This window comes from Amblyomma mixtum, chromosome 3, assembly GCF_055824585.1.
Source record: "Amblyomma mixtum isolate Tamu chromosome 3, ASM5582458v1, whole genome shotgun sequence".
NCBI classification, from domain to species: domain Eukaryota; kingdom Metazoa; phylum Arthropoda; class Arachnida; order Ixodida; family Ixodidae; genus Amblyomma; species Amblyomma mixtum.
In genome coordinates, this window is record NC_143014.1 from 285,295,447 (window position 1) to 285,367,535 (window position 72,089).

At 44.4% G+C, this 72,089-nt stretch overlaps 1 long non-coding RNA gene across 1 annotated transcript; it reads left to right on the plus strand.

The window, feature by feature from the left end:
* Window positions 1-23,666: 23,666 nt before the first annotated feature.
* Window positions 23,667-35,397, plus strand: LOC149355072 (uncharacterized). The gene is made up of 3 exons (XR_016289691.1): window positions 23,667-24,712; window positions 25,795-25,868; window positions 35,242-35,397. It is a non-coding gene; the product is annotated as an uncharacterized LOC149355072 (long non-coding RNA).
* The last annotated feature ends 36,692 nt before the right edge of the window (window positions 35,398-72,089 follow it).

Consider the following 72,089-nt stretch of genomic DNA (forward strand, 5'->3'; position numbering starts at 1 on the left):
TACAGCTGTAGGTGCATGCACGGACTCGATACGCTGGTCAAGCTGTGTGTGCAGGGGCTAAATTAGCATGTTCGGTTGCTTCCGAAACTTAATTAGCTTACTCCCAAACTTGGACAAATGGCCTTGTTGCGAAGCAAGCTGTTGGAACTTGCCACAACGATAATAAAATCTGGTGGCCTGAAGCGTTTTCAGAACACTGTTGCACGTACAGTACTTTCTAGCTTAGAAATGCGTCCCTCCTTCATAATAAAGTAGCTATATTATTCGCTTCTTTTTTTTTAGATTTTCGTCGCCGCAGATATCGAAGGTATAGGAATCCTCAAGAAATAAAGCATTCGCACCTCAGTTTTTATACGTAGGGTGTATTGCTTCACAAAGGCTCCTTAACGCGCATAACATATGCGTATGGTCCAGAGAGTTTGCTCGCCCTTCTAAAACTATTTGAACACGGGAAAAACTTAACTGAACACGTAGCAAACTAAGCAGTAATCGGCATATGGTTCCTCGAGTGAACTTATTTCGCCACGGCACGAGCGATTGGCCCGCTCAAAAAAATTACCTTCTCTATTACGTTGTTCAGGTATGCGTCTATATATATTCACGCCAGACAGGAGAGTTGATAAATGCACGAAATCGGCTTCTAATTTTGATCAGAGACAACAAAGGCTGTGGTCCTTACCTTAATTTAAACGCAAATCACCTCGAGAGATTTGTCAAAAATCCGCGCAGAAAGCGAAAGCTGCGCACTGATACGCGTGCTGACACATGACACCTCGCATGGCGTTTTGTGTTACTAAAACATTGGGACGGAGTAAAAAAATAGAAAGCGAGAAGCTGGAACGCACCTAGTTCTGGCAGGCATCGTAGTGTCTTTTCACAGTGGAGAGGGTAGCGCAACACTGCATCGGCATTTTACTTTTCAAACGAAGCGCAGCCGTTTTAACCCAACGCTGGGCAGCGGTTTCGTTTTCTGTACCGTGCCAACATGGAGGACTTAGTTCTCGGAGTGCCGAGAGATGGCGCTGCGCATTTCGCATATCGCATTTCGCATTGCCAACACAGTAAACAAAAAAAATAATAAATAAAGAAAAGCTGAGCATGGTGGCAATTGCCACCACCCCGTTTCAAAGGGGGCGCTCCTATCCATCCATCCATCCATCGTCTATTGGCCGTGCGAGCGTCTGTGATGCGGTGTGAGAAAAAAATTGCTGTTTGGCTTTATTCAATGATTCATTACGTATACCTGTTGTGTGTGACGCCTCTTTAGTGCACTGCGGATGCGAAGAGCGTGCTACCCAGCGACACAAATCATCCTATATCATCAGACGCTGACTAAAAGTGTGAAGGTGGTGGCGCGCGTATCTGCGTAGTATTTGTTTACGTCGCGCAATTCAAGGTTTTGCGGACTGGTTTTGTCACTAACGTCGATCGCCGTTGTATACCGCAGTGACATCGCAATAATATCGTTCGGGCAGATGAGGGATCCTGTTTGTAATAATGGAATCGGACAGAGAAAGGTGTTACGGTTGTGAATTACGCAGTGCTTGCGTGCTGGAAATTAGAAACTCTTTATTGCACTGGGTCTAGAGCAGCGACCGTTTGTCGATCCCGGATGTGTTTGACACATTGATGCTCAGCTTTATCACCGATGAAAGGACGGCCAAGCCAAACACCTGTGATGCGATGTTGTTGGAGTTGGGCGTGCTCCAAGCACCGTTTCGTCATCGTGCTCTGTGTTTGACGCCTTGCAAGCAGGTGTGAGGCGCCGTCAGCGTTGTGCTGTGTCTTACGTGGTTGCAAAAGGCTATAGTGTTGTGCAGTCTTGGTATGCGAGCGAAGAAATCGGCGGCTGTCGCAACGTTGCGTGTCCTTCGCAGAGGTGCTTAGATTAATCAGCGATGACGTCCGTTTTGCCTGTTACATTTCGGTGGTCAACATCGTCGATGTCTCTCAGCAATCAGCACAGCCGCGCAGCATACCTGTAGCCGGCAGGTATGTTGGGAGGGGCCCACCCATAGCGCGTACGCCTATAATTTATGTACGGCACGCCGGGGGCGTGACCAATGGTTTTGTTTGACAGGTGAACTCGGAGCTAAACTCGTGAACGGTGAAGTGCCCCGAATTCATCTCGGGACTGTCATGGCGGCAGCAGCAGCAGCCTGGGTCATCGCTTCCTCTGACGGCAAATGTCAGTACGGCCGGCTGGACCCGTTTACTGCCATGGCCGACGACGAATTCCCGCGACATTTTCGCCTCTCCAAAACATCGGTACGATGGCTGTGTGGAGAGTTAGGCGACGACCCACGCCTGCGGAGAGTGCGTACCGGGCCTCATTCGCTTTCGGTCGAAGGGCAAGTCCTCTGCGCCCTCCGGTTCTTCGCGACCGGGAGCTTCCAGGGGAGCGTCGGCGCCGACCGCTTTATTGGACGCCACCAAAGTACTGTGAGCCGCTGTGTGAGGGACGTCTCCGACGCGCTTATCGACGCGGCTGTGCAGAAGCGGTGGCTCGCTTTCCCCACGACTGCGGCCGAGCGTGCGTATGTTAAGGAGCGTTCCCTTCTGCGCGGCGGCATCACAGACGTCGTGGGATGCGTCGACGGGACCTACATTGGCGTAAAGGCCCCTTCGAAGTCCAGCCCTGGCGTGGTGAAGGCCAACTATTTCACTAGGAAGGCACATTATGCATTGAACGCAATGGTTGTAAGGACGCTCTGTTTTTGCTTTCATGCATGTCATGGTTAATGGAATGTTCTCCCATTTATTAGTGATAGTGGTCTGTGTACTGTGCAATGTCAGTGGATGATAAGGAACCCCATATGGTTGAAGTTATTGGCAGCCCTTCACCATGGCATGCCTCATCGCTTGAGTTACTTTGGGGCGTTAAACCTCAAAAACTGCTTCCGTTTATCCGTAACTGAGCATTTTTACACACAGTGTACATAATTTTTTGTTTTACCTCATGTTTGCGCATGTAATAAGTGCATGGATTTTTCCAGCTGTTTCATGCATGCATTTTAATGGGTTTTTAAACGGTAGCATTTGTGTCACTTGGCAGATTGCATTCTTATGCAATATTCATAGTTTGTTTTTGTGTAGTGTGAAGCACATTGACTTTCCTGCAGGTGTGTGATGCCGACCTGCGCATCCTTGACATTGATGCACGCTTTCCCGGCTTCTGCCACGATTCCCACGTCTGGGGCAAGTCTGCCCTCAGGCGGCACTTCGAGTTGGGGCTCCTGATTGAAGAAGGAGACTGCTTGCTCGGCAAGTAATTTTCATGAGCAGCTGGAGTACAACTGCATTTTATCTGATGACATGCAGTACAACACAGATTTTTTCAGTTACGGTTCTACTCTTGGCTTCAAGTACCTGTGACAATTCCTGTAATTGGTGAAATGTACTAATAGAGGAATAAAAACTATTTCTGACGAAATATTTTTGGAAGTGCAGACACATATTCCAGTGGTTAGCTTTAAGAAATAACGTTCAGGTACTTGTCTGTAACACTTGCTTTTTCAGATGCTTCCCCAGCAGTGCATGAAATACTCTGTCCAGTAAGTAGGGCAGTTGGCTGAATGATTGAGCTGGACAACATGTATACTCCAATTCAAACACCAGGTGCAACAATGTCAAAGCTACAGCTCATGTTTGCGCTGCCTGCACTGGAGATAAAGAATAGTTTGTTTCTTGCGGTGAGCAAAAAATAATAATTACTTCATCTGTACGTTTAATACATCAAACAATTGTCATCAGTTCGATAAAATCATTTTTGGGAGCACCAGAATCTAAATCTGTAAATTTGTATTTTTGTTGTCGTTTTTCTTCATGCTGCGTTTTCGATGCCCCACAACCCCGCCGCCGTACTCTTCGAGCTCACCTTACGTTTAGAGAAAATGCAGTCGTGCTCAGCGGTGTAGACCAGCCTCTATGCAATCACTTTTCCAGAACTAGTTTTTTTTTCAAAACTTTGTACTTCGAAGACTCCCCAGCACGCTAAGCAAGTAATAAAAAATGTGTACTCTTGTAATAAAATCCGTTCCTCGCAGAAATCTGTCCGGGATATCCTGACATTCTCCCCAGCAGAGTGATAAAGTCTGACTGAAAACTCAATCCGGTGCAATCGTTTGTTGCTCTTAATCTGCGGCTCTGTTGCTGACACAGTATAGTGGATAACATGCCAGGATACTTCTGAGGGGCACAGGAAAAAGTAATGTCCTTGGCAACTGCGAAACTGAAAGTTACAGACAGCCTGAATCATGCATAATAGGCCCGTGCACCATTGTTTGGTTTGAAGAGAGTGGTTTTGAACCTGTTCTGAACAAAAAGCTGATAAAATAAAGTGATACTAAACCACCAAATGCTATTTAAACAAATTCAAAGTAGCGCAGTTCAAAAAAAGAGTGTCATGAGTGGGAATCAAACGTACACCCCCAAGTTTCCAGTTCCTGAGTTACCACTTAGACACCTTAACCATGAAATCAGCGTGTAGGAACATGCCTCCCTGCTGCGGACTACTTGTGTAGCTTCCACAATGTTGCAACTGATGTATGAAATGGAGTTCTCTTCCATCTGGAGAGGACTCAGGTCGTTTCATACACTGCTGAGCATTCTGGGATGCGTAAAAAATTTAGCCCATAACAGATGTGTCAATAATTTGGCAAACACGCATGATGTCTCTCTCTTGCATCTGAAGGCAGTTCACTTCAATCCATATACTGCTGAAGATTGAACATGTGCATGAGAGTTTTAGGCAAAACAGAAACAAAACTTTTGGGTGGTCACCACTGAAGTGTGCCATGGCAACCTTGATTGTTTTATGAGAAAGTTGTTCCATTTCAGAATGCACATTTTTGGCAAGATTTTCATGCATTTATAAACTAAAATAAGATTGCAACTATAAGCAATTATGTGTTGTGTGATGTCAGCAAGCGTGGAGGTAGTTTTAAAGCACTCATCTGCCTGCATTGCTCTTGCATAACTTGCAAGCCGCTGCATTGACTCAGTGGCTATGGTGCTTGACTGATTGTCTGTAAAAAGTGGGTTTGATCCTGGCTACAGTGGTCCTGTTTTGATGGAGGCAAAAGTTAGAGGCTTATGCACTGTGTGATGCCAATGCATTTTAAAGAGCCCCAGGTAGTCTAAAATTCCAGAGCCCTCCGCTACAACATCCCTCATAGTCCGCATAAAACCAAACCAGCCTTATAAATGTTATAAATGTAGCTCACTGCATCATAGTGTCCCTTTGCGCTTGTGTGTTGTGGTATTTCTCTGGCTTGAAGCCTGTCAAATATTAGTCAGCTGGTCCGCGTTTCAACCTCTTCAAATTCTTTCATACGCTAAACAGCTGTGATCGTGACTGCAGACATATTGCCAACTGAGAAGCAAACTCGCACTCACGTGCTTGCATATGTTTGGCATGTGCCAACACAAATATTTATATCCGTTAGCACCTTACAAGAATAATTCAAAATAGCACCCTGATACCTGCTCGTAGCTTTACCCACTGCTCCATCAATCCATATTATATCAATGTACACTTACATGCACTTGCACAGACTCCCACTTTTGGTGAAATGTTTAGGGGAATCCCCCGAGGTGGAGTAAATTTGTAATAAGGGAGTAATTACTCATTGGCATCCACCCAAGTTTCCGAGAAGTTTCCGAGAAAGCTGTATAGCTTTCCTTTGTAGCCGTATGTCTGCGCTTGGGTGGATGCCAATGAGTAATTACTCCCTTATTACTCCCACTTTTGTGCTCTGCTCATATGCTGGTTCTAGAAGGGTATCAGCTGTTCATGATCTTTGGAGAACTTGTTTTAACGACTTCTGACTTAATCTCTAGGTGAAAACACACTCGTTCACAGTTTACAGTTGTAGAGTTGTTCACAGAATTCACAGTTGTAAATGGACAGAAATTTTTGAAAGCCAGTTCTGTTATGATCTGCGTTTTTTACATCTTAAAAAAAACAAGCCGTAATTGTTGTTTCTAGACCTGCTTCGCTCTTTAGGCAGCGCTGCAAATGGATGAATGGAAATTAGGACCGCCCCCTTAGACACAGGGTGCGGCCACTTGCCACCATTCTCAGATTTTTTTCTTTATACTCCCTTTTGCTTTCTTTCGGGCTTGATAACATGATAATATTAACTATATATTTACATTTTGTTTAAATACAAATCCAGTGGAGTTGTATGTTTTACCAGTATTTAATCCGGCACCTATATCCATATGATGCTGCCCTGCCTTTGAGCCACCAATCTTCCAGTTGCTTTTTGTTGATGTCAGCTGTAGATTCAGTCACATCACGTTTGTTGTGTCTAAGCCCTAGGGACTCAGGGAGAGTGATTCTTGCCCTCTGCATTTTTCACGTCCTTTAAAGCTCGGCAGGTGTTTCTCAGTCTTGGTTTCCTGCATACGTACTGGAAAGCTTTCTATTGCTTGTCTGCCGCTGTGACTCTGCCGCCGCTCTTTCTGTAGAAATCTTTGGGTACTTAGCTGCACACCTGTTATTGTTTAATTCTCTCAGGTTTTCCCATAGGCTGATTTGCCCTTAGCTTCCCAAAATACTTCAGACGATGCCCAGCTTCCGTGCAGCATTTATCGGTTTCAGGTGAAATACAACCACATCATCTACTAAGGGAGTTAAGTGATGCATACCACTGTGGCGGGAACTCTGGAGGACCTCATGCATTGAAGGCTATGCTGCATGGAGCATGTGCCACAGAGAAAGGAAAATGCCTTGCTTGAATATGTATGCAGTGTGGGAGAACCAGACACATATACTCTTCTCAGTTACTTTCGCATACAGCCCGAGCATGCAGACAAAGCTACTGAGATGGGTTCTACCGTTTGGTGAGGATATAACTTTATATGCAAAGATACGACTTGTACTACCTAGCCACTTCTCTTTGTTTGTCGTTAGGTTGCAACATTAAACATTCAAAACTTCAGTGTAGCAGACCTCTTGATTAGCTTAATGAGTTGCTGTCATGGCTTATGGAAAGCAAAATGAGCGGCATAGCACCTATAATTTTCCTCCACTGGGATGTCTCGAATATGAGCAGACGGTATTCTATTTGCGATTATGACGAAGTGGAGACTCAAGGGCAAGTAATGCACTGGGCAGACAAGTGACTCTCTTCTAACAGAACAGAGTATGTGCCAAGAGAAAGAAAATGCAGAGAAATATAGAGATCTAATAACCAGCGTTGCGGGCACTGAAAGACTTCAGCTCACACAGACCAGTGTTTATTGCAATTTCTCGGAAAACATTCTGGTCTATGCTATTCCTTTATCACACACAGCATAGGTCTGTATGATGTGGCTGTGCGTTCTGCACTAATTCCAGATTACTGCATCCTGGCCCTTGATTTGGCTAGCGCAGCGTGCATCACCTGCACTGGGGCACTTCACTTGGCATTGTGCAGTCCTTCTCATATGCGAGTTCTCTGCACACCTTCACTTGGGCCGCTGTTCTTTCTGTGCAAGAGGGCATGGGGTGCTTGGCGTGCTTGACAAGAGACGACTCCATGGTTGAGCCGTATTTAATAAATGTCGTTTCCCATGCTAGGCAGCCATGGAGACATCATGCTGCATGACGGATTATGCTTATAAAAGATGCGGAAAGCACAGTACTGCTGCATTTTAATATGTGGGTGTCCAGAATGTCAGTGATGGTTCTCTTCAAATTGTTTCTTTGTGTAAGTGGCCAGCTCCTTATCAGCATTCTGCATATGCAGCAACGTCAATGGCCCCTCCGCTTGCGACTCGTTTTCAGATCACTAGTCAGCCTTTGAAAATGACTCCAATGCTACAGTCTGCTGACAATGAACGCCTGTTGTGGAGTCCAAATAGGCATCTAGTTTCAGAAGCTGGCGAACAACCAAAGACACTTTTTGAGTACTGGCGACGATCAAGCTGAACCACGCGCACAAACTGTCGAGGGCTCCCATGATAATCTGCATAACCTCTTGAATTCAGAGTCCAAGTATTTCATTATTACTTGTTCTTGCACATTTTTCAACAAAAGGGCTGAGGCAAGTTCTCCATTACTTAACGAAATGACCAGTTTCATGGCCACTGCTACGAAATACGCCACACGGATGCAGCGTTTAATAAAGTTAGCCCAATCGCGCCCACATATGTACTTACACCACAAACGCCAACACACGACCACAGCAGACAAATGTTTCTGCACTTTTGTGCTCGTTTTGGCTGCTGCACCAAGATCACTTGTCAGAGGCTGTCAATTATTCACCTTGAGCAAGCAATAAACATTCAGTTGTTAGTCTAGCTATCTTGTTAATCATTTTTATAAGCACCAAGAATGGCAGTGATATTATGTGCATGTGGGGGCACACTGCCTTTACAGTAGTGCTTACTCGTTTGTGTCCAACTTTCTCAATCTTATCTGCTGTTTCTCTGCAGGCGACAGTGGCTACCCATTGGAGCCGTGGCTCCGAACTCCTGTGGCAGGTCACCCATCATCCCCATCACCAGAGGCAGAATACAACAGAGTGCATGCAGCAATGCGCGCAGTCGTGGAACGCTGCATTGGCGTCCTGAAGGCAAGATTCAGGTGCCTGCAGAAGTACCGCACGCTGCACCATGAGCCTGGACGAGCCGGTCACATCGTTACGGCATGTGCAATTTTGCACAACATCTGCCTTGCTGCTGGTGAGGCTGTGGTAGGTGGTGATGACTGTGAAGACAGTGATGACTCTGATGATGATGATGATGAGCAGCTGATTCGGCCGCCCACACCATCTACGACTCCGCCTCTATCGCAGCAGGCTCGACGCCTCCTATTTGCCCGAGGAAAGGCCTTGCGCGACTCCAAGTTGCGACTTTTCCAGCAAGGCAGGCCTCAGCGTCTCAGCTACCTCAACAAAGGGAGGCGTCGCATGCGGCGTCTTCGTGCCACATAGTGTGTCTGTGTGTGTGCCAGAAAGGTTGGCCGCATGATGGAAGGCCTGGTCACCTGGTGCTTTGCTCCCTCAACGGTGTCTTCATTCTGTCACTGGAGCAGCTGATGCCACCCGTTGAAGCTTCTTGTAACTAAGTTTCTTTTTTTAATCAAGAAAACTTGTTTCCTTGAGTGTTAAAAATCAAAAGATGGCAGTTGTGTTAGAAATATTCCTTGAATAGGGAATGTTAAAAATATGCTATGTTTTAAGTGGAAATTAATAACTGCAAGCAGGTACTACATTCCGCTACGTAGGAAGAAGGCATGTTTCACCTCTGTAGCTTCCATTACACTGCCAAAAATTGCTAACGCGGAGTATAGCAGTGTGTGTGCAACTTCTGCACTCGTGCATGGGTGGCAGTTTATGCGTCCAGCTTCGCTTCTGACTTCAGTGTACAGCTGCAACTCAAATGTGCACTATAGCCAAACGGGCGAGTTGGTGGTACATATTGAATGCCAACAGCGCAACCGACGCAGACAAAGTAGAAGAAGACACAGGACAAGCGCTGTCCTGTGTCTTCTTCTACTTTGTCTGCGTCGGTTGCGCTGTTGGCATTCAAATGTGCAGTTGTTTGTGCTTATAATGAACTATTTCTAATGCACTGTCCACATATGTGATGGTGGGCTATGGAGAAAGGACAGGTTAGGCCGGAAAGTGCCATTTACACAAGGTGAAGTAAAATACGTATTTTTCAAGCATTTTATGGCAGATAAGCCAAGCACCAGGCAAGGAGAAAGCTTGTTACCAGTGGTATCATCAGAGGGTATCCGGCGGCACTGGGTTCAAACACAGCACCTCCCGCTTGTGAGGTGGATGCCCAACCACTAGGGAATCGCTGTGGTGCTGTCCACATATGCGGACATGACCTGTTCACTATCAAATCTTTCATATTCAAGGTACAAGTTCCAGAGACGTGAATGCACAAAATGCAGTAAAAGCTAGAAATCATTGTGTATAAAATAGTGGGTTAAGCATCTTTGCAGGAATCTGATTCGTTAAATTTATGGCACCATGTCTTCCAGTAGATCTAGCTCGTCTCATGTATCATTTTTTGTTCATTTGTTCTGTAAGCATGAATGCTTGCTTGTTTACATAATGGTACATGGTGATTGGAATGAGTCGAAGTAAGGGTGGTTGACACTTTAAAGATAATGTATTCATGACGCAGATATGTGAGGGCCCAAATGTTTACATGATTATCAGGGAAGATCAAATTCTTTGTAAACCTGTCATGTTCCTTCCAAAAATCTTTAATTGTAGAAATGGTCCTTTCATTGGAATGTAATTCACTCTTGAAAGGATATAATGTGCCAGCTCATGTAACCTCATCAATGGTAGAAATGAGCTGATAGAAAAATAATGTAGAAATGCATGGCCTTTAAAAAAGAAATACTATTTTATAAATGAACTTTTATTTTTGTCACCTGTAATGTCAAACTTGACTATCGCCAACAGGTTTACTGTGCAGAGTAATTTGTTTACTAGACGAAACACAAGCTCCCATCACAACCTATACCCAAGACCAAGCTGTCTTTGCTTTGTCTTGACACAGTATCTTCACGCTATAGTCTGCAGTCCACTCCGAATAGGAAGTACGTACTGGATCCCGTCCCTTTCAGGCAGCTCTTTGAATGTTTGACCTTCCTTTCCTATAGCCCCTCCTGTGGCGTATAGGGCACGTCTCTTTGGCTTTCTCACAGATTTGTATGCCTGCATGTCATTAAAGTCACTGCTCAGTTCAAGGCATCCCATGATGCTGCAGTAGGGTACAACTTAAGAAAACAGCAGATGTTAACACTGGGCTACAGTATGTGGCATCCTGTATTACTCCAATAGCTGATCAGAACTGTAAATGAAATCAGCTTTTTAATGTTCGAGTTTATTAAACAATCCAGATATCAAAATTCTAGAGGTTGTAGTTTTTTCTTGTGATGAACATCTTGTTTACGCAACAGGATAAGTTTTAGCAACCGACCAATGTTTGGTCGTGCAGGGTTTCTGTGCAGCGGCCATGAATGTGGGCAGGGCCTTACAGCAAACATTAGGTGTAACAGAGTATAGTGGATGCTCTTTAAGTGTATTGCAACACAAAAGAACAAAATGCACGATTGCTTTTCTTTGTGTATGAAAATAGCACTACATATGAGCCCCTCGAGGGCCCCACCAAAGCCCATTGCATGAAAATGGAGACAAAAATGTGATGTTGCCAAAGAGTAAGATGTGGTAAATTGAACTCAAGATGGCATCTTGTAATGACAAAGCGTTCAGTAACACACGCAGTAGCTTTTGGGGACTCAAAACATAGTCTGTAGATGAAAGCGTCATCAGGTTGCACAGCTGCTAAAGAATTTGCTGCTGTGTTGCTAGTGGTTTTTTAAGTGTGTCCTCTATTCATATCATTGGTCTTTAATTTACATTTTTTTTAAAATACAATGAACAAACAGTAAAGTGAAATTAGTGCAATGACATGTGCTGTCAGGGAGAGAATTCCCCAGGACGCAGGAAAAACATTCTAGGCACACAGGCGGCATGCCTGCCAACAAACATGTAATTCCGTCCCCACATTCAAGTGCATGAGTTCAACTACAATGTCCAAAAGTTTGGATTGGATCAGCTAACAACAGAGCTATCAGATTTGTTTTCTCGTTATTGAGCACTGGACACTTTTGTTCCCAATAGTGTGTGCTGCATTGCCACCTTTTTTTTTTCATTTCCGTGATTCGCTGCTTTCAAGCATTATAGAGTGCGTTTTGTCCTAGACCCCTAGGCGGATATTAGAATTGTCTCATTATGCACAATTCAGTAAATCTCTCTGTTGAATCAAATAATCTTGAATAAAGAGAACAAAACGAAATTTCTGTTTATTTTTCTTCCTGTGGCTGGGCTCTGTCAGCAGCACATCCACAGCAGGGATGGCCGTCTTGTGTAGTTTTCAGTGCTGCCGTCAAACCTTCAATGGCTTGCGCCTGGCGTTCGCCTGCAGTCGCCACTGCTGCTGAAAGCTGCTGCAGTGCTGACATCAGCGCAGCCGTCTGGCGGTCCGTAGCCTGGACATGTGAAACATTGCGGGGAAAAATATATGTAATTGTAGAATGAATCAAACACGTATCAGACCTGGAAGTAACTGCATTTGTAGAGACAGATACAACAGCCAATTATGTTCTGCCAGTGTACCAAGCCTCTTCAATGCTAGACAGTACACATACGTGCGAACTTAGGGAGATGCCTCAAGGTTAGCTATAGTTTTGATAAGCACTGCTCTCTTTGTCGAAAGAAATTTTATCGGAAATTGTGTCATCAACTGAGATATACTGACTCCCTGTTGTCCTATTATTTCCAGATTATTCTTCATCTTCCAAATTTGGCTTCCGTGCAGGATAGTATAGAAGTCAGCTTACTTACAAGGATAGACAGAGCTTGCAATACTTTCCCAATTATAGAAATGCAGGTTGCTCAAGGTGATGTGTTACAAATATCCGAACAATGTGCACATTGCACTTTTAGATGTCATTGATACACTAATGCACATCGGGCACAACTATGCCAAGAGATGTGAGCAACAGTAAAGGTGTTAAGAAGGCTGACATAGTATCACACCATTAAGCACAAGATCACGAGGCTGTCTGAGGGTCTTGAATTGAATTATGGTTTCAAAACCCAAACACACAGTTTGATTACAGATTGGTTTGTAAGTACGATACATGCCTGTGCAATATCTGTCCGAAGACCCTCCACCGCCTCAGCCAACCTTTTCTGGTCATTGGCAATGGTTGTTAAGATATCCGCCTTTTGGGGGGCGGAGGCACCACTGCGATGGGTTGTAGCCCGTGGCACTGTAGTTATAAAGAGCAGAAATGATAACCTTTAGTAATACGTGCCGGAGGGCTAGTTTCGTAAAAGGACTTGCAACAAACAGACAGCACTCAGTATGCTTGTCCTGTTCTCATTCTGTGTGCTGCCAGCTTGGCACTAAGTCCTTCTACAAAAACAATGGCCCACAAAGGTTTGCACAACACAGTATGGTATGCTGCATGCACAGTAGTTGCTGTCCACTGTTAATTTGCAAGAGAACAGAGCACGAACACTGGTGCTTGATCTTTATGGCTAGTCAGAGAACAGGGCGAATGCGTCTACTAGCTGGCAATGAACAGAGAACAGTGAGTTGTGATTGACTGACACTGAAATCTTATGCGCAAGTTTCATACAAAACTCCCATGACATGCCTGATATCGAGTGCTGCAGTGGGACTGCTTGGATGCTCGACTGGCTGGTCGAGGGCTGCGGCTTCTGCAAAACATTGTCAAAAGAAGTGCATAAGATGCATGAAGAAAAGCAAATGTAGCAATCTGTTTAAAGTGTAAAAAGCGCGACATTTGATCATAATTTTCTGTTGAGTGCAAGCTGTGCACCGATGCGTTAATTGCTTTCTCATCCCTATATATGCTATTTTGTAGGTGAGTGAAAATGGAAGAGTTTATGCTCTCTATGCACTGTGCCTGCATGGTGAACTTACACATATGTAACAATTGGGGGGCGACACAACTTCAGCTGAAGCCTGCGTGATAGGAAGCGTTTTTGTTTCAGGAAAGACAACAATGACAGAAATGACAAGGACAAGTGGCAACTGCCAATCATTAATTTGCATGCTGGCCTCACCATGCTGTCAGGCATTGCACTGCTGCCCTCGCACTGGTGCTGTCACATCATAACCGTCACGTCGTCCTCGTCAAGCCATTTTCATTACGTTGTAATTACGACTTAGCGTCAGTCTCATCCTTGTGGATTGATCGAATTAAGTGCAATGCTTGGCCCAAATAATGCGGTTGAACAGGATAGGGGCCAAATAAATGGGCAAACCCAAAGAGGAGATGCAGAAAACCTCACGTGTGAGTGATGTGCACACACACCATGCTAAAGGTGCCTTATTGAATGCCATCAAGTAGAACCTCAAATATGCAGAAAGGTTTCCCAGCCTTTGATACAAAGCAGCTTCTCAAGAAGCATGTTGACTACCTTTTAGTTTCATTCGGGCAGAACTGGTCTACGCTGATATTCAGATGTTGGATTTCTCTTTACTGGCTGCTTCATGAAAGTGCCTAGGTGCCTGGCAAAGAAAACCACTGTGCACACGGCAAGAACACTACACATTAAAATTGCTGCACACACTGTTCTGCACTCACTAGTGTAGGGTCCTTCAAGAGCAGTGAAGGTCCGCAACCCACCACACAGTCCAGGCCAATCAATCCAAGCACCCTTCCCCCAATATTGGGCAGCTTTCCACCACCCGTTCCACTGAAATTGAGAACAAAACGCGTATGAGTGGACGTCATGCAAAAGCAATCCCTAGATGAAAAGTTACCCGTGCAAAATTATTACACGCCCACCACTGCTACTATTCCTGCCTATCTACCTATCCATTTACTCCAGTGCGTTTAAAGTGAACAAAAGTTGCTAAAAATAAAAGTGACAGCGCGGCCTCGCGACTGTATGCTGGCACAGTGAAGGAGTACAACGAATGAAGTGAATTTCATTGCGCACATAACCCAGAACGGCAAAGGATCTGTCGTTTTTTGTTTACAAATAACAACAGCAGTCTAACTTACGTAGTAGCGGCCGACACGACGCTCATGTCTTTTTTAGTCTGTGCGACGAGTTCCGACCAGAACCGTCGCCAACCTGCTGCATCTTTAACTGCAGGCCCCAATTCATTGAGGAGCTCTGCAATTTCCCGCCACAGCCGCTCTCTTTCACACCCCGTAAAAGATGTCGATAATTCGCTGCTTGGTCTTGCCAGACGGGGATGCTGCTCGAGAAAGTCGAGCAGCTGTAATTTCTGGCGAACAGAAGCATGCCGTCCCGACCTAGCCTTTTTCGCCGGAGGTGGTGTGGAGCTGCTTTCCGCCATGCTACTACTACAGCAATTGCCTACGGTGGAGGCGTGGCTTTGCTTCTAAGCACGGACTTACGCATTTGCGTGGTTTTGCTTCTAAGCACGGACTAACGCGTTTAAATTTTCGCGGTCGATTTCAAATTTTCGCGGGCTCACTTGAGACATGGGTCTATTAACGCCTTCTGAAAGATCGTCATTACAAATCTCATCTAGCCCACGCGATTTCGTAATGCAGTATATAAAACGATACAAATAAACTTATCTTTAGTTTGCTGATGCCTTCATTGTGTTGCTCGGTGATCATCCATCGTCAGCGCCTCTTCCTTGTAACATCGTAGGCGTACAGGCTGTCTTCCTTGTGCACGCTGTATGTAAACTCTGTGACGTTCGCATTCCCACAGAATGGTTGTTAGCACACTCGCAGATGTTACATGAAGAAGCACCGAGCTTCTAACAGTTGTTTCTTCAACACTTCTACTTCAGTTTTCACACGTTGCACGATGCGATCTATAAGCACAACCGCCGGAAACAATTGCGGCCTTGCGTGGTGCACACGATCACAGCTCACGTAGGAACTTAAGAACCCGAGGAACAGAGGCGACCTTTAGTTTCATGTCTAAGTAATGCAGTGCCTGTTTGTTGACGCCCTATGCCGCGCCGTTTACGCTATCTACCTCGTCGCCATTGGCAGTCAGCTGATGACGGGACCGTAGCGTTGGTAGCGTTTCCTTGCGGTACAAAGCAAAATTTAATAATGCATGAATCACTCTAAAGCGCTTTGAATCCAAATCTTGTACACTTTAAAATTCTTATAAAGGTGTACGAAGTGCATTAAAAAATTCAACAAACCTCGTTTTTCTAATTGCACACGCAATGCACTTGGTGGAGCGACACACAAATGAAAAGTCCACCGGCGGTTGGCTCACGTGACCCGTTCTTTGCAGACCGCCCAAGAAGCCGATGAGGTGGCGCCGGTGTGATGATAAAGCACGGAATATATCCAGATAACCCAATGAAGCTGGAGGCGTGACGAGGGTGGGATTTTGTCTTGCTACCATTAGTTCACTCATCTGAGGGCGTCGCCAGAGCTCGGCAAGATTCCGAGTTTCAGCAAACTCGGGCCTTCCAGCATAGCGCCCCAGGACACCAGTTGAAGCTTGAATCTTTTGCGATTCATGAAAGAAGCAGAAATACATTAGAAACAGCATTTATTTATGGCGTTTCTTTAGAAATTTAGCGCACGCTTAAGGTCACCTTATGAGTACCACGGAAGTGCGTTAAAGGGTCCCTACAATCGCTAGGGGATTCCCTGGCACACCCTTTCGTAGACAGACACGCTTGTTGTCATCACAGACCGCTTTATTACAGATCATCGTCCAAATTACGGGCGACGCTTATAGCGAACCTAATAACTGTTGTTGTAATGTAATTCTCCTAAGGTGCAGTGTGAGGTGCTCGTATTCGGCCCATATTTATCGCACTGCACAAATATTGTTCAGTGGTGTAGAGGTAGTGTGCCCAGCCATCATCCCAAAACACAACGGACTAATTCCGCTTGACCACATTCCTTCTTTTTAGCGAAATTGCTTTTCTACGTCACTACCATCTAAACTATTCAGGATTTTTGTAGCCACAACGCTGACAAACGCCGAGTTTTCCGCCGAACGGGATTCTTAACGCTATCGAGTTAATAAGTGTTCGACCTCAATATGTTCGGTCAGTGTTAAACAGCTTAGCTTGTCTTTGCCGGTTAAAGAAAGTTTGGACTTCAGAATCATATAATAGCATGCTTAGAGCGAAAAATTGTAAACAATAGCCGCCGTGGGTGCCGCAGAAGTTATGGTGCCAAGCTGCTGACCAGAAAGAGACGGGCTCGATCACGGCCGTGGCGGTCGCATTTCGATGGAGGCGAAGGGCTAGAGGCCCGTGCACTGTGTGATGTCAGAGCACGTCAAAGAACCCCAGGTGGTCTCCTTTGACTGCGGCGTCCCTCATAGCCTCAGCCGTTTTGGGACGCTAAACCATAAACTGAACCAAATGACTTATACATAATAACATTACTTCCTTGACCATCATCACTACAACCGCAATTATAATACTATATAAGTCCCTTTGTGCTGCAGCATGTGTAAATATTATGCACTATTAATTCTAAATAAGGAAGTTAATGACACACATCTAATTCATCGTAATTTTTAAATACTTCTTATGCCTGTATACGTTACATAAAACAACCTGATTCCCGCTCATCCACTTTGTCTGTACTCAGTTCTTTAGCCTCGTTGAATTGAAAAATAGACGTAACTAGCCTTTAAAATTCTTCACCGTGTTGTCGACTACCCATACTAGCCCAACAATGGGAAATTTCAGAACTCACAAAAATTTTTAAAAGTATTGAGGACTTTCCATGTCATTTCTCCGGGCATTATCAAAAACCATATCGTATGTACTGGGAATGCTTTATTTATTGATTTATTTAGAATACTGCAAGTCTCTGGTTGATTCCTTAGCAGGTTAGTATTACATGTATAATAGTAAAGAATAACATTTCTAAAAGCAGCTGTGCAAATGAGAGCTATAATGCAGGCAATTTATAGTACAGAAAAACTGAAAAGAAGTTCGGCAGATTTACACAAGTAACCTAAAGAAAAAAAAACATGCTAGTTCAGAAACATAAACATAATATTAACATGGGCACAACACATCCTATACCCCTTGAAATAGACCAAAATGAAGAAAAGCTTTCTAACCACAACTCAAGTTTTAAAACCGCGGCTTCTAGCTCGGAACAAAAATTAACGTTGCTTAACAAGATAAAAATGGCTACATATATTTTACACCTGTTTACCCACATTTTATGTGCTTCGCCTGTATATACAGTGATTTGTATGCCGTCTTCATCTTGAAATGATAATAGGCGCCGGGTAATCTCTCTCTTTCAGGCCGGCAACACGAAAGTTTGTTTAGCATTAAGTGTCTTGGTACGGCAGTTTCTGAACCTTGTTCTAGATCATTCTTCTCTATAATTTTTTGACTCACTTAAGGCCAAAATTGTTTCTCTAGACGAAGTCACTGCTACTTCTGTGTGGAAGCAGTTGCGCAGTCAAAGCTTCAAGAATATTGTCAAAAACGAAAACCTTAAATAAACAAAAACTTTTTAAAGCTATCAATCAAAGCTGCCTTAGTTTTCGAGCAATAGCTGAATCCGGCTCTCAAAGAAATGCACAGAAAAAACGTGCTGATTTTTTTTTAAATAACCAAAAGTATTATTATCAGAATATTTACATTTGTCACCGTTTGAACAATGGCGCTGCAGCGCCACCTCTGTTGGAAAAACTGTCAATAGAATTTTTCCTTATGAGAAAAACTCCCAAGACTTTGCATTGCTGTGAGAACCCTATCACGCTTCTCTTCTACTTTCCGAAATATTGAATTTTTTTCCTTTCTCCGACTTTTGGATAAGCCTTTAGTGAGAATATATTTTTCACTCTTGTTCACGTTTTGTTATTAGTACGCCTGTATGTGTAACAGGCAGGTTGTTCATGGGCGTTTTTAACAATGTCAAACAGAACGACCGATCATTCGAATGGCCGGTCAACCGCCTGGCAGGTCAGTTGGCTGCAGGCTTACTGTCCCATTGACTCATTGATTGTATCAGATACCGCCGCTTCTTTTCACAAGCGCAGTAGGCTGGCGAGATGGGACAGCGACATCGCAAATCATATCTACACCCTCCTTTCCCTTTGAACCTCTGTTTATTACAGTGCCCTTAAGGGCATGAGGGGACGTGCTCAGGCTTTCTTTTTTTCGATAAAACTACATGATGCCTATGTTTGTACGCCAGTCGTAAAACCAGCCGGTCTCTGACTACGGTAGGCGATTAGCCTATTGTATTCAGAGCCTACAGTACTGGTGGCATTTGGTAAACTTTTTCAGCCAGAAATTTCGCCGTGACCGATAACTTAAGTATTTGCACTGTCGTCCCAGCGCATTGTCATGCCTACATTGCCTGAAAGATACCGAACCACACTTGGGTCGATTTCGACGCGTCACACCAAAGCTAGAGGCGATCACATGTGGGGCACACTAAGTCTGTGGCACACATGATAAACCGCCGACAAAATTCTACATATCCAACCACAAACCCAGGAGCAATGGGTCGTTGCACTTAACAAGCCGGGCTTCAGCAGCCAACGCTTATGTGCTTGCCTGCCTGCATGTGTTCAGTTATGAGCACCAGACATTTATAATAGCTGCGGAATAAACTTCTGTTCTGCCAATGCGGTTGAATTGTTGAGAGAAAGAAAAATCGAATATCCACGAGATTAGCCACACTTGAGTTCGTTTCAATACACTGCACCAGAAAGACGGGTTGAATTGGGGTCGTCAAACGCGGTAGATTAGTTATGTTGAGTCACGATCAAAACAGCCGAAAAGAAATGCAGTGCGCATATGAAACTGATATGATGTCTGAAACAGTGATAACCATTTTTTATTTGTTAAATGCGGGCCGTTGTTAACCTACACAAACGAATATATTTGATAAAACTGCGCCGTTCTTGGTTTGCACGTAGCGAGCACCACGGACGACACAGCCTTAGTGACAGAGGAACACCCTTCATACCCAAAAATTCGGTACATGCTCATTTTTTGAATAGGACGTTGTTTATGAGCGCAGTGTTTTCGCATATAATCAGAATCTACTATAAGAGCTAATATTATTGCAGGTGTCTCCTCACGACGCTTGTAGTTTTTTCCTGTTTATTGACCAATACGCACCCAATGCGTTTTCTATGGCAGTCTTATCTAGTCGATGCGAGCGCAGCGCAAACTTTAAAAGAAGACACATCGGAAGACCAGACTACTCCGTTCAATACGTCCATAACAGTCTCTCACGATATTCCGCAGTTGACTCACAATTAAAGCTGATGTCCAAAAAGCTGGACTTGCCAGCATTGGTGATCGTGCGCGTGCTTTTACCAGCTTACGCCTCCTAGTTAGCACATTACAACGGTTGGCCGGAAGATGACAAGCCGGAGCAGCCAACTCCGAGGGAAGTGCGATGGGAAGGTCCAACCAAAGCAACATGCATCTTCTGTGTGAGAGAATCAAAAAGGTGCAGAAGATGAGGCGATACGCACGCAAAAGTTTTGTGCTTCTGCTAGGGTTATTCAGTGGGTAAAAATTTTTGTTGCGAACACTAGCAATCCCGGATTTCTTTTTCTTTCCACCTACGCAGGCATACATTTCGCCCTCTATTGTACGATTTCCAGCTATTTTTCTCACTATAACATGACTTTTGAAGCGTGATGGTCGTGATCGAGGTCGGCGGAATTTTCCCAGCGAGCAGAATCCCTACAAACTGCAGTCCTAAGCGAAGTTGCGGCTGTGTGGCTTCGCAACGAAACCTTGCTTTCTGCCGCTTCATGTTGACATTTTTGGCTCTACGTTGCTTCGTCGCCAATGCGCAAAGCATACACGCACCAGCCTACTACACACACGCACTACACAAGAAGCTTAATGGCATTTTGTGATTGTTCTGATGTGTTGCATTCTGTTATACAAACCTCGTATATTACACGCTGCTCGAAGTCACATGATCTTTTGTTTCGTCGTGATATGAGTATAGATATATTTTCCTAAGGGTTTCTGTCCTAACATCGGCGATAATAATCGCGTTTTAGAAATTCTAAAAACTGATACGACTACTGCTGACATCCGGCTACAAATCACTAATTGCAATCAGATGCCTATCTGTAAGTGCTGAAGGGTAGCTATAAGAATTTATCAAATGACTCTGCTAGCCCTGTTGAAAATTCCAGCAAAAGGCACGTTGGAGAAAACGGTGGGCCGAATGGAAGTGTTGGTTTCCATGTTGGAGGAAACGGTGGGCTGATTGGAAGTGTTGGTTTCCACGCTGGGTGCTGGTGGAGCGAATGGGAGAGATGCTGGATGCACTAATGGCGACGTTGGGCCACCCTGGATTGAGTGGAAATTGTGGTGGCTGCACTGGCACTTTCAGTAAACAATATTGGGCTGAATGGAAACCACGCTGGACACTTCAGTGAGCACGATGGGACGGGATGGGCTTGGTGGTATCCATCGTGATTATCTCGGTGGGCCTGGCAGGCAACACTGGACTATGTGGAAACCACGGTGGGAGCCTATGGATGTGTACAGTCGCGAGCAAAAAATATTAGCACAGATCACTGGCGATCAGAATTCGTATATCTCACCACGCGGCGCTGCGGTAGGCAGAACTGCCTAACGGGCCGTTTCCATGTTTGGTTGGGGGGGGGGGGACGGCAGGAAGTAAGCTTTATCAAGCGTGCACCGCCCGAGCGTTGAAGTGCCGACCCTACGTGACTGTGCTTGCGGAATTTATTTTGGCTCGGTTATCATGAGCACAGATGGCTTCTTTTTATTACTGTTTTTTTATGTCCGCGATGGTTTGTCAAAAGGAACTCGCGGGAACAATAGATGATAGCGCTGCTTTTAGTAATCAGTTTTGCTGTCCGTGGCAGTCCGCTAATTTGCTGTCCGTGGCAGTCCGCAGTAATTTTACTGTCCGTGGCAGACCCCCTTAATACTGTAGAATGGGAACGGCCCGGCACTCCCGTTATCAGCCTCTCCGCCACCCGCAGTGCCAGGCGTTGTCATTCCGGCGCTCTGGTGTTCCGTCATGTGTGCTAATCTTTTTAAGGCGGAAGCCTTTAATGCCTCATCGTTGTAAGCAGGAGCTGTCGACAAGAAATGTCACGCTTTTCAGTTGGTCGAAACGGTCGTAACGTCACAGTGCGCGAATTTCAAACGGGGCCAATTGTACTTTGGCTACTAACCATGCAACCAATTAAAGGGATCGTATAGTGATGCTCCAAGTAAGTTTGAGTTTAGTTAATTGCTTACTTAACCAATTAGTCCACTTAACCTTTTTAGTCAGGCCAGATAAATAAATAAAACCGAGTAAGAAATTGGCCCAGCTTGGGAATCGAACACCGGTCTCCGGAGTGCGAGTCGAGCACACTACCACTCCGCTATGCCAGCTCGATGGTTTGGAATGAACAAAGGTGCGTCTAGTGAATACGGTGTCTTCGTTCACTCCCATCTTCCTCCCTTCCCGTTACGGCGAGGTTCAGGTGTGCACCGAGATATGCGAGACAGATACATTTCCTTTCCTCAAAAAACAATTTACTGACGAGCAAGGCGTATTTGTCCGCGTTTCAGATTGGTCCAAATTGTCGTGATGTCACCACGCGCGAATTTTGACGGGTGTCCACCGAAATATGTGAGACAGTTACTGCGCAACTTTCTTTCGTCAAATACAATTTTCGACTAGTGCTACTGATATATGCGAGACAGTTAATGCGTAATTTCCTTTCCTCAAATACAATTTTCATTTTCATCATTACGGCCCCTCTTTCTTCTTTCACTCCACTTCCTCCCTTCCTGTACAGTGCGGCTCAGGTGTCCACCGAGACGACAGAGAATTACTGTGCCATTTACTTTCCTTAAAAAGCGTTGCGTTCAAAGGGCAAGGCATCGCGCCGAACGGGTGGTGGCGTTCAATGGACTCCGTGGCAGCTCTACAACACGCTGTCGCGTTCCACTCCTAAAGGCGAAGCTTAAGCGTCATTAATCGGCAGTTAATTAATGCACCAACAAAATGTGAAGTGAACAATCGTGTAGCAGAATGCAGCACTCAGGCTTTCGCCTTTCAGCACTTTAGCCGCTAAAGTTCCTCGTAATTTTTTACCCACGACTGTACCTACTTGTTTGGCATGGCACAAACCATGGCTGTATTTGAATGGCCGATGCTGGGCAGCAGATACTGCATGCATGTGCCTATATGGTTGACAAAATGAAACTCATCAATGCACTAACAATCCCAGTGAGTCAAATCCATCAAACGTACAGTCTTTGTCAAAAGTAACCAGGCTGCATGGTTTGCTTCTAGCTCGTACAGTGGATCCCTCACAGCTTCCCTAAAGCTGGAATGGTAGCTAAAGGTAAGGACTGAGGGTCTTATTACCTTCCAACACGTTTTGATCCTTAGGAATAGGTTTGGTTTGGTTTGGTTTATGGGGTTTAACGTCCCAAAGCGACTGAGGCTATGAGAGACGCCGTAGTGAAGGGCTCCGGAAATTTCGACCACCTGGGGTTCTTTAACGTGCACTGACATCGCACAGTACACGGGCCTCTAGAATTTCTCCTCCAAAGAAATTCCAGCCGCCGCGGCCGGGATCGAACCCGCGTCTTTCGGGTCAGCAGCCGAGCACCATAGCCACTGAGCCACCGCGGCGGCGATCCTTAGGAATAACACAAGGGCTCCACTATACAAGCTAGAAGCAAACCATGCAGCCTGGTTACTTTTGACAAAGACTGTACACTTGGCACTTTATGCTGTTAGAATAAAAACTGCAAGACAAATTTCTCTTTTTTACGCGTGCATTTGTTGACTTGACAGTTTCAGAAAATTTTTTTTAAAAGTAACGACTTATATACTTGGGCTTAGATTATCATTAGCAAAATATTTGAGAAAAAGTTTAACTTCATTGTTCACAAAATAATAAATTGCAGATTTGCAGAGCCCTGCATGCCTGAATCCGAACACTCAATTTCATTCAGAAAATTTTATTGAGCGTGCATTTCAAGACATACTAATTCAATTAACAAATTGTTAACCACATAGCTGGCCACACAGCTTCTTTGTAGAAGGGTTACGAATACAAATATATACACAGAATATTTCGACAACGCTGCACTCTTATACATGCACCTTGGTACACAATTACCAGTACAACACTGTTTTTCAAAATAGAAATGCAGATATATATAAACACAATATGAGGATATAAATTACACAGCATATTTCATACTAAGAATTGATTTGGTTTTCACGTTGGATGAGAGAACTCCACTATAAAAAATGCACACCTTCACTGTAGTCTCAAGAAAGCATATACCATGGAGGTTGTTCTCTCGACGCGCGTTTCAACGCTGCCGCCTCTCACGTCGTGCTGCCGATCAAACAGCGTCACCATGTTTTTACGACAACCTACTCTCTACGACTGCTACGTTGGGTATTTTGTTAGCCTTGCTGATCTCCCATCAATATAAAAAAAAAACTTCCCCATACAAACAGAAATCGGCATGTAATTTCGTGAATGAGCAAAGCAGCAAGCCATACTGCCGTGAGAACTCAGGCATTTTTCAACCGCAGCGCAAGCAACAGGTCGTTAATTCGCGCGTTTCTACCAGTGGTAATTGCTCGCAATCGCTGCAATTTCTGTGGATGCCGATACGGCTGAATACCCCAAAAAAATACCAAAAATAAAATAAAAAGTAGGATACAAGCTTTTTCACAACGAAACCGAAACAAAAACTGGTTGTCACCGCCAGGCGGCTGCCGGTAGCTGTTTTTCTGTATAACCCTCATGGCGGTTCGGGTGCTGCGTCGCGTGCATCGCGCTTCGGCGCTTGCTACAATTCGCTACTTGGATTGTGAGCCGTCGTGAACTGTGTTGTGGTTTGCGTGTGTTTCTTCTTGCTCAAGGGTGCACAATCGCGCAGTGCTGTCGACGTAGCCTATTCGAGGCAAAGTGTCATTTTTCTGGTCTCTCTAACTTTTCAGTCTGTGCGCTTCTTTGTGTAGTCCAGGATGGGTGTCCAGGCACAAAGACGCGCGGGCAGTGTCGCGGTGGAAATGTTCCAAATAAGGCCCGGAATATTTTCTTCTGTGTGACTACGTGGTAGAGAGTGCCGGCTACGTAGCACTCGTGCTGAACTCTCACTGGTTGGTGTAGTGCCCGTGACACGAAGGCAAACAGCGTTCTGCACGACTACGCAATCATCTGAAAAGGTAAGCAGTACTCGTGCTTTATCCGAAGCATATAATGCTGGAACGGTGACCTGTCGTACTGCTGCAGTATTCGTGTTCAATGCTATAAAAAGCGTTTAAGGCCCTTTTGTTGTCGCCGCGGTGAGTTGCTCTGCCAAGAATTGTCGCTGTCGGTACTTGTTTTGGCAAAGGGGATGCGACCGTGCGTGCGCTAGCTTTGCATGATTTTGGTATGCGCATGTTTGCGCGTTTTGTTTCTTGTTGAGCACAGATTTGTCCTCGTATATGCCTCGTTCTACGCGTTTCTGCCCATGCTTGTTCACACCACCGCGCACGTTTCAAGGACCGGCACTTTGGCTGTGCGTAAAATGTATGATTGTCTTTCAAGATAGCGTTAGCACTTTGAGGGGGATTGAAACACTTTTTATTCGCCGCGGTTTATGCTTGGCCCTAGACTGTTGAACCTTAGGTCGTGGGGTCGATCCTGATGGCAGTAGCTGCATTTCGATTTAGGTGAAATGAAAAAAAGAATGCCCCTGTGCTGTGCGATGTCAGCTCACGTTAAGAAATTCTAGGTGGTCTAAATTAATCCGAAACCCTCCAATACGATCAGTGCCCATTTTCCGCATCTGAATTCAAACCCCACTATAAAGAAAGCACTGTCTCAGGTTGCAGTTACCAACGAAAGTTAATTTCCGGCCGTCAGGATCTAATTTGTAAATGAGTATGTGAAGATTTTTTTTTTATGATACCGATAGCGTTTCTGGCTACCCAGAGTATAGGATCTCGCATTTCGATCACTCTGCTGTTTGAAAATTGGTTTCTGAGGAAAACAAGTGACGCAATAATTGTCTCAGTTATTACGATGTTTATCTATGCTTTCGAACGCAGATTTGTTTTGCTCATAGCAAGATTCCTTTACTAGTGCTAGGGCAACTGATGCATTTTAAACTGGGTAGTTTTCCTTTGTATTGAGGCGTATACTTGGGCAAGTATATTTTTCCTGATCTTTTTACATTCATGTGATATTCACTGTTGGACCGAGTTCGCATGCTTGTTTTTGTACTCCTGTCATAGTGATAATGGGAAATTGGTATCCGCAGGTGGCACATCTGTCTTCCAGTCCGAGTCAATGACATGGATTTTGTGGCCACCAGATGAAGTCAAAAGCTGTGTTGTAAGTTGTTACTGCATTGTGCTTTGTTCTTGTGGTTGCCATGAAATGTTCTCTTACTTTCATTGCTCTTTTCCTTAATGCTACTGCTTGGAGCAGTTTGGATAGCTCTGGCCTGATATGTTTACATGTTTATATGAGTAATATTAGTTGGCTGTCAGAATGGGCCGGTTGCAGGCCATTTGAAGTTTTACATTCAATATTGCTCGTCTTTTAACCGTTGCATTCTATGCATGAAGTGCGAAATGTCTGCATGGTTTTGGCTGCATTATGTGATACTATTTGACTACGAATATTAACATTATGATGCATGTGTGGCAACTTAAATATGTGTTTTTATGCCACTCATCGCAGGTCACAGATGTAAAAGAAAAAGTGCACACATGAGAACTGGTTTCATTACTGCTGCCTTGTTTTTGCTAAGCATGGAGAGCTGAGCTAATTGGTTCTGGGTAGAATTATGAGACATCATTCCAGTGTACAAAAACACATGAACGAAGAGAGTAGACTCCATAGACCCCATACTTCAACTGAGGTTGATTCCACAACATGAGCTTTTTACATGCAAAGTGGTACTAGTGACCCCTGTGGCTGAAAAGTGTTTCCTCGACCAGGTAACAATTATTCTAGGTTGCAAAAACAAAAACATAGGCGTAAGGTTAGCTTGTCACTCAAGTTGAATGTATTGGCGTGACTAAACATTGCCTACCTGGCTGACCCAACACACATTTGCGTTGAGATAATCTATTTCTTTTTCTGCCTGCCTGCTCCAGTCGCCTTACTTCGGCATTGACGCTGTCACGACTCTGTGACAGCATCAATGCGCAAGTAAGGAGACTGGAGCAGGCAGTTTTCACAGGAGAAATTGTAGCCTTAGTGGTAGAAAGCCAGGTTCGAGAGATGAAGTGTGCTGGGCAGCGCAAGCCGGAAGACAACGCACATTCGGAACAGTGACCTGTCATTGTGCCCTATTGCCATCAGGTGTCACACCGCCTCAAGAAGGCTAGTGACAAACACGATGTACATGTCGTATTTTCAGCTTGGGAAAGCTGGGATGCATGTGCCACCTGATAAATGACGTTACGAAAAAGCCTGCCTACAAAACTAAGCACACCAAACCCCTCGTTAAACATGAGGTTGACATGGTGTACAGCATCCTCCTTGCCTGTGGCAAACATTACATTAGACAGACGAGGCTTGCATCAATGAACGCTTGCTTGAACATTGCAGGACAGCTGATTGATTAAGTGGCAGAGGTCATTTAGCTGAGCACATTCGCCTTTGCTCGCACAAGCGAGCATGCAAGGCGTTTTTGAAAGAAACACATGCCTTGTGCAAGTTTAGCACTTGAAAGGGCTGGGAAATTTTTTAAGCCTTTTGTATCTCTGCTGAAAAAGAGAATTACGTCAGCAGCCCTTCTGCAGCGCTCCAGAAAAAGAAATAGGTTATCTGGAGGCAAATATGTTTGTTGGGTCAGCCAGGTAGGTGATGCATAGGCGTGCCGATGTGTTTAATGTGAGTGGCAAGATACCTTTACCCCTATGTTTTTTTGTGTTTTGGTTTTTGCCGTCCTGAATAATTGTTATCTGGTGGCGGAAATACTTTTCAGCCCCAGGGATCACTAGTAGTACCCCTTTGCACATAAAAAGCCTGTGTTGTGGAATAAACCTCAGTTGAAATATGATGTCCATGGAGTCTACTCTCTTCATCCGTGTGATTTTGTGTGCCGGAATGATGTCTCGTAATTCTCCCTTGTTTTCAGTGAATAAGGAGGGCTTCTGGTGTCTCTTTTTTTGTATGTGATGGTTATAACAAAGTGGCTACCCATAAACTGTCATTTTGGGCTTAATTGAAGGATCCTTGGGAATTTGTTTGACAGCATATTCCATGGGCACTTTCTTGAGAAAAATCAGTTATTTGTTACCCATTTCACTGCATTAACCATTGCTTCTCATCATGTCTCGAAAGTCATTGATAAGCACAAGCTTTCGAGTACCTGAGGGCTGTGTGAGAAGCCTTCTGACATACTTTAAACTACTGAGGATATCTGAAGACAGATTTTACCAATAATTGTTAGCCAATCCAAACCTCTTGGTTCTATCCCTGACAACCTGAAGCTGACCTGTCAATAATTAAGGCTGGAAACCGTTCTGATCCCCAAACTGTTCTCCTATTTTATTGATGTGCATTTTGCATGAACTGTTAGAGCACGAAATGAGTCCGCATATTACTTGCCACCATAATTCAAACTAATATTTCTATACCAGTCATCACGGCTCCCATTCTCTTTACTAATGTGCAATCCAACTTTTTGAATTCACAACAGATTTTCACCCAAATTTAGATTCTTTATTTTAGGCAAGTGTCATCGACTTGAATTTCTCCAAAGCTTTTCATGTTTGTCATTATAACCTTTTAGCTACACTCTCATGCTTGAGCCTTCATTCTTTGATATTAGTGTAGATTCATTGCTTCCTGTTCTACGGCTGGCCTTAAAAAACTATTGTACTTCTTCTCTTATGAAGCACAGCATATCAATGTGCAAAATCATAAGGCGTCCCTCATCCTGAGTCACTTTGGGATGTTAAACCCCCATAAACCAAACCAAGCACATTACTAAAGTACATTAATATTAGCCATTCAATAACAGTCTTTGTCTTTATGTCCCAACCTTGTCTTTATGACTGCATTATTCAGAAGGATGCCCCAACTATCTCAGCTACTCTGACTGTATTGACTTTTGCAAGACGGATGAATGGTCTTGTTTGTAATTCATCGTGTCAAAACAGCGCAAAGAAGAGAAAGATGAGGAAGGAATGCGACGGTGTGAGTGCTGACTTTCAAGAAGGTTTATTGGAAAGCACATCAAAATATATACACTGGGGCCTAAAAAAAGAATGAAGAAAGGGCGCCTTGTAACATTCACTTTGGATCTGTCAAAAACAAAACGAAAGTTGAATATGAAGCATTTAAGAGCATGAACTCTTTCTTAGGGAGCGATAAAGAAGGTGTGTTAACACATTGATTGCGTTTTTTCTACAATTTCAGTGGCCTCGATCATCTCATGCACAAACTTTTCTGTGTCTGTCTAGCACAATGCAGCACAAGAAATTACGCCTCACAGCATAAAGGATGCGGCAAACGACCGCAGTCGCGACAATGAAACATCAGATTCCCCCTGCTAGCATTGTTCAGATCGTAACGGTGGTCTTTTGACCTCTCATTGGCACCTCTGCTAGTTTCTTGCTGAAGTTGATACATTAGCCAGATGGTTCAACTTTAGATTATTACATAGTTTCTTGGCTCTGGACATTGCTATTAACAAATCAGCTGTTGTGTGACACTTGAACTCAGAATTAACTGCCTCCGTTGCCTTGTACAGAAAGACGCCTTTAGACATGACCACAAAACCACCTTCTTTATCAGCAGTTGAATGCGATAGGGCCACCGTCTTAAACCCGTTACAGTTCAGCCTGCGGGCAAGTTCCTGGCATGGTTCAAACCACGACACCCCATCAACCAACGCCCCCTGAAACACACCTGTCACGCTCAGGTCCAGGCACAGGAAGGCAAGACGTCAAAGTATGGCAAACAGCTCCAGAATAGTCCTCTTCGAAGGAACAATGGCAAATTTTGGCCCGTATATGCTTCAAGCAGCAGACGAGGCAGCAACTCAGTGTCGACATTGTGCACCTTGTTTTCAGACACTCGTGCCTTGGCTTCTCTGTTCCGGGCTAGTGAGCGCAAAGTGGCTGCAAAGTGGCATTCCAGATGGCTTTCACCTGGTCAACGGTGCGTGACACCGTCAACCAGCCACTCCCTGGCTTGATTTCAGGCACAAGAGTTTGACAACAAGGTGCACACCTTCAGCTTGGAGTCGCTGCCTCGTCTGGTCCTTGAAGTGCTTATGGACCAAAATTTTCCGTTCCTCCGAAGAGAACTATTGTGGAGATGCTTGCCATGGTTTGACGAGTTGCCTTTTCCACGCACAGACCTGAGTGTGACAGGTGTGTTTCGGGATGTTTTGATGCAGTGTCACGGTTTGAACCCTCTTTAGGAACTTGCCCACAGGCCGAACTGTGTCGTATTTAAGAGGGTGGGCCCTCTTGCTTTCAGCTGCTGATAAACGGTGGTTTTGTGGTCGTATCGAAAGGCGCCTTTCAGTCCAAGGCCACAGATGCAGTGTATTCTGAATTTGAGTGCCACTTACTATCTGATTTGTTAAAAGCAAAGTCCAGTGCCAAGAAACATTAACAATCTAGAGTTTAACCATCAGGCTAATGCCATCAACTTCAGTAAGAAAAATTGTCTAGCTATCTTTACCGCAAAGACCCATAAAGGTGACTGCTCCTTGAGGGTTGTAGTTTAAGAGAATGGAACCTGTCAGAAACAAATCGCCTTCTCTTTGCGACATAAAATTAAGTTGCTGAGCATTGATGACTCCTCTCGTGTAAGATCTGCAGAGAAAGTAACGCAGTTTCTACACAATAACTCTCGCACCAGTTTCATGGGGTGCTATGTTGACATCAAGGATTTATATTACGCCATCCCTCAATCAGGATCAATAATGTGTTGAAGAATTCATTAACCTAAATGGAGCAGTGGCATTCCAAACGTCTCAGGCGTTTTGGTGAATAATTTTGTCGCACTTTTAAGCTCATACCTTCAGTCCACCTTTATTACATTTCAGAATAGCTTGTTTTTGCAGAAAAACTATTAGCGCCGCTGTTACGTGGCTTATTGCAGGATCTCCAATCCTGACGAAGCATTGTCTAAGGTGAGAGAGGAGTTCAGTCAAAGCCTCAGTCCACTTTGAATCACCACTGAAATTATAGAGGATAATATGTCATCACATTTATTGGATCTCAATCTTGGGTGGTTACACTTGTTGGGCTTACGAGCCAAGGGAAAACAAGCTACTTTTACCATTTTCTTCGGTTCAGTCTAAGCTGGTCAAGAGGTGTCACTAACCTTTCCTTCAAAAATTCCTTAATGAAATCCTGTTTGATTGCCATGACATCCAGTTTTGCCCAGCTCATATGCCGTTTGTCCTTTACTGGATATTCAGAACCTTTGTCAGTGTCTTTAGCCGATTGCTTTAAGCAGAAGTTGAAACATTCCTTTTGTGCCCCCGTCGAGACTGTAACTCCCAAAAGGAAGTTTGTACGTACCTTTCCCTACATCCACAATTGGCCGCACCGGTTAAATAGGCAGTCGAGTTGGCGTCGATATTGTTTTTCTAACCCTATGAAGTTTCAGTACCTGTAGTCAACCGAGATTATCCATCAGTCTCTTCGTGCACTGCACAGAAGACATAGTGTGTTCGAACGCCTTGAAATGCGGCTATGTTTACATTGGGAAAACAGGCAAGTGTGTCACTGAGAGGTTTAAAAGACCACCACGACGATGTGAACAAAGCTTGCGGGAGAACTTTGATGATTCACTGTCGCAATTGCAATTGTTTTCCAGATCCTAAACGCTGTGAACCGGAATTCATGTTCTGCATTTTGCCTGACAGACACAGAAAAGTTTGTGCGTGAGATAATCGAGGCCACTGAAATTTAAAAAAAAACCGCAATCACTGTGTTAGCACACCTTCTTTATCGCTTCCTAAGGAAGAGTTCATGCTCTTAAATGCTTCTTTGTCAGTTTTTGTTTTGTTTTACACTCATGCAATGTGGTTGACACAAGGTGCCCTTTGTTCGTTGTTTCTTTAGGCCACAGTGTATATATTTTGACGTGGTTTCCAATACACATTGGCGATAGTCAGCACTCATGCCATCATATTTATTCCTTCGTTGTCCTTGTCTTGTCTGCATTGTTTTGTCACAACGTATTGACCTCCTTTCCCACCTCTAGGGTTAATGGTATGGAGAAACCTTAACCAGATGCAGCCCCACATACTTGGAGCATGTCACGATACATGCTGCTGGCACCACAAGGGCACTCGGGTTTATCAGGAGATGTCATGATCTGTGTGCTCTTGCCATGCTGCGCAGTTTATGCATAAAAATTTTATTGATTCCAAACTGCAGTATTCCCTAGCTCTTTCAATTTTGCACCAAACTGTTTGACGCTACGCCACCAACTCCCTTTAATCCAACAGCGACACTTGGTACAGCATATGTGTAATCAGTCATCTCATTTGACCACCAGACATCACTGCATAAAAGGGGAAATCGCTCGTTTAGGTGTGTTCCATATACTCTACAATACTTTTCCACAACTTAATGTTAAATGTTGCTGCCCCGCTTCAGACCAGGATGCCATCACAACTAAATCAAGAAATTTTTCCTGTTCCCATTGAAGAATAAATCAAATCAAAGTTTATTTCCCATCTAGCACTACAGATGGAGGAATCGTAGAAAAAAGCTGCCCTTGGGCAGCTTGACGAGTCTACAATCCTAATTATTGACAGGGAGGCAACACAAGAGTTTATACAATTTTAAAAAACAAGCACATCAAGGAAGCACCGGAGAATACACGAAACAGCAATATGTATACATAATGAAACTTAAACAATGTTATGCAAAAACAAATTATGTAGTTCATGACGTGAAAAAGAAAACAAATCGAGGTCAATGTGGATATACCTATTTAGAAGAGATGGAAGTGTGTACTGAAGGCATTTCCTACCAAGATTTAGTCGAGGTGTTGGCACTGTCCATTCTTCGCCACGTCTTGTTGGATAGACTGATTCTTTCTTCCTTAGTTCTGCAAAAATTTTTAAGATTTGTTACATTCTTCTTGATTTCTGTTTTAAAAGTAACACTGAGGCGATATTTATAAAGATTATGTGCTTTAATAACTCTGGAATGACAAAAGAAAGCTGCACTGGGATGTCGGAACGGTAAATTATATGCATTTCGGAGATATCTTTTTTGCATTAAATGAATACGTTCAAGGTTAGTGAATGTTGTAGTGCCCCACACCAACTGGCAATAGTTTAAATGCGAGTTGAATATTGAATTGTATACCAGCATCTTAGTTTTTGTGGAAAGTATGTATTTTAGACGGCCTATAACACCAGTGATTTGAGCTATTTTTTTCAAGATATAATTGACATGATAATCCCATGACATACTGGCAGAAAATATGACCCCAAGGCATTTAAACTGCTCAACAATTTCTACAGCCCGCGAGTTTAATATAATATTATCGTGCAGTGGGATAACTTTATTTTTCGGCCTAAATATGACAGCTTTGGTCTTACTCTCATTTATTTGCATCAGGTTAACTGCAGACCAGACCTCAAGAGCTTTCATTGTGGCATTACATTGTTTGATAAGTTCATGAACATTTTCACCCGAAAAAAATACGCTCGTATCGTCTGCATAGATGAAAAACTTTGTATTATCGCTAATGTTGACAATATCGTTTAGGTAAATATTGAAGAGTAGAGGCCCTAGCGTACTGCCTTGGGGGACACCCTAGAAGAGCGGCTTCGGTTCAGACTGTATACCATTTATGTACACCACTTGCTGTCTAAACGACAAATAAGAACTTAACAATGAGAGCGCTTTTCCTCGGATACCATAGTAGTGTAATTTATTTAGTAAGATTTTATGATTTACCAGGTCAAAAAGCCTTTGAGAAGTGCACAAATACACCAATGACAATAGATTTGTTTTCAAGTTGCTTTATTATATATTCCTTTTGTTGGAGTAATGCAAGTTCAGTGGATTTGCTTTTGCAGAAGCCAAACTGAAATGGTGTTAGCAAGTTAAATTTATGGATGAAATTTGACATTCTTAGATGCAGCATTTTCTCAAATGCTTTCGAAAACACTGGCAAAATAGAGATTGGTCTGTAGTTGGCGAGGGCGTTGCGATCTCCTTTTTTGTAAAGAACAACAACTTTTGCTAATTGCATTTTTTCCGTAAAAACTGCAGTTTCTAAACAGATGTTAAAGATGTGAGCAAGTATGGGAGCAATTATGTCAACTACATGCTTGACTGGCCGTATTTGGATATCATCAATGTCACAGCTACTGCTATTGTTAAGATTTTTTATCACCGACACTACTTCGTCTACCGTGACTGGGTGCAGAAAAATTGTTTCATCATTCTGAATTCGAACATATTTGCAAGCGTCAGATCCGGCAGCACGTGTTATAGCACGGGTAGCCAAGCTCGTTAAAAAAGTATTGAATACATTAGCCAGTTCGACGCCAGAAACTTCCTTTCCATCAATATTTAATTTTGTTAATGCAGTGCGTGAACTGTCCCGCTGCAGAAGTGTATTTATTCTCGACCATAGTACACCATTTCGAGCATTCTTAACATCTAGAAGTGACACGTGATAGGTTGTTCGTGCAGACCGCAGTTTTTTAGTCAATTTGTTCTTATATTTCTTAAATACCGCAAGGTCCTCAACCTTCCGGCTGCTCAAAAATTTTCTGTACAGCTTGTCTTTCATTTGTATTTCTCCGCGAAGCTCTGGCGTTACCCATGGCTTGCGGATTCTGCGACTTTTCGCACGTGTTACCAGAGGAAAGCAGTCGTGATATATCTGTTTAAAGCAATCGACAAACGTATTATAGGCAACATTTGCATCATGAAGTTCAGCTATCTTACTCCAATATACTTTCATGAGCGCATCCCTAAAGGATTTCAATGATGATTCTGTAATAGCTTGGTATGTGATTGATGTGGACTTACTTCCTATTGTACTAGCGTTCTCAATGCAAGCAAACACAGGAAGATGGTCACTAACACAACAAGATAAAACACCAGAAAAAGCATTCAGCTGCATAGAGTTAGTAATAATTAAATCGAGAACAGAATGGCCTTCGCTTGTGACTCTACCTCACCACATTTTCATTGCATGTGGTCCCTCAAAATTATGGAAATAAGTGATATCGCTTGGAGCATTGACACTGGTTTGTTTTACCTTTTCTTTGCTGCTGTTTTTATTTTTTGCAACTGATGTATCAATGGATTGTATGCCTCTTTTCGTAGTGTATCGTCTGCGACATCTCAGCTGTGCTACTGCAGTCACCCTTCTGATGTTACCTTTATATTGTCCCTCTTATTAATACCCCACTAAAAGCCTTCAGAGGACAAAAAACGATGGCTTTTTTATTTTGCTCATTATGGCACACGTCAGGCTTATGTTTAGGGATATAGGAGAGGCCTTTGTCTTGCAGTGGTGCTAGTTATGCTGCTGATGATGGTACTTAATGACGAGCATATGATATATTTAATAAGAACCTCAAATTATTTTTCTTTTTGAGTGCGAATAGCTTCAGTGGTTCTTGATTTAGGCTCACTTTATTCCTGTGGCCACAATACGGAGTTTACTTTTTTAGCACTCTAATACTGGTAAGAATAAAAACTTGTGGATCCTAATTCTTTCATTTCAATCTTTTCTGCAGAGTGCATCGCCCAGTTTTCCCAAGCCCTCATGCACCAGTGGTACATCAACAAGGCTGTTTCATGGGGCCCAGCTGCATTGACAAGTGGCTAAAGAAGAGCAAGAGGAGCATGAACACAAAATAAAACTGGCTGTAGGAGCTTCATCTATTTTGAAATTTGCTGTCTCATTGCGACAGACATAACATTGCCCCATGGCCCCTGCCCCAACATCTCCCAGCATTCCAACATGCCCAGTCATTCCAACCTGCCCAGTCATTCCAACCTGCCCAGTCATTCCAACATGCCCCAGTCATTCCAACATGCCCAGTCATTCCAACATGCCCAGTCATTCCAACCTGCCCAGTGATTCCAACCTGCCCAGTCATTCCAACATGCCCAGTCATTCCAACATGCCCAGTCATTCCAACGCATTTTCCATTACCATAATCCACCAAGGTTTCCAGTGTTGGTTTCCAATATTTACATCATTGCCTTTTTTTCCAATAGGGAGGTAACGCGATATGTCTGGGTTTTTTTTTTACTTCCACGAAGACGGGGGTAACAAGGAGACCTTTTGATATAATACATATTTGAAATGTTTACAAGTATGCCAGGTGATTAATACACTCAAAGAAATTTGCTCAGGGTTGCGTTTGCGATTAGAAAGCAATATCGACTCAGTATGTTGAATATTACAAAACAAGCATTCTAAAAGAAAGTGAAAGAGAAAACGATTGCATGTGCAATCACGCAATACTACAACGCTAAAACCTTCTCTTTAGCACTAAAACCCTATTTTTAGAAATTAGTGACGGGCTTCAGTGATACACCTGGATTAAAAATCAGCTGGTACAGCTGTTACTGCAGCCCAAAAAGCTGCGTCAGTGGGGCGGGTGGATGAAGGGGATGAGGCTGCGAGGTTACGACGGCGATCTCAGCATGTGCGGTGTCGTGTCGTGGTATTTAAACATTGCCTGAATGTATTCAGATGAGTACTAGAATGCACCGTCACTCACTTTCCGCGGCCACTTTGATATCAACTCCCGTTTCTCCTCCAGCGGCGTCAACTCCTCGCGATTTGCCAGTGCCGTGGTGCTCCCTCTTAACTTTGTGCCGATGCTTGGAAGAGGTGGCGGCTTTTCTCAGTTCCCCATGTGTTTACTACAGCAACCGGAGGAAACGGTGCCGCACAGGTCGCTTATATCAGGCACCGCTGGATCTTTGCGTGGGCGCAGATGGGCCGAGGAAAGCGTGAACTGTTGTGGCAATTCCTAATTTGTTAATGCTTAGGACTAAAAGCCCCAATGGCCAAAATGGGTCGGTCATAAAACTGGCTCATTAGTTGGAGGGAAGTTGCGTCAGCATTCCAGAAGTGCCGTCACTTTCTGCAAAGGCATCAACAGCTGCAAATGTCCCATCGCCAACACATGATGAAGTTAGGTGTGCTTGTGAATTTGTTCCCCTCTTTTAACATAAACTTCTTCTCGTGGATTCCATAAAAAAGATACCTTTTGTTTGGCTCAGGCTTACGTACACGACGGTTTTATTTTCAGCCTTGCGATCTGCAAGGGTTGGTTTGTAGGCTGACAAACACAGTGTCAACCTAGAGTATGCTGTTTGTGCTTAGCCTTGCACAATTAATTTCGCATGCTTTCTGTTAGGAACTCTGGCACTAAACACGAATGAAATATGACCTCGCTCTTAACGCAGCAGTTCGAGCACTTCCGCCGATTTTCTGACTAGGTAATCTGCGGTGCTGCGTTATTTGGGGGCTCTGTTCGAAGTTGTCAGGCAGCAAACGACATACATGTATTTCTTGCTGGGAATTTCAGAGTGCAGGTTCAAGTATTTTTGATGCCAGTTTCAGACGATCATGACGTTGGTGATGACATCAGTCGCATGGCATAGGCTGTGTTCATTGACACCAAAAGGCAATAGATTACGTGTGGCCGAAAATGTTGATGTAGAGAAATGTACTGAACGTCACCGCAGCTAGCTTCTCAATACTACGTTTTGCGTGAAAAGCTGTATTTCATTTTAAAACGCCTCTGATTAAAAAAAAAACGCGGTTATTATGAGGCGACCTCTTTTTATTAGATTGTGGTGATGAATAAACATATGCTAACTTCAATTTGTGTGCATTCTTCCATAGAACAGAAAAAACGTTATTTTTAAAGGGCTACGTTCACAGCTTAAAAATATGGTATAGTTAGTGCGCTGTTAAGGGTCTCAAATGATCAAGGCGGGTTTAATAGTTGAGGTCATCTCAAGAATTAGAAAAGCAGTAAGGTAGTAGAAAATCAAAGAAACCACTGTACCACAAAAATATCGCATTTTGTAAGGGTTGCAAAAGGGGCAACTGTTTTTTTTAAAGGTTATTGCTTTATCAATTGTTACAACCATCATACTAATGAACTACTTGTAGCAGAGCGCTGCGCACTGTGTTGTTCTTCGCATGTCTGTTAACTTTTTCCCGTTTTTTCTTTATATTGTACCTATATTCCAGGAATAAAAACAATTTTCATTTGTTTGTAGCAATACAGCCGCAAGAGCGGCTCTTTTAGGGTCCGTTTATGTTTGTTTTTTTTTAAGCGCGGAAGGCTTTCATAGAAATATTGAAGCACTTTGGTTCAAGAAACTTCTCTAATCTGTGAGTTAAGTTCTTTGGGGTTGATTTCTCCACTCTTTCATATGGGCTCTCAAGCCATGTCAAACATTAAAAAACAAGAAGCGTGAAAACGCAGCCTCTTCTCGATGTTCTGGCGGTTTTTACGCGATTGGTAGGTACCGATGAATATAAAACGGCTAACCGTCCATGCAAAATGTTGGGTTCTGGCTGCCTTTATGGTACTAAAACTGTTCGATACTCTTCTAAGAAACATACGCGAGTGGATTAAGCCGAGAGCGCACGCTGACTAATAAGTTCAATGCTAAACAAGTAAAGCCACCCATTCCTCAAAAAGCAGCGGGACATGAACTGGAGGCTTGTCGAAAATGAGGGAAGAAAATATTTTGGCGAGGTTTAACTCTTCCAAAACTAGTTAAACAGCCCGAAAGCTTTACTTGATCGATGAAATGCCGGTGAGGCCCAGATTCCGATCCGTCAGTCTTACTAACGGACGAAACCGCCGTCGAAGACACACCAGCGGCAGTCTTCACCGCAATCCGTTGGGCCTTTCTCTCCTGGTCTCACTTTTGTTGCTTTGCAAGTCTGGCTTCTCGTTGTTCGACGATTTCAGCGGATCGTTTAGCTCGCATCCTCTCCAGTACACCTTCTCGGCGAGTTATATAGACTGGATTATCGGACTCCGCTTGACGGCGACGCCGACGCCTCATCCATGGCGAAACTGAAGGAGAAACCGCCGATGTAGCAACTGACACCCTGTTATCAGAGCTTTTCTCTAGTTAACATTTATGTTTAAATAGTTTACTACTGACCATTTTTTGAGCTTGATAAGGAGAGAGTTCGCGGCATTGTGCAATACACGGCAGTCTGGAGAAGATAAATATATGCTGGCGTCGTCGGCATAGAAAAATAATTTAGGCTGAGCACAGAACTTAGTGAGGTCAGTGTTGTCGATGTTAAAAAGAATCGGACCAAGAATGCTGCCCTGAAGAACACCTTTAACTATGGATTGTAAATCGGAATGGTAGGATTCGATATGGACGAACTGCTGTCGAAAACTGTGATGTGTATTTATAAATAAAAAAATGGACTCGGATTTCATCTATTCCCCGTTTCTTCCGCGAAGTCAAGCGATGAGTGCAACACACTTAAGTGAATTTTGGTAGTGGTTCGTTGCAACTGCCTTTACATTTTTTTGAAGAAGATAACCATCACTAGCCGTTTAAAACTCCGAAAGTATACTCTGAACCCATTTTGAACGCATTGGAACAGGCTGTGACAGAAGGTCACGCTTATTGCTCACTGCTATTACTGACTGGTCATCTGCTTTGCGCATTAAGACCTTTCCATTCCTGTGCCAGACATACTGACATACATTTTGGTCTGCCCAGGCCTTGGTTAGCCGCAGCAGCCGTCGGCTATGACCAGTGATATTTTCCAGAATGGTAATGTTGCTCTTATCGTTCCTCAATTTTTGCCTTTTCTACAGCCACTCATCTCTGACAGCTTGTCTGGAGTACTTAACGGTTATTCCTGGGATCTTATCGCCCTTTTTGGGTAGCCGGTGAATTGCGTCGAAGTCTGCACTTGAAAGCCTTGGAACTCCTATCTTGTCGGCCACAGCGTTTACCTTTTGTAGCAGATTTTCAGGTACAGTGGCTTGAATTCTATGGAATTCAAGGTGAAGCTTTCCGGTCCTTCACTCACGATCACTTACTTCCTTTCGCAGCGTTTCATTTTCCTCTTTTTTTCCTTCGCCTTTTGCTTCGAACCTTCCAAACTTTTTGAATATCCTTTGCGTCTTTTCTCGGGTGCCTAATATCTATAGCACTTCGTCGTGGTTTTCTGACATTAGCTCCAAGTACTGTTTCAGTGCTAGCTACAGTTTCTTTAAGCGACATCAGCTCGTCTAATTTTGCAATCTTAGCAACGCGCAGGGTTTTAATGTAGGCTATCTCGTCACCGGCCAGTTTTCACCTTAATTGTCTCCTTTAACAGTACCAGTAGTTGGTGTGACATTGTTTGCCGGAAACTAAAAACAGCGCTAATTTTTACATTAACCGTCCGGTCCTCTCCGTCTTCTTGTGTGGTTTGTGTAAAATTTAGCGCTGTTTTACTTTCCTAAACACATTGTCTCATTTGCCCCTTGCATTTTTGCATGTGGGGCATGTCCATTTCTGCTTAGCTGACTACAATTTACTTTTTTGCTGTTTTACGGCAAGCCCAGCACAGGTTCCGAAATGGTACAGTTTGCTGCATTTAACACATGTGACAGATATTTCATCGGGCGTAAATTCATCATTACATGAGGAACAAAAGTCTGTCGACACCGTGCCTTACAAAAAATGGCAGTGGTTTAGCTGTGGTTAAACCTGTTTGTGTTGTGAAAGCAATGGCTGCCTGGCTACGCTTAGGATTCGCTTGTGGTTAGGCAACACCCCCTCCCCCTCTGCTACGCAGAACTGGTGAAGCGAACGCCGGAGGCGGCGGCGCCATCTGGCGAAGCACGGCGGCTGCTAGGCGACGGCTCAAGGTCATTGGTGGAGTCGCCGCTAGGGCGAAAGTGCGGCCACACTGAAGAGACGCAACGGTGGGCGTAGTGCAGCTTTCGCAACAAAAAAAAAACAAAGAGCGAAAGGGAGTTGACAGCAGCAGCAAGCAGCACATACCTGTAAAAGCAAGCACAAGAAATGACACCAACCTGCGAAAAAGCAGAGCAGGGTTCAAATGATGGCCTTTTGTGCTGCCACTGCCGCCGAGTGCTGGGTGGTCCGTGCTGACCGTCCTTTATCTTCACGGCTAGCCGCTTGCCGCGCCGCAAGAATAATAAACCAAATACTAATAAACAAGGACTAATAAACGAACAGCGACAGAAATCAACAGTTCAGCGATATAAATGGTTTCAAGGAACGCTACAAATTAAACAGTTTGTGAACAGATGTGTCTTGTAAAGCAAATCGCCACACTAGAAGGACTAAAGAAAATAAGTTTCATTCCTACGGAGAAGATCATCAACACACAGGCCGCCTTTCCTTTCAGTCGGAAAGGACTGCATTGCTTGTCGCGTAACCACATTACGACTCCTGTCCATTACCTTGATGTCACTGGGCACTGCCTCACATGGATAGGCTTTGCCGTGCGGCGGCAAATTGGAGGCACCTTCTATTTTATAAGACATTTCGTGTTCCCGTGCTCTGTCGCCGATAAAGCGACTCTCTGGCCGATATTGACACCTCCACACGTAAGAGAGATTTCGTAAGCCGCAGCGACCAGCTAGGGAAGATAGGCCAAGGCATCCTTCTGGCAGCAGTGGGCCTTCTTTCGCACGATGCGCGAGCACAAGCCGCTCAGCTCGTGGCTCATAAAGAACAGACATACTGTACCTATTCGTCACTTTCTTCAGGCTATGCTCCATGCGATTCACATAGGGAATTATATCTGGCCACTTCACTCCCAGCTTGAGCTCTGTGCTTCTTTTTCCTTAGATTTTTTTGAAGGAGGCTCTCTGCTACATCAGCAAAGACAGGACAGGGAGGAGAAGCCTGCCTTTTAATCTGTATATTGAAACCATTGTTTAAGAAATCTCTACAAACAACTAAGCATATATGGTTGAAATCTGGCAGCATCCACCGAAATATCGACACTGGCGCCGTCAGTATCCCCAAGGCCCTAGTACTAAAAGATGACGAAAGTAATGTGCATCCACCAGTGGTAGGCGCTAGAGAAATTCGCTTGGAGAAATGGTCACTTAAAAGTGAGTTAAGAGATCCACGTTCGAGATTTGAAATTCGCATATCGTAGAATTATGTATAACTTGTATTTGAAAAAGAGAATGCTGAGATAGTGGCTTTAGGTTTCAAAAATTGCTGAAGGAAATACTGAGGAAATAAAAATACCCCCCCGTGAAGTTCGCGGTGATATGCGTGTTTGCAGCGAATGGGGTCGTGGAACAGTATGTCCATTCAGTTTCTTTTTTTTTCTGCCCACCACAAACGGCAGAGAAGGGGGAAAGTCACAGTCGCTACCCAGCGGGTAAGGGGAGCCGGACAGCGGAAGATTTAGAGAATATGAGAAAGGTCAAACCCCCTCCCAGTACGTATAGATCAGGTCGCATACCACTGTGCACGTTCTTGCGGCCAGGCGGGAGCACGCCGGCGGTGACGAGCCATCATAATCCGCGTCGCGTTGCGTGGCTTTGTCACATGCCTGCGGCACCGCTGCTCAAAGCTTAGGGAAGCTACGGCGGCGTTCGCTGACAGCTTGAGGCGCTGGCAAGAAGACACTGCCACGCTAGCTGCAGACATGAAGAACGACCGCTCATTAGCACGGGTCAACCTGACATGCACATGGAAGGCACACGCGAGAGAAGCGCTTTGCACGAGAGTTGGTCGCTGTGCGTCTGCGGTGCATGATGACAGTTTGTGAGGAATGGCTCCGAACAGATGGGCCTTGAAGACTGCCTTTCCTCGAACTGGGTTTACCAGAGGTTGAAAAAACCCGCACCCGTGGGAAAGCGGGAATGTTCGCGAAGCTCGCGGGAGGAAGGGAGAATCCTCTGAAATCCCTATGGTGGAAAGTGTCCATATTTGTACAGTGCTGGTCGAAATAAGTTATCTTCTTTTCGCAATAACCGATTGCCTGTGTTTTTATTTCCAAATCGTTGATTGGTAATGTTTTCCTTTCCCCATTGATTTATTGGGTGGATATTTCTAGAGTCGCCTAATTGATTACTGTCCCCACCGAGGGCGGGGATATAGGGTTTGAAACCAGCGGTTTCGGCGAGGCCAAGGGCTGGTTTCGTCAGGTAAAGCTACGAGTCAGACAAATATAAATATGTTTTCTCTTTACATGAATCTTTCTTTCTTTTATTAATTGTTAATAAAAAGTTAAGCTCTCCAGAAGTGCCCTCGAGCAACGTAATTCAGCAGTATCGAACCTACAAGCCGACAAGCATCCTTAAATAATCATCATCAACCCTAATTCTCTCTATAAGATCCAGACGGAAATTCAACTCTGACCATGATGGGACCTGTTACCGCTCCGTTTCACCGGGGATGGTTGTAACATTCACCAGTCCATCTATCGGTTAGTTGCGTGTAGTGCTAGAATTTACCCATCTGCACCGCAACTATCTAGTCCTACAGGCGCCCCACATTTCTGATTTTCCATTTCTTACAGGGCGCACCACATTTCATTCGTACAAAAAGAATGTTGACGACTAGTGCAATGAAATAAACTAGAAAAGTAACCAGGAAGTTTGCAAGGGACCAGAAAGGTGTTTTCAATATCGGAAAAGCTGGGGTCAATAAGACACAGGGTGTAAGCTGGACAAATTCAGTGAGAAAGAAGCTTGATATGGCTGAATATAAATTGCGAAAAAACAGAAATAGGAAAGGAGTAAATTTACCGGGTGTCTTCGAACGTGGAGTTACAGAAAAAAAATATTACATTACTGGCTTAGTATTACCGTCTTAGTGCACGAATCAGATTTCACTGATTTAGCCTTAACGGCCGAGAGGTCTAGAGTGGCCCTCCCATTTTGACGTTTCACTCTAGACTAGCCAGTTGGGCGTCCCACTGGTCCGTTTTGCAGTCTGCACGCTCACGAGCCTAGGCGGCCTTCCTCCACTTGCATTCTTCGCTTCAATCGCGTTCCCGGCACGGTTCACGGAGTCAACGCCCGCTTGCGCTAAGCAAATAGTCTAGTTCGCAGTGTTGTTTTGTTTGTAGTCTAAACACTCCGTTGTCTCGCCAGCCCGCATATCTTCCCACACTCTTCATCTTTTTCAAGTTTCCCGACAACGTGCCCACAATTTTATTTTGAAGCGAAAGTTTCACTACGGGACCTCGTGCTTCGATTGCCGGGTGCCTAGTTCCGACCTTCAGCTGAGTTGGAGGTCAAAACCATGAAAAAGAGAAAAACAAATTGAATCAGTATCCACGACTGGGAGTCGAGCCTGCGGCTGAGCGAAGAGATCTCCTTTAAGGGCCGCTCAGCGAGACCACAAAGGCTATTGCCGCAGCCAACGCGCCTTGTGTTAACTCTTTTGCTACCGCGCCATAGGCCATCGTTCGCATATGATCGATTTAAATCGCCCGCGCAAAAAAGCTCATTTTGGAGCGTCGCGGACGTGCTCCGCCATCTAGTTAGCGAGCTCAACAACTGCTCTTTCGATTGCAACCTTGGTTTCAGTGTTTTGACATGAGGGGGCGCCGTGAAAAATAAAACTTTGAACGGCCGCAGCAGCGTCAGCCGGAGAAAATGGCGTCCGCATCGCCGCGCGCTCCTCGAAAGCGAAAGCTGGCACCGAGCCCCTCGGCCGGTTTCGGTTTCGTTTTTTGAGACGAAAGCAGCGGTTATTAGTCGGGCAACAATGTACAAACGTCGGATTTCGGTTTCGAGAGCGAGACTTCGCCTCGGGAGCCTGGAACATCAACGCACACTTGCATGTAAGTTCTGTTTTCATTCGCTGTGCGTTTTCTGCGGTGCATACGGTTTGTAATTGACGACAGTGGTCTATTTTTGAGCTTCAGTGTCTTCACAACGTATGGCGAACACAGTTTGCCAAATGCTCAAGGTCGCCTCGCGTTTTTCAACCAAGACGACAGCTAGGTGTCCATATCGGCACATTGCTGCGGAGCGGCGCTCGGAGATTCGCTCGACCTCTCGACTTTTTTTTTTGGTGCTCTTCACGGCGGAAATGATGAAAACCGTGTGCGGAAACACTAATAAGTATGCATGGATGAAGATTTTGAGCAAGCAAACATATGCTCGGCGGGACGGCTCATGGGAAGAAGTGAATCAGTTGGAGATGCTGATGTTCATTGGAATCATCATATACATTGGAATTGTTGACCTGCCATGACTATATCTCTACTGAAATACCAGAATAATCTATTCTGGCCCTCTGCCACCAAAAATCATTTCTCAAACATTTTTCCGAGCGCACGAGAATGAAACGAGGACTGAAAGAAGACACACACCACAAAGCGCCGCACTGCAACTGCAACAATACTCGGAAAAATGTTTGAGATGTGTAACCAACTAGCCCGCCAGTTCATCCTGAGCAAATTCATTTCTCAAAATTGGTTTTTCGCTTTTTATTTTTTTGTTTTTTCACGTAACGGACCCGGATGATTCAGTGGCGGCAGCATCTATTGGCAAGACTTGGAAAGTGTCCTGGCTTTTGAACCACGTCGATAAAACTTATTTCATCGATACTGATGTTTTAGAGCTTGCCTAAAACGCCAAATTTTATCAGCTGGCTTTCAGGGAGCAGCTCATTCAAGAAATCTTCGGCTATGATGATGGAAATGAAGTCCACGCCCCCAATCCGCCCATAGAATCCATTCAACACCAAACGAAAAAAAAAGAAAAAAAAGAAGAAACTGCAAGCTCGGCTATCAGAGAACAAGGGAGGAGCAAAAATAAAACCTTATGTGAAGCACCTGTCAGTCTACCTCTGCTGCACATCTCCACCCCTGATTGCTCTTCACAGTGGCACCACAGTCATGACCCCAGACTTGACAGGCCATGGAAAGTGAAGTAATTTTTCTCATAGCTGTAACTGTGAATAATGACAGCTATAAACATGTGCAACAGTTTGTATATTCCAGTTTTTCTCTAATGAAGTTCTGGCTTAGTGCAGCCGGTAATTTTTGTTTTTCCTATATACTTTTTTTATGTTTTTAGCAAATTTCACAAATAAATGTTCATTTACTTTTGTGCACACAACTCATCTGTTTGTTTCATTCAGAAGTGTAACTAATAAGCTACAATTTCATATATTGCAATATGTGCTGGCTGTGTTAGTTCTTGTGAAAAAAATTTTTCTTTCAGTACACTCCAAATCGTCCATTTTTCCGCGGTAGCGAAAGAGTTAAACTGCACTACACTCTCGCGCTGTGCATCGGAGAGCGTCGTCTTTATCAACATCTATTTGCTCCGTCTCGCGGCACTGACTGCTCACCGCCTGCGCACCGTCTTCTACGTAGCAGAAATCCGTGCTTTTGCTCCGATTCCAATGTAGTAAACATTATCTGTAGTTTTCTGCCGCTTCATTTTTTCCCCGGGCTGCTGCACACTGGAACGACCTACCCAACAACGTCTCAGCCTTAACATGGTCATCAAACTTGGCCCAAAATGTCACCAGTCATCTTTCGTTGTGCTAATGCTTGCTCGCCGTACTATTTGTACCCACTGCTTATGTAATACCCCTCACCGGGCTTGGAGGTATTAAAATGAAGTGAAATAACTGGCTCGGTAGGCACCACTATCGCGCTTTGAGGTACGTGGCGATCGTATAGAAAAACGCGCTACGCGTAATGCGTTCCACGGCTCCCGTTGTACCCCTAAATTGCCCCCACTAAATCGCTTGTAGAAAGCTATTGCAACGTTTGTTTTAAAACAGTCAAAATCTTACTCATGCATACGGTTTCATAAGACTGAAGAGACTATCAAACATATTTTGTAAGAGTGACAGAAGCCAACAGCCACAGAAACCAAGGAGCACTAAGGATTTTTTTTTCATAAATTTATTTTTTTTTGTGCTGTTGATCAAGTAAGAATATTACTGAATATGTTGTCGCTTAAAGATAATTGATTAGAAAACCAGAAGAAAAAACAACCACATGCCGCCGGTGGGATCCGAACCCACGACCTCCGAATTACGCGTCCGGTGCTCTACCTCTGAGCTACGGCGACGGCTGTCAAACCTTCTGCTTTCGGGGATCACAAAATGAACAAGGGAGGGAAAAACCTCAGGTTGCTAGAGCCAAAGTTTCGACAAGGGGACTTGTCTTCTTCTGGGCAAAGCGTTCATCATCGGCAGGGATTAAATAGGGCCTTCGCTCCGGGGGTATTTATGTTTACAAATAACCTAACCTTGAGAGTGTTCATCAGCGCCACCCGTGTTGGTAAGCGGCGGACGTGAAACGTCCTGAGTTACCGCTGGTGTGACGTAGAACGCCATCGAACGGCGAGGGTGGAAGCTGTGTGAGGACCCTCTTATGCTTCCTATGGCGTCAAGGCTGCCAAAACCGAGGCCCTCGCTAAGCAATTAAGCAAACAAGAGAAGGGGATGAGGGGCTCGTTATAAATATGAGAGAAGCCAACAGCCACAGAAACCAAGGAGCACTAAGGATTTTTTTTTCATTAATTTATTTTTTTTTGTGGTGTTGATCAAGTAAGAATATTACTGAATATGTTGTCGCTTAAAGATAATTGATTAGAAAATCAGAAGAAAAAACAACCACATGCCGCCGGTGGGATCCGAACCCACGACCTCCGAATTACGCGTCCGGTGCTCTACCTCTGAGCTACGGCGACGGCTGTCAAACCTTCTGCTTTCGGGGGTATTTATGTTTACAAATAACCTAACCTTGAGAGTGTTCATCAGCGCCACCCATGTTCGTAAGCGGCGGACGTGGAACGTCCTCAGTTACCGCTGGTGTGACGTAGAACGCCATCGAACGGCGAGGGTGGGAGCTGTGTGAGGACCCTCTTATGCTTCCTATGGCGTCAAGGCTGCCAGAACCGAGGCCCTCGCTAAGCAATTAAGCAAACAATGGAAGGGGATGAGGGGCTCGTTATAAATATGAGAGAAGCCAACAGCGCTGATGAACACTCTCAAGGTTAGGTTATTTGTAAACATAAATACCCACGAAAGCGAAGGTTTGACAGCCGTCGCCGTAGCTCAGAGGTAGAGCACCGGACGCGTAATTCGGAGGTCGTGGGTTCGGATCCCACCGGCGGCATGTGGTTGTTTTTTCTTCTGCTTTTCTAATCAATTATCTTTAAGCGACAACATATTCAGTACTATTCTTACTTGATCAACACCACAAAAAATGAATTAATTAAAAAAAAATCCTTAGTGCTCCTTGGTTTCTGTGGCTGTTGGCTTCTCTCATATTTATAACGAGCCCCTCATTCCCCTTCCCTTGTTTGCTTAATTGCTTAGCGAGGGCCTCGGTTCTGGCAGCCTTGACGCCATAGGAAGCATAAGAGGGTCCTCACACAGCTTCCACCCTCGCCGTTCGATGGCGTTCTACGTCACACCAGCGGTAACTCAGGACGTTCCACGTCCGCCGCTTACGAACATGGGTGGCGCTGATGAACACTCTCAAGGTTAGGTTATTTGTAAACATAAATACCCCCGAAAGCAGGAGGTTTGACAGCCGTCGCCATAGCTCAGAGGTAGAGCACCGGACGCGTAATTCGGAGGTCGTGGGTTCGAATCCCACCGGCGGCATGTGGTTGTTTTTTCTTCTGCTTTTCTAATCAATTATCTTTAAGCGACAACATATTCAGTAATATTCTTACTTGATCAACACCACAAAAAAATGAATTAATGAAAAAAAATCCTTAGTGCTCCTTGGTTTCTGTGGCTGTTGGCTTCTCTCATATTTATAACGAGCCCCTCATTCCCCTTCCCTTGTTTGCTTAATTGCTTAGCGAGGGCCTCGGTTCTGGCAGCCTTGACGCCATAGGAAGCATAAGAGGGTCCTCACACAGCTTCCACCCTCGCCGTTCGATGGCGTTCTACGTCACACCAGCGGTAACTCAGGACGTTCCACGTCCGCCGCTTACGAACATGGGTGGCGCTGATGAACACTCTCAAGGTTAGGTTATTTGTAAACATAAATACCCCCGAAAGCAGAAGGTTTGACAGCCGTCGCCGTAGCTCAGAGGTAGAGCACCGGACGCGTAATTCGGAGGTCGTGGGTTCGGATCCCACCGGCGGCATGTGGTTGTTTTTTCTTCTGCTTTTCTAATCAATTATCTTTAAGCGACAACATATTCAGTAATATTCTTACTTGATCAACACCACAAAAAAAATAAATTATTGAAAAAAAAATCCTTAGAGCTCCTTGGTTTCTGTGGCTGTTGGCTTCTCTCATATTTATAACGAGCTCCTCATTCCCCTTCCCTTGTTTGCTTAAGAGCGCTGCAATGTTCAGCCGGAGGGAATTAATGGCAATACTAGAATTCCGGCGGCTCTACGGCTTGGGGATTACGATGGTAGCGTCAATATGTCAGCGGTGGGCATCAGTAAAATCAGACTAGTGAGTTTGTGGCTTGATATTATTGAACTGAATTGCTTGGTTTAACGTCCCGAAGCTGCGTATGGGCTATGAACGGGGCCACAGTGGACAGCTGCGGAAAAGCGGTCGCCGTGACTGGTACAGAATTCGGGCCCCCTGGGTCAGTAGAATATTTGTTTGGTTTGGCTTATTGGGGTTTAACGTCCCAAAGAGTCTCAGGCTATTAGGGACGCAGTAGTGAAGAGCTGCGCAAATTGTGACTACCTGGGGTTCTTTAACGTGCCCTTGCATCGCACAGTACACGGGTCTCTAGAATTTCGCCTTCATCGAAATTCGGTCGGTGCAGCCGGGATCGAACCCGCGTCTTTAGGGTCAGGAGCCAAGCACCGTAACCACTGAGCTGCCGCGGCGGGGCGGATCAGTAGAAGAGTGCCCTGACCACTGAACCACCGCAGCTGGGGATACCAATTGACGTTAAGTACGTTTGACTTCGTTATTGCGCAACTACTAGAGAGAAACAATGAGGAAAAGCTAACAAGCTAACAGATAGGGAGTAAACAGGAATTTGAACGTCAAATATACTACAAATTAACGTCACAAAGCTGCTAATGGTTGTAGTTAGTTTTTCATGCTTGACATCATATTGCGCAACTCCGGTTAGAATACAGCAAGGAACGAAAGAAAATTAACCACCGGTTTACTCCGTCAAACTAAATGCGATGTAGGTGCGCTACCACGCTATGTATAGACCCTTCGGGTGGGTTACTTACGACGAATTTTGCAGACAATGTAAGCGGCAGCTGGCGCAACGCAACGCGGTTTCTTCCTTGACCCTTGGTTGCAGGAGGATTTATGCGATCCGTTCTGCTTTGCTGCAGCTGGCGTGGGCGGGTTTCGTCCTTTCTATGCGGGTGGGACTGCCGCGAAACCGGTTTTCCTGCTCCAGCAGGACACATAAAGGCTTTTTTGCCCGTTACCAACCTACTGCTAGCGCACAAAAAGTAAAGGAGGATATCCCGCTGTCCACTTTTCCCGCCGCAACCCGTCGGCTGTCAGCTTGTTTCGATCTTCCTCGCCCACTTATGTTTCCCTCTACACTGAGAGTGAAGAGGGAGATTTCGCTTTCAGCATTTAGTCACCTGCCAACCGTGGAAGGTGGCAGCTGGCAGGTGGAGGCCTCATCATAATGGATTTTTCGCAATCAGCTCGCCTTGGTGCTAGCGCACTGTACCTGCCGATCGTACCAAGTGGAGGCTTTGTTCGTAGATAAGGCAGCTATTTTGCTAGTGGGGCATCTACTGCTAGCGCACCGAAACACGCAAGCAGACAGGTCGCTATGCTACCCAGAATAGCAAAATAACCAAGTCTAACATGAAAAAGCACCTAGGCTCATTAACAACTTTACTGAGTATATGTCGAATTACACTCGGCAGAGCCTTAAGTTTGTTAGCGTTTCTGCTTGGCAGACAGCTGAAATATAATATTTGAATATGGTTAGCAGATATGCTCAGAAAAATGTTCAAAAATTCATGAGCCAGGTGGCCACCATTTACCGCCCTTTTCGAAGGAGTGGTTTTACCATTCGTCCTCTGTACTATAATCAACGAACGGAACGTGAACACGAGAGTTCAGAAGCGAACAAGGAAATGAGGCAATGAGATATTTGCTGATGGAAGCTCGGTACTAGCGCAGGTTAATTTTACTGCGAAGGCGCGAAGATTCTCCCTTATAATTGTTAATCAACCACGCTTGTATCCCACTCCTACGAATTATGTGTTCGTTTTCATGCCGGCGTTTCCGTTTTCTTTTTTGCGGTTCATTTGTTGGGTATAACACTTTTGAACAAAATTAGCGCCCGACCTTAGCTCAACCAAGGAATCGGTGTACTGGCAGCAAGCTTAGAGTGTAGCGAAGAAGGATCAGCGTCCCGAGCACAAGCCTTAAACATTCCTTCGATCGCAAAAATCGCAAATAACCTCACTGGGGCGGTATACTATGTGCGTTCGCATTATAACGATGCAAACCAAAGTTCACATGCTAGTCTTAAGAGAAGCAAGAGCGTAGGTTGAAGCGGGACAAGAAAGGCTTTCTGGATCGTTAACCATAGCAAAGTTCCGACGTTCCGGGGTTCGTTTGCGCCCTCCACTTTTTCGACGCGTCATTTCCCTCGACTTCCAAACGACAATGCATGTTCCCGAACTCCCAAAGACAGGTAGCCCGCTTTCGCATAATGACACAGCCATTTTTCATCCATTTATTCTTAGACGGTGCGAACGTATCCACCTCTTCCGGTAACTACCTTTCTGCGGCCTGGTGCAGTTCTTTTTCTCTCATATTTGTTCACTTGAATGTTTTAGCTCTCCGAAATTTCTGGGATAGGCTGGAATAGAGCTATCTCAGTAAAGTTGTGCAGGCGCTCATTGAATATCATTGTAAGAAACAAAATTCATAGACGATCACTGCTTTAATTATGTGACTTTCACGGCGAGTTCCATCACGGGAGATTTGCATGGCGTGTATTTATGTCTGCACACCATTGTCTCATAGGCTCACGACCAAAACTTTGAACTCGTTCTACTCCATCCTCGATGCAGTTCGGCATGTTTTTCAGCATCGGCCTTTAGTAAGCGCGCATCGCTCTTGACGCCGCAATCACTCGGTGCATGACACGTTCAACGGAGACGTTCTCTTCTTTTGCTTGTGAATGGATCAAATGTGGCCGACCCATTTCTCCGAGTGCAAATGCTGCATTGTAATAGCCTTCGGGGCTAATGAGCACCCAATCTAGGAACGTTTGTCTACGCGGTAATATATACGCGAAGTACTCTTTGCGCCTGTCTCCTGAGCCGTGACGTTGCCGATTCCGCGCGCGTGAAAGGTCCCACTCGCCACATGAAGTCATTCAGCTCACATGATCTAGGAAGCTGGCTGTTTCTTTCATTCGGCGGACGCTGAACAGACGAGATCTCCCCAAAACCTGCTTTTAACATGTGACACCACAAAAGAAGGGTTATTATTCGCACGCTCTAGTGCGGCGTCTCTGAAGCACTGCCCTTCGTTGTCTTCAGTTAGCCAACGAGTAGCAGTGCAAGGTGCGCTGCCGTGCATCGCTGCCGAATCTCTATATCCCCTAACTTCTCCCTAGTAAGCAATGACCGCCGACATTATTGCGGTCACCGTACATACCACGCGATCTCAACCCAGTACACTTTCCCAGTAATAGAACAGTCTGAAAAGGTCACGGTGTGCCTACTGCACCTGACCAGCCTGCACTAGCTGATACCGCGCTGAGCCATGATGCTTTCTCAAGACCGTTCTTTATTGTCTCATAGTTGGTCATGCCGTCTTCTTTAATAATGTGTTAGGATTAGTAGGGTCTGGCCAAGCAGAAATGGCGACCGTCGTCACGCGTGGCGCGTGGCGTAACACACCTTATTATGCCGCCTCGAAAATGACGAACTTCGCTGCGTTAACCGCTGATATAACAAACCTAAGTGCGCATTGTACAAGAAAACTGATGACCTGGAAAAACGCAGTAGAAGAATGAATGTTACCTTTTATGGTATACAGGATAGTGACGCGCATGAAATAAGAGAAACATCGAGAAGTGTGATCAGAAATTCTTGCTGGGACAAACTGAAAGTCACCATAGGACCAATCCAGAGAGCCCACACGTTTGGGAATCATACTCCATACGAAAACCTTTCCGTTGCCAATTTCGTATCATGAAAAGTCATCGACAAAGTTCCAAGCAATGGCAGGAAACTGAAGGACACAGACTATGTCATTTCTACGCACTTTTCGCCATGTTTCATTTCATTTCATTTTAATACCTTAAAGACCCACAGGGGGTATTACATAAGGGGTGGGTACAAACAGTCAAATGAACAAGTGTTATGTTGAAAAATGGTTGGTAACAGCTTCGGCGAATGTGGATGGGCATGAGATGGTAGCGATGTCATTGGAGAGGTCGTTCCAGTCTACAGAAACACGGTGAAAAAAAGAAGCGGCACAGGTAACAGTACGGGCACGGCGGCGAAACACTTGGAAAGGATGACGAATGTGGTGGGATATGCCGGCTGGTGGGGCAATGTAGGGAGCGCAGCGCAGCGAACTATGAAAACATTTATGGTATACGCAGAGGCTAGAAATACGACGAAGTGAAAGGGGCGCTAAACCGGATTCCGCTTTTAAAGATGTTACACTGATATCGTACGAATAGGAGGAATGAATGAATCTGGCTGCTCTGTTTTGAAGTGACTCGAGCGCATTGATAAGGTAAACTTGATGAGGGTTCCAAACTGGCGATGCGTAATCTAACTTTGACCTGACAAGAGATTTATATGCTAGTAATTTTACCTGTTGTGGGGCGTGGCGAAGATGACGTCGTAAGAATCCGAGAGTTTTATTAGCCGAGGAAATGATGTTAGTAACGTGTGTAGCCCATGATAAGTTGTTACACAGCGTGACGCCTAGGTATTTGTATGATGAAACGGACTGCAGGTGAACGTTAGCGACTACATATGGGAAATCAAGCGGGTTACGGCGGCGGTGGAAGGACAAACGTTTACATTTATGAGGGTTCAGTTCCATTAGCCAACGGTCGCACCATTCCTGTATGTGGTTTAGGTCATCTTGAAGGTATGTTGGGTCGGAGGCGTTAGTAACTGTGCGATAAACAACGCAGTCATCAGCAAACATTCGAATATTAGAGCACACATTGGTCGGTAAGTCATTAATATAAATTAGGCATAGAAGCGGGCCTAGTACAGAACCTTGAGGGACTCCTGATGTTACTGGTAGCGGATTGGAATTTTGATTGTTAACAACGACAAACTGTGAGCGATTAGTCAGGAATTCTTCTATCCATTTTACTATGTCGGGGGGAAAGTTCAAACGGGAAAGTTTTAGGATTAAGCGTTTATGAGGTACCTTGTCCAATGCTTTTCCAAAATCCAGGAAAATGGCGTCGGTCTGTAGGTTAGAATCGAGATTAGCATGTAAATAATGAATGAATAGGGCTAGCTGCGTTTCACAAGAAAAACCTTTCCGAAAACCGTGTTGAGACAAATGGAAAAAATTGTTCGAGTCGAGGAAGTTTATGATATGAGTATAGATGACGTGTTCCATTAGTTTGCAGGTTACGCTAGTAAGGGAAATGGGTCGGTAATTTAACGGCGAATCTTTTTTACCTGATTTGTAGACTGGAACGACCTTTCCAGTTTTCCAATCGTCCGGTAGTTGTCCTGTTGAGAGTGACTGGGTAAAAAGTACGCATAAGAACTCGGCACAAATATCGCTAGTGTTCTTTAGAAGTTTCGAGTTAATATTGTCTACACCAGATGAAGATGAGATTTTCATGTTTCTAATTAAGGACGCAATACCCAGTGAGGAAAATGCGACTACCGGCATAGCATGCTTAAAGAGTAAATTAGATGTATGAAGTTGTGTTTCGGTTTCATTAGTAAAGACGGATGAGAAAGTCCTGCGCAAATTGTGGTCCATTGCAAAGCCAAGGATGAGTAATGGAAATGACAAAGTGTCACTTGTGCACGATAACCTGATCTTAAAAGGTGAAGCCTATGCCTGGTTTAACGTTGTACACACTGTAGCTATAATAAATGAGAACTGGTTTGGTTTTATAGGGTTTAACGTCCCAAAGCGACTGAGGCTATATGAGAGACGCCGTAGTGAAGGGCTCCGGAAATTTCGACCACCTGGGGTTCTTTAATGTGCACTGACATCGCACAGTACACGGGCCGCTAGAATTACTCCTCCAAAGAAATTCAACCGCCGCGGCCGGGATCGAACCCGCGTCTTTCGGGCCAGCAGCCGAGCACCATAGCCACTGAGCCACCGCGGCGGCAATAAACGAGAACTGACACCAGGGTAAGAACCCAGAAAACAGAGTGACTGAGTGCTCAGTCATTTTAATAAAGTGGCAAAGTTTTCAAAACAAAACTCATGTCTAACGGACTCTCGGGGGCACTATATCTCAATATTGTTTTTGTGACTGGATCGTGGCTAGATAGCTGGATTAAAAATGCCGAAATATTTTCTTCAAATTATGAAGTCTACAGAAAGGACAGAAGTCGCCAAGGCAGAGAGTTCTAATGGTTAAGGAATCTTTGCACAGTAAGGAAATTGACACCATGGCCAATGATACAGAATCGGTATGTTGTCGCCTGTGGAGCCAGAGGGAGGGTACCCTTGCTCTGGGATGATTATCTCGTCCACCACTTGCTGTGAACAAGGAACCCAAAATCGTTCTGGACCTACCTTAAAAGAACGCTTAAAGAAAAAAGCGATACCCCCAGTAGTTTGCATGAAGGAGATGAATTAATAGAGAATACTGAAAAAAACGTAATTGTTTCAGCGAATACTTGAAATTAGTTTTGTCGAACCCAAAGCGTAATTGTACACTACTCACTTTTAACGAGAATGTGCAAGTTTTATTGCCTCCTTTAAAAATCATATTTGTGAGTATAAGAACATGTTTTCGTTCATTAGATGAGTCGAAACCTGCTAGTCTAGACCAGATATTCCCGAAAGTACTGAAAGCCTGCTCTGATATTGTGTCTCAATACCTGTAGATATGTACTGCAAAATCACTTGAAATTGAAATTGTTCCCGAAGAATGGAAGACGACTTTGATTGCGCCCGTTCACAAAAATTGCGCGAAGCCTATGATAGCCATTATTGGCCGATTTCTCTGTGTGGTATATCTTGTAAGACACTAGAACATATCGCAAGCGGTAATACGATGAAACATCTCGAAGCTATCATTTTTTTTTTGTTCCAGAACCAACAAGGGTTCTGCGTAGGTATCTCAGGTACCACACAATTAGTAGAACTTTTTCATGACTTTGCCACTGCGTCTGACAATCGATTGCGGACTTTTGCTCTATTCGTACTTTTGAAAAGCGTTTGATTCTGCCTCGCATGAATTATTCCCGTACACATTATCTGCTTTCAGCATTGATCAAAATATTTTGAAATGCATTGGATTATTACCTCAGGAAAAGAAACCATTGAATAGTACTGGGGTAAACAATCCTCATTTGTGGAAGTAAATTCGGGTGTGCCACATTACTCGGTATTGCGGTCATTATTATTCTTACTATTCACCAAAGACATCGCGTCTAATATTTCTTCCACTGTAAGACTATCCGCGGACGACTGCGTAATATATGGGGCAGTCACTAGAGATAGTGACATGCAATCACTAGAACACGGCCTTGATTATATCAGCTTATGGTATAAGACATTGAAACTAGGTCTAAACGCAGACAAAAGCTACCATGTAGCATTCAGTAACGGAAGCGTGCACTGAACACAATGTTTACACTCGGTAATAAAGTACTCCGAAAAGTCCCCGAAGTGGAATACCTATGTGTGCATTTTTTTTCGAAGATCTTTTATTTAATCATCATATTATTAAAGCCATAAAAAAGGAGTAAGCATGCTTATCCTCGGTATTGGGAATCTTCGTGACGCTCCTCAAATAATGGGAAATGGCGGCGTACCGATCACTAGTAAGACCGCACTTAGAATACGTGACCATCTTGTGGGACTCCCATCAAAAATATCTCATTCATAAAATTTAAGGCATTTAGAATCGTGCGGTGCAGTTTATATTAAACCAATATTCCTGGAGAGCTAATGTCACACAACTGAAGACTAGGCTTGGAAGCCAACCTCTTCACTGAAGGCGGAGGGAACACCGTCTGAAACTCGTGCATGCAATAACTCCACTCGTATTAAAAAAATTAAACATATCAAGCCTCCACACTATCTCTCAAGTAGGAGGGATCACAGCTGTGAAATTAGAGCTGTTAAATGTCACACAAACTGCATGAAACTCTCTTCCTTTGCAAAAACAATATCTGAATAGAACACCTTACAAGCGAAGGTGGTCACTGTTGGGGGTGTCACCTTCACTAAATTTATTAATAATTTGTAATTGATAGGGTAATCTTTGCACTGTGTTGTTCTTCTGGCTGGCATAATATGCTCTGAGATTGCAAATGTGGCAGTTATATTGACTTCTGTTGTTTCTTTATTTGCTTATTTGTATTGTTTTTATAATTCTGCCCACTCTCCTGCTGTAAAGCTTCGGCACTGTAGGATATATTGTAAAATATAAATTAAAATCTGTAATCTTACATACAACGAACCTCCGTGTATTAGCCTCGGATATAAGGAAGTTCCGTGTGTTAACCTTGAATATTACCAACTTTCGTGTGTCACCTCCAATAAAGCGAACCTAGGTATGCCACTTCGGATATACAAAAATTTTAGTGTGTGAGACTTCGGATATGCGAACGTATTGAAAAGATCCACTGAACACTAGCTAAAAGTTTTTTCAGACGTATCTTCACAAAGCCAAGGAAGGATAACAGGAGTATGTGGTCTCTTGAGAATTATCAGCACGTGGTTTTCCGGAAGTATGCATGAGAACTTCAAAAGAGATGCATAGTAGTAGAAAACGTTGATTCAAAGAGGAGGTGTTATAAGGGGTAAGGGGCGAGGTTGTTAAGGTCATCAATACCGGACTCCGCTGGCTCAAGACGCTGCCCGTGCTCTCTCATCAAAGGACGTTTGGGTCACGCGATGGGATCTGGAGAGGAACGCCTTCGAATCCACCACTTTGGCTTCTTTTACTGCACTGACCGCGACATACAAAGCGATTTCTTCAGATATCTATTTTCTATACGCTCAAGGCACCAGGAATTGTAGGAAAGGTTGAATGCGCTCCGGACATCCCATTCCTGTGTTCTTAAATAACCTAATTCGAGGTCTGGGCAAGAAAAGTCATCAAGAGGTGGGGCCTTGACTCAGTCCCCCTCGATCTTCAAGTCAGCGTTCATTATACTTGCTTGTGCGTTTTCCTCATGTGGTTAAAAAGCGGCGTTTTCCGTAAAATGAACTCAGGTGACGATGGCCCCAGTCCTATATTCTATATGTGCGCCTTGTTTTTTCGCGCCACTTAACTTGTATGCTCAGTGCAGACAATAAACGTTTTCCAATCCAATCATGTATCCACATAACGAGTCAAATATCCCTACGCACTGAAACTAATCTTGAATTACTGAGATTGTAGCCTGTGCATATGCTACAAAGACCCATACGTGGCCCACAAATAAATTGCTTGAGTCAAGTATCAAATACAGCTGTAAAAGTGAATACCTATATCCCCAAACTAAAGACAGCAAGCCGCTACATGAAAGCTGTGTCGCCATACGTTGCAAACATTGCCGTATTCAGGCACAGCATGTAGGCACCACTGTCGACGCGACGGGCAGAACAGTAAGCGTGGTCACAAAGGCTTGCGTTACTCCAGACGGGTCTGGCAGCAATCAATGACATTCCGCCGAGCCTATCCTTTAAAAACGCCTACGTTTAGAAATCAAAAACGTTTCATGCGCGTTGTACAAGTAGCCACCAATGCACTTACGTATCCTGTAGAATTTTTTAAGACGTTTGCATATTTGTTCCATGTGTATTCTTTCCGTACATCATCCCACTAGAGCGAAAGTTTTGCTCGTGGCTTTCTGACAGCAGTTTCACCCTTACACTATTTTCCAGAGCGCATAATTCTCGTGCTTATTTCAAGAAAAGTGCTAAGGTGAATAGCCGTGACACACCTGTACGAGGTAGTATTACAGCGTGGCCGCTGCTGCTTTGAACTAGACTCGAAAAACAATAGTATACTGTAACGTACTTGCTGACGAAGGGGGGCTTTATTAGCAGGCACGAAAGGGAAGGCCAGGCAAGCTGGGTCAACAACAGCGACAGACTCCACACGGCGCGAGCCCTACTTCGTCGTCGTCTCCCTACTTCGTATGCGCCACCTGGCAAGACTAGGTGGCATTATTCCCCCCTTATGAAGAAAAAAAAAAGAGCGCTGTCGCTGTCGACGTAAGGGTGAAACAAAAAATAAACAAAAAAAAACAAGCAAACTGCCGCAACTGAAGCGCGCGAAAACATCAGCATGGCTGCGTCACCGTGTATAGTACGGCTTAAGCCGCACAACGTGCACAATGTCAGAGTCGGGCTGTCGGCGTCGCGGTTGCGCAGCACCTTTCGGAACCACTTCATAGTTAACCTCACTCACACGCCGTACCACTCTGTAAGGGCCAAAATAGCGGGAGAGCAGTTTCTCACACAAGCCTTGGCGACGAACAGGAGTCCACACCCAGACTTGGTCACCGGGTTTGTAGTCAACCTGTCGGTGGCGAAGGTTGTAACGGCGCGCATCCGAGCTCTGCTGTTGCCCGATGTGCACGCGGGCCAGCTGACGGGCTTCTTCAGCACGTTGGGCAAACTGTTGGGCGTCTGGGGCGAGTTGGTAATCCTCTGGGCACGGGAGCATGGCATCAAGCATGCTCTGGACTTCGCGTCCGTACACAAGGCGAAACGGGGAGAAGCGCGTAGTTTCCTGCAGGGCGGTGTTGTAGGCAAAGGTGACATACGGCAGGACCTCATCCCAAGTTTTGAGTTGGACATCTACGTACATGGACAACATGTCCGCAAGGGTCCTGTTTAATCGTTCGGTCAAGCCATTGCTCTGCGGATGGTAGGCCGTGGTCTTGCGGTGTGTTGTGCAGCTCAGCCGAAAGATGTGGTCGATTAGTTGCGCTGTAAACGCCGTCCCTCTGTCTGTAATCACGTGCGAAGGAGCGCCAAAATCTTGACAATGTGCTGCAAAGAAAGCCTGAAGGATCATCCTTTCACGCCGCCATTATTTCGCACTGCAGAAACAACAATCGTTAGTGGTCGCTAAACTTCTTTTTTCCAAGTTTCAATTTTTCCGCCATGTTGCATTAAACTCGTTGTTCCCCACTAATGCCTTGCACGTAATCTCACTCGAAAGATCCTCTCAACAGTCGCAAGTACATGGAATCGTGTTTTCGGCTCCTACGTTTGAAATAGAGGGCCAACGCTAGCCCCGCTCAGACACCCTTACACAGGCAGGGGAGCTCCTAGCGGCACCTACGGGCCTATACCAAACTTGCGGGGAAGATTCATGACCAGTAAAAGTACTGAATGACTCTGACCATGCACCTAAATAATACGACAAAAATCTTTTCTCAGATAGTCCAAAACAGGGTTAAATCATTGTAAGGGAGCTGGCTGGCGCTACTTCTAAACATTTTAGATGGAGGTTCACGCGAAAGTAATTTTTGCGGCAGATCACGTGGCTGTAAATGATCGGCGACGATTATTTTCAGGTAGCGAAAAACTAAAAGTATGAGAAATACTAGGAAAACATTTATAAGTGTTGAAGAAAGGGGAGAATACAAAGAAATGCTTTGCACTTAATTGTGTACCGATACTAGGCTAACATGAAAAACTTGCCCAAACGCACTGGTGGCTGTCACGCACGGTTGGGTAAATACTCCATGAAGAGTGATAATTTCCTCGTAAAAGCTCTAACGTTTCACAATAGAAGCGCTAGTGCCCATTTTTTGGCTGTTATTTAATAAAAAAGTCTTTGTTTCTGCATACAAGGTTGCAAATTCCTTCACATGCTACTTTCACGCTATAATTCCTTATTCCACCTCAGGCTCAACGATAGGTGTTCATGAAAATCAACGTTGATTTCACACAACAGCTTCAATCCGGGATGCCGCTAAGGACAGGAGAACAAGCATATAGTAAGGGTGCGCTGGAAGTGTCCTAATTCAGTTTAAATTAGTTTAGAGGGACAAGGAAACAAATAAAAATATAAGGAGCATCTTAAATATAGACACAGCATTGCTTCATAAGCCTTTATCTTTGGGATAAAAAATTAGTATGCCTTCTTTCGTCTAAGCGAACTCCATGCGCCTTCAAGTGTTTTGCCATCGGGAAGTTTAAGCGTTTTCGAAATGCCATAAGTAGAGTATCGCACTTTCACGGTACGCGGTACATTCACAATTTGGAGCGTTGTGGGAGACGCAGGCGTTAAAGCAAATGTGCGAAGGCGGCGAGTGCGTGCTCGTCATGAATGGTGTCTGCGAGTGAACAAGACGGGATTCCGCGTTTGGTTATCGCGAGCTGCGAGTTGTAAAACTTTGCCATCTCTGAAAGACTGCCCACAACCTCGCCTGTAATAATAACATACAAAATATTCTCCCGCGACTTTTACGTGTATAAACTGGAAACATTATGTTCACTTCATGTTTGTTGTTGGCTCGTTGAAAGGTGTATTCGTTTAATGCCCCGACAGCAAGATCGAATTGTGAAAAATAGCTATTAGATCTTCACCCACGAAACTTTGCCTAGGCTTTCGCGCATGTGCGAAAAGATTGAAGGCGTTTTCATGTGCGCCGACCGATAACAGCGCCAATGGAGGTCTCGTCCTTCCATCTGGCGTGAAGTTTTTTTTTTTTTTGGCACGCTGTGTTGTCCGAAAGCTTGATCCTGCTGTTGAAAGAGCCCTTTACAACCGTGGATTTAGCTCAACGAAGATCGATTGCACGCAACTACACTGAATACACGAGCTGCCGTGATATTTCCCGCGCTTCTGGGATTATATGCTTCGCTATATGCGCGTCCGACATAGTACGGCTAGGCGCTCGCGTTAATAACGTGTAACGTCGCATTTTGTGAGAAAAACCACACGTACTTCTCTTATCTCAATATGATATCTGCGATACGCGAGTGAGCGCGTCTAAGTTCACTAAACACAGCTACTTGCTCTGAGCACTGTCCTAGACAAGTGTAGTGGATCACCTTGAAAAGAAGTCAGGGAAAAAAAAGGGTTTTTTTATGGTCTACAAGATAATGGGAGCGAAAAAGGGGAGGGTTCGGAGTGAAATATTATCACGAGTATCAGTGAGTATTTCTGAGTTCTGCTGGTATCGTTAACAAACTGGTACGCTTTACTCAAGGCGGGAATAGGCCTTTGTTTGAGCAGTTTTCTGTTTTAGAATAAAAGCTTGCTCACGAAGCGCCCAAAATAATGGGAGTAATCTGTAGCAAGAAGCTTCTTGCATAGTTCAAATGCACCTAAAAACGCTGCTTTAAAAAGGAGGATTTCATAGTATTATGGTGCTTAAGGTCCTGAAGCGACTCAGGCTATCAGGGCACCGTAGTGGACTGTTCCGGATAATGTCGGCCACCTGGGGTTCTTTAACGCGCACTGACATCGCACAGCAGACAAGCCTGTAGCATTCTGACTGTATCAATAATAATAATAAAGTTTTTATTTTTTCTTTCAGCTCAAATACGGGCCTGCCAAAGCCTTAGAGGGCTTGAGTGGCAGTGCTCAGCAGCAGACAGCTTATGAGTCATGCTCCTAACAGGCAAGTTGCCAAAAAAAAGAAATAAAGAAAAAAAGGAAGTGAGAAGAAAACATGGATTCGAAAATATCGGACGCAAAAATACACACAAAAGGAGAGAAAACAAAAACATGTGGAAACGTAGCATAAATACAGAATACTGGAACTAGGAACGTAATTTCGCAAGGGAAGCTTTCACTATCTTTTCGAATTAGCAGAAAATATTTCTTCGGGTAACCGGGTAAGAACAGAAGGAACATAACTAATGTTTTCGAAGGCGCTCGCATAACGGGTTTGCACTCTTGTCACGAGAAAACGATCGCGACATCGCAGAAATTTAACAGGAACATATGGTGTACACAAATAATTTGTCCAGATGTGTTAAAAACTACAGTTTCGAAGATGAGAAAAGTAAGGCATAAGTAAAAGTTCAAAAACGCTACTATCTTCATCTCGTGAACTACCACGTAATACTAATTTAAGGGTGGACTTCAATATGCTGTTGGCCTTCCTTCGCCAATAGGCAGAGCAAAAATAAAAGCAGCAAATACCATAACGTAACATAAAGTAGGCTAGGGCGTATGCTATTTGCTTGCGTACACACATAGGGCATGGTGTCTTAAAATAGTGCAGCAAACACGCAACTTTCCGGAGCTGAGAACCAAAAGACAAATGGGTATTCCAAGACATGTCGGAATCGAAGAATACTCCTAAGTGTTTGACCGTGGACACCGGCATGATTGATTGACATTTTGAATGAGCACAATTCGGTTTGTGCAAAGGAATTGACACATCATTAAGAATTCCCTTTACATAATTGTGAAAAAAAATGCTAATTTGGTATTTTTATTGTTAACATAAGTTATTGTTGAACAATTCTATAGGTCTCTATCCTGTTGAATAAAAGGTAATGGTATATTATAGTCCTTGTGTCTAAGAACTAAGAGCGTATCATCAGCGTATTGAAAAATACAAAAATTGAAGAAACTCAAAATGCGCCCGCACGGAAAAAATCGAACTCGTGCATTTCTGGTCTGCAGCCAAGCACCATAGCCACTGAGCCACGGCGTTAGCTGTACCTTTAAAAACAGGTATTTCAAACATCTTTTAAACATTTATTTGCACCGTAGCCCCGGAGCCACAGCGGCAGCTACAGCTTTCAAAACAGGTATTTCAAACAAAATCTTTTAAACGTTGATTTACCCAGCTAATTTTACTATAGAAAACATTTGATGACTACATGCTCAAACCCGTTTGAAAAGTTTTAAAACACACATTGTATGCTGTCAAAATTCCGACTCTATACTCATTAACCTGCACTTCACTTTGTTAACTGTGGAAGGACCGAAAATTAAAATGATCTTTTCTCTACCTAACTACAAAGAAGCCATCGTTTTACTCCCTGGACTGTGATTGTATGGCGCAGTTTTGAATTGCATGATCCCGAAACAATATTTTCCACCTTTAATGTCCATTGTAAAGACCTCGATGCCACTGATGGCGACGTCTCTCTTCTTGTTAATGAAAAAGATAATGATAAATAAACGCTTGTCACTGCAGATCAGTGACGTTCTATGCGGAACGACATTAAGGACTTTGAAGCACGCAACGGCTTCCAATCGGACCTTTTCACAGGTCCTGTCTTGGAACAGTATTGATTCTAATTCATTGTTAGCACTTTCTGACAAGTCCAATGTGTTTACGAAAATGCTTCAATATGGACTAGATCTGAAATAAGAAAGCAAATACTCGCTAGCATGCTCCGAAGAGTATCCAAACGCTCAAAGAAGAAACTGTCCAGCTCTGTCAGAAACTTCGCCATTAAAAAAACGACCTAGTCCGTGAGCTAAAAAAGACAAGCAATCTAATAAAGATTGCAGGGTGAGGCCGGTTTTATCAACACCTCTAAATGCAAACGGTGCAAGCTCGATGTCAGAAAAAGTAATGTGTACTGCTTTCAATAGCTTAGTAATATTGAGCTTACACCGTTTCTTCATCGAGGAGTTGATGTATTCTAAAGTCCCCTGATAATTTCAAAGTACCGCCACTCTTAGAACTTCGCCGCCGCCGCGCAACCTGCTCGCATCGTCCTCACTTCCTCCTCGTCTCTGCACTCCCGCGCCGCAGCCATTGGCTGCTCGTGAACTATCGCTTCACGCCGATTGGTCTTCTTGCCGTTGCCATAGAAACGCGCTCAGTTTATGTTTATGCTTGTGATTTTCTTTTTAGTTTGCGTCATTTTTCGCCTACCCTGGGCGCAGTGGAGGTAGGGCGCATTGTTTTCTGTGGTGTGCGCTCGCGTTATGCCGGGCTGCTGTGCATTTAACTGCAGTAAGAAGCGTGCGGACGACTTCGCCATTCTCACTACTTTCACGTGAACACCGATTGGAGGAGAAGCGAGCGACAAACTCACCCTTATCGTTACTTGGCATTTGCCTTCGCCCCACGGGATGTTGCGGACCACTTAACATTCACGTGACCTTTCTCTGACGCCATTATCCCGTACAACTCTTCTGATCATGTGATGAAATTCACGTGACTATTTCGAGTATTTTTGGTAAGTTCATTCACTAATTATTTTTTACTAACGAAGGGTGACTAAACAGCGGTAGCCGTTGACTCCTTTACTATCTCCAGATCAAGTACCGTTCAGTTGATTTTATTCCGAGCATTTTTAGGCGTTTTATTCACTAATTATTTCTCACTAATTAGAGTCCGGTAATTAGGTGACACTGTTTAGCCCTTTACTACACCCAGCTCATGTACTGTTCGCTTGATCATATTCGGGGCTTTTTGGATATTTAATTCTCTAAATACTCTTAAATAATTACGTATTACCATTTGGTCCTTGATTACGAAGCATTTTTAGCCGCTTTATCCACTAATTAGGGGTCACAACTTTGACCCCTCCAACTCAAGTAGTAACAATTTCATTTACATTCAGTGCATTTTTGGCATTATGGATGTTTTTATTCACCAAGTATACTTAAGAAATTGGCAGCCACTAATTATCACTCACTAGTCACTCACTCATTACCCATGCACTGTTAATGAATACTGCTCTTATGCTTCTCTCTTGTGCATCACATCGCACTAAACCAATGCCATCGGACGCAGGGCGCCCTTTTTTCCTCTCAACGGCCCATAAAACGATTTGGCTTTAAAATTTAGCAGGTCGCGAGTGCCAGTTCCTATTTTCGCCGTATGAGTGGTTGTCGGCGCCGCTGGTACTGTCCCATACGGCACTGTCATATGGCTCAGAAGCAGTTCACTAGAGCCCCGTTCACATGAGGAAACCGAACACTTGTCCTCCTCTGCTCTCGCAACTCTTTTATCATGCGGCCTGGCCAAACATAATGCAAGCGCTCTATATGAGTGCACGGACTGAAGATTCATCTCGGGACTACACGGTCGGCATCGAATGATGCGAGCAGCGCATCCAACATGGGGAGGCCACGAGAGCGAGGAGGCATTCCTTTCCTCAGCATGGCTCAGCAGAATGAGATGGCCATGAAAGAGTGCCAACAATGCAAGGAAACAATGAAAGGACCTGCCATGACTACGCATGATTATATTTAACTTCAAGTCTCTGGTTTTCTTGCACCGAGCCAATCTGTGATTGAGACAGACATTAAAGGGTAGTCCTGCGCATTCGAGGGTCGGCACCACGTGAACACTTCAAGCTTTTTCGGGATATTTCTCTTGTTCGGAACTGGCGAACGTTGTAACAGCTCACGAGCTGTGCCCACAGGAGCAACTCTGGCCTTGCGGCATGCAGACAAACATTTCATCTCAGTTTGCTATCTTTAAGAGCGTACTCTGTGTTATCTTCTTGTCCTTGTCTTTTTGTGCGCAGTACCCCCCCTTGTATTCACCATGATTGCTATCTTTGTTTATAGAAATGAGAAATAAGTAAAGCACATGAGCAATATCTACCGCCGCCACTTCTAGCTTCTTAAAACTGCCGGTCCAATTAGAAATTAGAAAATTAGAAAATTTCGAATGACGGCTAAACCATCTTGGGCCCACGCCTCTTATGAGCCAAAAATACAGGAATATGGAGGCTGTGAATAGAGGGCGAGAAAATGACGCTGTTTAAATTGTTGGTTTTTGATGAAAGAAAATGGCGCAGTAGCTGTCTCAATTCTTTCAGGACACCTGAACTGTAACGTAAGGGAAGGAAGTAAGGTTGGAGTGAAAGAAGAAAAAAGTGCCGTGCTGCAGGGCTCCGGAACAGCACACGGGCGCCCCTGCGCTTCTCGTCCGCCGAACCAGGGCCGCTGGGGTCGTGTTCGAACCCGGGTACTCCGGCTCAGTAGCCGAGCGCGCTAGCTACTGCGCCACGGCGGCAGGCACTGGTTAAACGCTGTAAAATAGCACCAAAACGTTTAACCGGCAGAGCGCTGGTTTTACATTCCAACAAATTTGCAAAGCATAGCGTTATATTCAGTGCTAGAGGTCGGCACAGGCCGGTATATAGACCCGGCCCGGCCTTACTCACCGCCACTTCGGTCCGGACCTGACCGCGGCCCGTTATCGATTTATAATGATCAGCCCGGCCCGGCTTTCGGTCAGGCCCGTGCAGGCTCATTTGATTTTCATGATGGAAGGGCGCTCTGAAAAAAGATAAAACCTCAAAAAAGAGACAGAGAAAGGGAGAGAAGCGCTTGTCTGTGTCGTGTTGTCTGTCCGTCGTGTTCCCTCACAAGTCCCATAACAAGTCCCAGATACCAAACTCTGAGACTAGCTAGTTGGGGGGAGGAAGGGGGGTGAGGGGAGAGCCGTTTACTTCCCTGAAATATACGCGCATCTGCGTCTCTGCTTGTCTATATCTCGGATGTTTTGGTGACCCTTAGTGACGATTATACTTGCCCTACATCTGGGAATAAAAGACTGAAGTGGTACGTTGGGAAGGAGAGGGTTTGAACGCATAAGTCGTTGTAGGGGGGGGGGGGGGGGGGGTGCAGTTTCTTTGAAAAGCTCTTGTCCCAGTCATAGTGCGTCCTTTTGGCAGTACATCGAGGCTTCACCCGTCCCTCATCTGTTTCAGATGCATCGTTCAGCAGCCGTCATATCTGCTTACCTAATGAATATGTAACATCTTCTGCTACATATGTATATTAAGAAAGTGCAACTTCTACAACAAAAGTAATTTCATTCATAGGGCGATTTTATTGCATGTATAAAAAAGTTAATTTCAAAAACCGCGTGAGATACGTCGGTGTGCTCAGTGCAGGTGGAATGAACAGCAATGGTGACATTATGTGCGTGATATATATTACTTATTGGAAGACTAATTAAATAAATTGTCTAATATACTTTTCACATTTTTATTTGAGGGCGTAAGGCTATACTGCTTTATCAAAGGCAAGCGACGTTGTTAAATTTTATAATCGGCCTTGTGGTTGGAAATATCGAGCGTCCAATATACTGTTTTGAAATCTCCCTGAGTTGTCTTTCTTGCGTTTCTAATTTATATAACTGAGTTGCTGCCAGTGGTATTACTGCCAATATCACGCGAACTTCAACGCACATCACTAAATTCAGTACCTTCGTTTCCATCTGCTGTACTATAACGACTAGCAACTCTATACTATCAAGATCCAAAGCGGGAAAGCCAACTCAACGAAGTTTCAAAAGCGTATTTCGAAAGCATAAATAGAAAGTGACAAGATCATTTTAGTTAATATGCCGTTTATTAACTGAGAGTTATCACGTACATAATGTCAGCATTTCTGCAAATTTCTATATGCACAGAACGTACCGATGTATCTCTCATTGTTTTGAAATAAAACCCTGGAAACGTTAAAAAAATAACTACCTGGCATATTCCTCAAGAGATGCGTACTGTTATGGACGGAACTCTCCAGGACGCAAGAGCGTCAACCGAAGACTATAACTTCGTTATTAACAGGTAGTGCTAGACGACGTCTGTAGGAATCACTCTAGGATCAGCGAGTTTTAATATGTGGTATGAAATCAGGGGACTATCGAAATACGGGACACCTACGCTCCAATATCGCTTTTCATGTCCTGGAGACTTTTGTCCCGAGAGTACATTTTGGCACACACAACCTTTCCGCAACAAGGCTAGAAATTCAAAAAAAATTTTCTGAAAAGGAGCGTCTTAAACGTTTGGCCACAATGCAGGCGGGATGGCAGTCCTAATAAAGTGTAATCATTAATTGCTGCAATACATTTTTTCAAGAGTCATGCCATAAATTTCCATCAAGAAGCACAGGCTACAAGGAATACTTTGAAATCACAAGTTCAAAACATTCTCTATGTACAAATGAGCATATGGCGTAGTTTGGTGCAAGCTGTGAATTTTCGCGCATTGGTGTTATACAGATTAAGTCAATAAAGACTAAATGAGTTACTAGTTAACTATTATTGCTGTAATGTTGGTGAGTTGCCAGTTCTAGTGCCGGTCAGTGACTCGAAGATGTTTTCTAAATCCATGCTGAAGAGAAAGATAAATGGCAATTGCGTTCTATTAGCCTAAATACTGCAGGCTTCTTTTGCGGGGTTTAACGTTCCAAAGCAATTCAGGATATGAGGGGCGCCGTTGTGGAGGGCTCCGAATAATTTTGACCACCTGCGGTCCTTCAACGTGCATTGACATCGCACAACACTCAAGCCTCTATCATTTCGCCTCCATCGAAATGCGACCACCGCGGCTGGAATCGGATCCGTGTATTTCAAGTCAGCAGCCGAGCATCATAACTGCTTAGCCACCGCGGTGGCCGGAATACTTCAGGGGGTAATGTGCTCCATGATCAAATGTAGCGCGTTACGGCGAAGATCACCATGTCCAGCTGGTATCGCAACTGCAGGGACTTTAATTAACGCGGTGGTGTGAAAGGCCCCGTGTCATAGAAACACTCGTGTTGGCGACGCGGCCGTAAAAGGTCTAATCGACAATGCCGTGACGTCACGACCAAATGCCCTCATGCGGGTAATTCGAACACCCCAGTGCAATCACACTCTTCCTTACTGTATATAGCATATGCCGCTCCGTCAAAGGAGGGAACAGGCACGGTGATTGGCAAAAATTGTTTCCAGTGTGCTTGAGTTGGTGGCAAACGTCCCCAGGACGTTTATGTACGGAAAGTAATGTAATTGCGATGAAAACTAAATTGGGGTGAGTGAGTAATAAGGGAGTAATTACTCATTGGGGTGATGATGTCAAAGAGGCAATATCTTTCATGATATCTATGCCTTTGAATACTCGGGCATATATTTCTCGTCTTATCAGTGTCACAAAAAAGCTTTAGCGGCTCATTTACTTTAGCGGCTCATTTAACAACCCTGTAATGGTAATAAATTTAAACGATTTAAGCTTCCAAACTTAGTCATTCACATTTATGGGTATGTCTTGTGTAAGAAAAAATGTGTGGCCTATTTTCGCACTTGCTGAATGCTGAATTAGAGACCAAAAAACGCCTACCTGAAAAAATATTGGTTGGTTTATGGGGTTTAACGTCCCAAAGCGACTAAGGCTATCAGAGACGCCGTAGTGGAGGGCTCCGGAAATTTCGACCACCTGGGGATCTTTAACATGCACTGACATCGCACAGCACACGGGCCTCTAGAATTTCTCCTCCAAAGAAATTCTAGGCGCCGCGGCCGGGATCGAACCCGCGTCTTTTGGGTCAGCAGCCGAGAACCATAACCACTGAGCCACCGCGGCGGCTGAAAAAAAAATGTTTGGAAAGTACGGGAAACAGGGATGCTCAGTCTCTGAGTGACAACTATGGTGTTGGTTTTAGCATAGCACACATTAAAAGCCTACTTGGATGGAAACTGTTTTGGAAACGGAAGAAACTTCTACGGTTAAACACTGCCAGTATAGTGCCAATTGATGACAGTGATACTATAGTGTAATCATTAAGGTCCGACACCTCATTCCTTCAAAATTGTGGCCAGGACAAAAGATAGACAGGCTGTCTGCCCCGCAATTTTTTTCATTATTTCTTTTCTTTGTTATTTGTGAGACAATTGTCAGACCGGGAAAGTTATACGTGCATATTTTCACACGTTCTTCTCAAGCTTAAACGAGGCCGTCTGTTTAGGGGTCCTTTACTTTTGCTAACTACCTGCGATCATTTCTGTGACCCACTTTCGTGGCAAATGTGCCACTTGCCCCTTTCGGTGATGGTGCTTTGTGCACGAAAAACTTGTCTATTTTAAATCGAGAGTAGGTGCATGCATGCAATTCATTTCAGGTAAATGTGGCGCATTTTGGAACGGCTTCTTCTGAAAAGACGTTGGCCTTGGTTGCCGTACGATATCCCGCTGGCTCGACGCGTTGAGCGAAACTGGTGCTGACCCGGGAATTTGTTCGAACATCACATGTTTATGCAGCACTCATTGTTTAGCAGCGCTCAGAACCCTTTTACGGACGTGCCGCCTCTTTTATTTGGTTAGTCCCAAGCGAGCGCCCACATCTTCACAAGCTCCTGTCAGCACGTGCGTCCTCCAAGCGCAGCCAGTTTCGAGCGATGAGACCGCTCTGCAAACGCACTGAGCCGGCAATGCGCGAACGTTTCGCGACGCCTTTGCTCGGTACTTCCGAAGGCCCGCATGGCATGCTTCCGCTTCCGAAATGCCGGTTCATCTAGCGAGCGAACGGAAAATTTCGCATAGCTCGCTTATGGTTTGAGTTCATGTTCGCCTTCCGCTTTGCCGCGGCTCTCCGTCACTATTTTCTGTAGTTTACAAAAACATGAGTTAAAAGCATTTCATGGTTTGAAATAGATTGCTAGATAGGTAACTAGGTAGAATCAACTCAACTCAGATTCAGTGGCATAAGACACAAAGTCAATGCATCGTATGGACCATGCATGACGGCACAATTAGAATAGCTGTAATGGTTTTATGGGCTATACCTTCCCAAATCGATGCAGGCTATGAGGGCGACAGAATGCTGAGAGGCTCAGCTGGAGTCTGCTATCTATGAATCCTCACCTTGGGCACTACGCTTAGTTAGTTTGAAACAATCGCATGCCTACATTTTTTTAGCCGTTTAGTGGCAAAGCATAACCGTGTCCTTAGTACCCTGGGGCAGCATCGGCGTGCAGCCCTGTTGGTTCGGTCCTGCTTCAAAAAATCTTCTCGCTTTGTGCAACTGCCTGGCCTGCGTGCTTCGCGAGCAACAAATCTTGCGAACCAAGCGGTGATGTACTGTGTACTGTGCGTAAACTACACTGTTCCCACACAGGCCTGCTTATGTTGGAGCATAATTGGACAGCGTATCAAGGGACAAATTTCAGCGTTGCCCAAGCGCAGATGACAGAGAGCACGTGATCTTCAGGCATCCTTGCTGGCTGGAATCGCCATCGCAACTTTCACTCGGTATACCGCGGAAGAAGCGGCAGGCAGATCTGTTTTTGCAGTTCTGCTCGTGTTTTCGTTTTTTTTTTATTCTTGGTGTACTTGCATTCTCATTTACCTTACAAAGGGTCAGATGCGCTACCGGTGTCGCCTCCATCTTTGTACCGTGTCGTGGTTGTAAGACATGTCTGTGTTTAACAGGAGCACCGAAACTATGGACTTTTTTTCAGTCGTGCAGTAAATCATTCACCGCCATTTCTAATGTTCTGCACTGCTGTGGATGCTGGTTCTCTTGCCATAGAAGAATGTGTGCCTACGTTCCAGCTAAGGCTTACAAGCCGACGGGCAATAATGCAAAATACGATTGAAAATGCACTCCATGCCTGACTCAAGTACAGAAGAGTGTTGAGCCAAAAAAAACGGAGATAAAGTGACCGGCTATGTAAAGGAACGACTAGATAATATAAACGAGACTAGCAATTTTGATTCAGCTTGCAGCAAAAATAGATGGCTTATTGGGCATGAAACAGGCAGCACACGAGATTTAAAAGTCTGTAAAGGTGGTATCAGACAAATATGATGATGCCATAAGTGG